Source organism: Malus sylvestris, chromosome 3 (genome assembly GCF_916048215.2).
Source record: "Malus sylvestris chromosome 3, drMalSylv7.2, whole genome shotgun sequence".
In the NCBI taxonomy this organism is placed as follows: domain Eukaryota; kingdom Viridiplantae; phylum Streptophyta; class Magnoliopsida; order Rosales; family Rosaceae; genus Malus; species Malus sylvestris.
Window position 1 is genome coordinate 28,117,667 of NC_062262.1, and position 67,708 is coordinate 28,185,374.

The window sequence follows — 67,708 nt, forward strand, 5'->3', positions numbered from 1 at the left end:
CTTGTGAGGGAAATTTGTCACACCAATCAGAGCTGCAGAGACTCTGTTTGGTCATGTTCATGAATGTATTTGGGATGTAACGCCTTTCGGGGATTTTACTCTCTTCCACGAACTTTGTAATCCTAATACATACCATCTATCGTTTTAAAAAAATAAAAAAAATAAAAAATAAAAGTAAGTCCATCTCACTTATTGTTAAATAAGAAATAAGAACTGTTAAGACTGTTCACTGGAAACAGATATAACCCTTTTGAAAGGATAAGACTGAATTCAAACCGTCATAATTGTTGGTTTAAGCCATTACAAACTATGGCTCTAGTATTAGTAACATAATGATCAATTTACAATGTTATCTTCCTATTTTTTCACTGAGATACACACACCAATTCGCCGAGAATCCAAGTTTGAGTGCAAGAACTTGAATTAGAAGTAAATGTCCAAGAACTACCACACATCAATTCGCTGTCAAGAATCCAAGTCTAAGTGCAAGAACTTGGATTAGAAGTAAATGTCCAAGAACTACCATACATGTGTGGGGACAGTTGATTTAGGCCATTATAAATATAGTTGTAGTGTCAGAAATGTAATCATCAATTTCCAATGTTCCCTTCCTATTCTTTCACTAAGAAACACACATCAATCACCAAAAATCCAAGTTCTAATGCAAGAATTTGGATTAGATAGTTGAATCCAAGAACTTGGATTAGACAATTGTAGCCTACAAGATAGACATCCAAGAACAGTCACACATGTGTAGGGATGTATTTCTGCATTAGGAGATTGCTGGTGCAAACCTTTATCTTTGGAAAACCAAGTTAATAATATTATTGTGACTCTAGTTACAACTTATGTTTAATTTTTCATATTTGTGATTAAGTTATATTTAGTTCAATTTGATTTCTATATAAAGTGTGTAATTGTTATATATATTATATCATATGTATTTGGTTGGTTTTAACACTATTTCGTAATATTTTCAAATAGGGTTATCTTGTTGTGTTAAGAATTAAAACCCCTAAATTGCAGGTCTAACTTAGAAAATTACTTTAATTATTTTTGAATCAATCACTTAAAAAAGTATTAGAATGAGAAAAATAATAGCACAAATGCCTCTATGAGTCTTTCAAACCCCCGTAAATTGCCATAGCGAATGTATTTTAGTAACTAACAAAGAAAATGTCTTTTATATTTCATAAAATTAGGGGTGTAATTACTAATTAGTGGATAAGACAATGATAATGCACATCTCACATTTGTTCTGTTGCAAATATTCCAATTAGGACACAAACACATGCATGTGGTAAAAAAGAGGGAGTTTTCTTCACAAAATTAAATAAAAAAAGAAAACAATTTTTATTTTTCTTTTTTTATTTAATTTTTAAAGGGAGAAGGAAAGAGACGGGAAACATAGTCGTTCGACTCGTTCCCTTGACAGCTTTGAGACGAAACGTTGTGAAGAAAAAGAAAACTTAACCTGTTCGACATCTTCCAGTCAATACCGCCAATGCATTTTATACAAATATATAACAGCTGACATACGTTCTTTAAGCTCCTCTGGGTGGATCTCGTCAGAATCGAACACGCGTTTATAAGGTTTTCACACGAGGAGCCTTTGAATTTTTGCATTCCCGGCTGCCATTTGGAAGCCATTTGGAAATTTCTTCAATTTCAGGCTTTTTCTTCAAGTGAAATCAAGGTGAATATTGAATTCTTACAGCTCCATATGAGCTATTTCTGGTCTGTTTCTTTCTGGGTTTTGAATTTTATTTGATTTGGTTCAATATTTTGGCAGCTTTGGGGAAGAAAAATTCTGGGTTTTCTATTGAATATCTTCCTATACTATTCAGAGTTCAAATTCTGATGAGAAGATATTTGGTGGGTAGGTGAAAATTTGCTTGCATTTGCTGGAAGTTGCGATATTATATGTGTTCTCTTGAGGAAAATCGAATTGGGTCGACGCCAAATCGCGAAAGTTTGAAACTTTTGTGTGAGTTTTGCTTGACGAAGGTGTTCTAGGGTTTTGGTTATTAGAGGTTTAGGGATTGATGAAATGAGAAAGATATTAAACGTTTTCGGCAACAAATAGGTCTTATGAAGACAGGCTGTTTCATTGCTTTGATCATTCTGCTATGTGCTTCAGCATCAACGAGCTCAGAGGAGAGCAGCACCACAGAGGAAGTTTTTCTCAGTCAACTAGTCGATCCAGCAACTGGAAAGATTGATGGGGACATGGTAACACACTACATAACTTATCCTATGAGTATGTTGTTTCTAGTTTCACATGGATTAATCCTATATATGATAAATTTGGTCATATGAGTGATTCCGTCATTCGCTTTAAATTTGTATAGAACGTCTTATATATGGATTACTCTATTAGGGAGCATCATATCATATTTGTTGGTCGAAAAGTAGATTAAAAAGTTAGTTAGAAAGTCTAAGCTTTTGAGTACGTGGAAGTACGTTTGGAGCTTATGAAATGTTTAAGGCACAAAGCTAATTTTACTAAAATATATCTTGATTATGTTAAGCTAGTGAAGAATGTTTGGGCGTAACTTATTTCGAAACCAGAAGTAGTATTTGACATAACCAGTGTCTTGGTAATTTTAACAAACTTTTATATTTATTGCAGATAAACAAGGCCTTAACAGAAAACAACTTTTATTAAAAAGATACTTTGATGTGTTTGAACTTCACTTTCACCAAAGCCTTCACCAATGAAATTTTTATTCTTCATTAGCTCTCTAATACGCTCATTTTTTCGAAGTTGACATTAAAACTTATGAAATTCTGTGGCCTGCAGGCACAGCTATTATGGATAAGTTGCAAGGTTGATTTGTTCCGTTTGACGGAAGCTATTGAACATCTTAACTTGTGGTTAACAGAGGAAACATATAGTGGCCCAGATGAAATTAATTCAAAAACACGGTTATTGGGAAAAGAAAAGTTTCAAAAGCTTATTAATGTCCTGCATCCTGAGGTGAAACGGACTCTATCAGATTGTTTAAGAAAGCATAATCTCCTATTCAGTGTCTCTGGAGAAGAGGGTGCCTCTAAGATTTGGTCTGTCAAGTATATCGAGTCCCTGTTTCCCATACCTTATGTTCCAAGAAGAAATTTGGCTGATGTACCTTCTCCAGCCCCTGCACCAATATATTCTCAACGTAGTCCAGTACCATCTCCTGGTGTAGCACCTTCCACTTCTCAAAGTCCTAGTCCTACACCTGCACGCCGTTCTCCACAAGGATCATTTTTTCCTTCCATTCCCAGAAATTCTGGCCTTCAAGCTTCAGGGCCAGCTTCTGGCTCAAATATACAGGAACATAAAGGACGAGATGAACGTAAAAAAATTGTTACTGCTGTTGTTATAACTGCATCAGTGACATTTATTGTTGCAGCAGTGCTCTTTTTATGCTGTACTAAAATCCGTAGAAATGGGAAAAAGGATAGACCAAATGATGACAGGCCCCTTCTTAGCCTGAGTCTAACTGATTCTGCTGGTATAATTCTCAAATATCTTGTTTTTGTTATCTACAGTTGTTTGGAGCCCTTACATTTTGACATTTCTTTGAAATTTGTTTATGTTTCAGGTTCTTCATACAAGTCTTATGCTATGGGAAGTTCAATGAAAGAAGAGAAGCTTGACCATCAATCATTAGGTAATAACTCAAGTCATCTCAGGAAGGCCTAATCTTTAATAGCATTTTTGCGTTGAGTCTCATGTTCTCAATGCTTCACTAAATGAAACTGCAGAATTAGGATCCCCTGGAGGTGCTTCCAAGTTTGACGTATCCAACAATATCAATGGACTAGTACCACCTCCTCCTGGAATATCTCTTCTGAAGCCTCCGCCTGGCAGAGCAAATCCTCTCCCACCTGAACCACCTTCTTCATTTAAGCCTCCTCCCAGCAGGGCTAGTCCTCCTCCACCGCCTGTCCCACCTCCCGCTTTAAACCCCCCAGGGAGTGCAGGCCCTCGGCCCCCACCTCCTCCAGCACCTCCTGGCCCTCGGCCCCCACCACCTCCACCACCTCCTGGCCCTCGCCCCCCACCACCTCCTGGCCCTCGCCCCCCACCACCTCCAAAGAGCGGCGTTCCTCCTCCTCGGCCACCTCCAGCAATGGCTATTGGTTCAAAGGTAGCTCGACCTCCACCTCTTGCACCAAAACATCCATCGGATGCTGGATCGGAGGTTGATGGTGATGCTCCTAAAACAAAGCTGAAGCCCTTTTTTTGGGATAAGGTTCTAGCAAACCCTGATCATTCAATGGTTTGGCATCAGATTAAGTCAGGATCATTCCAGTAAGTCGCAATTTTTTTACCTTTTTTTCTTTGTGACCCATGAGTCATTAGATATTATAAGCCTCTGAAAACAATATGTGATTCTTAAAATAGGTTCGATGAAAATATGATTGAAACTCTCTTTGGGTACAACGCTGCTGATAAAAACAAAAATGAACGCAAGAAAGAGTCTTCATCTCAATATCCTACGCCACAGTTTATTCAAATTATTAATCCCAAAAAGGCACAAAATCTATCAATTCTTTTGCGGGCATTGAATGTGACCATAGAAGAAGTCTGTGATGCAATTCGTGAAGGTAACTTTTCTCCTTTCTTTCCATGGCATTAAATAATATGCAAGTATTGTCCTTTCCTCATTTTCCAGTATGTCGAAATGAAATGTACTAGAAGGGATATATGATTTTCCTAGAGGGAAGCCTGCAAGGTAGCCATTTTATGAGGTTTGACCTATGTCAGTTCAAGTGGCAGATGCACTTAGGGATATTGTTACTCTGCAAATTCTTGGTGAAACATTTTCTTTGAGGAGTTACTTGTCCACTTATCTGCTCAGTTTTTTATTTGAGACAAAATTTCTTATTTTCATAGAAGAATAATTTGCACAGAAAACTAAAACAAAAGATGATAATGAACCTAGTGTTTGTGGAGGGGCAAGTGTGTTTGTTATTTTTCTGGATAGGATGGTTAGAATGATATAAGAGAAGTTTTGAAGATTAAGGGAAGTGAAGGGCTTGTGAGAAAATGTTTGTTATTAGGATTTGATATGTTTTGATTTTATTGATATACCTTTCTTCCACATTTACGCAGCTTGGAAGGCAGCAATCTTTAATGTAGGTGTGATTTATTGTTTTGCTGTTGTATTATCTTCAAAATTTTGTGGTGGATTTTAGCAGCCGGTAGACTAGAGATTCTGCACATCTTGATGTGTAGATAGTTTGTTCACTCTGCTTCTTATTGTTAAGCTTTTTATAACCATTTCTCTCTGAACTGTTTCCCTGCAATCAAATTGGTCACAGAAATGCATCAATATGCCTTCCAAACTCGGGGGTTATGCATCAATGTACCCCATGGCGTCTGATCATTAGTTTTTCTGTTAAAAATTGTCGTGCAACAAGCACATGATGTGATTTCAGGGGTAGAAATAGAATGGTAGACCCTCAATTGAAGATTTACAAAAGAACCATCTGTCTCTCTTTCACCCTCCTCTCTATCACCCTTTCTCGCATCTTGCTCCTAGACACAGTCAATGTACTCTAACGTGCTAAACAAACATTATAAAACAACCTATTTGAACTAATTAACCAGGTAATCAAACACTGTAGACTAAGAATAACATAAACTACCCAAAATGCTTACCTGCTATAGGACTTCAAATAATTATTTTTGAAAACCATAAGTGAAAATGCCCTCAATATTTGGTCATCTGCTTTGCATGTGATCAAATTGAACAGAAATTGAACAATCAGAAGTCTGGAGCCACATTGATGCATGGTAATAGAGTTTGAGGGTCACAATGATGCAATTGAAAGTTCGGGGGCCACTTTGATTACGGGAACATCTTCTCAAATTCTTGAGGGAACATCTTGTCTGACTAATAGAATAACATACAAAGAATTCTTACTAAAGACTGTTTCTACAATGACCCATTAACATGCGTTTACTTTTCTTAATTGGATCAGGGAATGAGCTTCCCTCGGAATTCTTACAAACTCTGTTGAAGATGGCACCAACACAAGAAGAAGAACTAAAGCTTAGAATGTTCAATGGTCCACTTTCTCAACTTGGGCCTGCTGAGCGGTTTCTAAAAGCGTTGATTGACATCCCATTTGCTTTTAAGCGATTGGAAGCACTACTTTTTATGTGCACTCTTCAGGAGGAGGCCACCCACCTTAAAGAGTCTTTCGCGACCTTAGAGGTACTGTATATCTGAATTGCATCACTTGTATGATTTTGCGTGTCATAGCTCACCTACCCATGCTTTTAGTTTTCTTACATTAACTTCTATTTGTTCAGAAAGTGTTAAAAAGAAAGAACTAATATAGCTACCTAAACTATGTTTATACAACAATAATAAACATGGAACACAGTGCAGATCTATGTTAAGCTAGCATCCTATGTTCTCTACGCTACACAAAGACATATTGCTTTTGAGATGTGCAAATCATCCGTTGATTAAGGAGAAAACACACCCCTAGTTTGCAAACCCGAACCAATAAAGAGCCAAATGCCAATAAAGGTCGTACCCAGTGCACAAGGCTCCCGCTTTACACAGGGTCTGGGAGAGGTGAATGTCGGCTAGCCTTACCCCCATTTTATGGAGAGGCTGCTCCCAAGTCTCGAACCCGAGATCTACCGCTCATGGGCGAAGGCACTTGCCATCACACCAAGTGCGATCTCAAGGAGACAAATGCCAATGGCAAAAGAAAAATGTACAGTTGAAATGGCATGAAAAAGTTTGATGTAACAAGGAGACAAATGATGCCATGATTGCAAAGTACGCATGGGATTGGTTGCTACTATGCACATATGTTGAGAACATGGTAGTGGCAGACCTGTGGTCGCTTTTATTTCTGGTGGGGTTTGGACCCCAACTCTTGCGTATTACTTCATCTAGAAGCCTTTAATTATAAATGTCCCATGACTGCTCTTTCTCCTTAATGAAATTGCTGAAGAGATTGGAAAATGTTGGCAGATATTTTATACATTATGCTTATGGTTTTCAAAGTTCACGTCACTTCTGTGATGACTAGTTTATTCAGAATTCAATTTTATATTGCTAATGATATTCACATGTTGAAGCAGAGGACAATAGCATATCAAAACTATGTGTTAGATAGCTTTATTAAAGTGAAACGATAGCATATCTATTAGATAGCTTCGGCTTAGTCATGTCAGCAAAGCTGAAGGCTCAAATGGCCCAGACCATACTGTCCTTGGGAGTTGGACATTAGATATGGGATCTATCTGCATTTAGAGGAGATTCCTGAAGATAATCTGGCATGAGGATATGTACAAATGTACTTGTACGACATTTATAAAAATGTCTTATCAGTTCCTATTAAAACGGGGCACAGTTTTTTGTTGTTGTAACCTATCATTTTTTGTTTGCCTACCAGTATTTTTTGGTCCATATCTCGAAACATTGCACTAAAAATATCTAAATTATATGGCACCTCATTTCTACGGCAGGTTGCTTGTAAGGAACTAAGAAGCAGCCGGCTTTTCCTCAAGCTTTTGGAAGCTGTTCTTAAAACTGGCAATCGCATGAATGACGGAACATTTCATGGTGGAGCACAAGCTTTCAAACTTGACACACTCTTGAAATTGTTAGATGTAAAAGGAATAGATGGCAAGACAACGCTTTTGCATTTTGTTGTTCAGGAAATAATCCGCTCTGAGGGTGTCAGAGCTGCTCGTACAGCAAAAGAGAGCAGGAGTTTCTCTAGCATCAAAACAGATGATCTCCTTGAGGACACTTCCAATGAAACAGAAGAACATTATCGCAGTCTCGGTCTTGAGAAAGTTTTAGGTTTAAGCAATGAACTTGAGAATGTCAAAAAAGCATCTGTTTTAGATGCTGAAAGCTTAACAGGAACTGTTGCCAAACTTGGTCATGCACTGATAAAAACCCGGGACTTCCTGAACACGAACATGAAAGATTCAGGGGAAGATAGTGAGTTCCATGAAACACTGAAGAGTTTCGTGCAGAATGCTGAGGTTGATATCGTGGGTCTTGTCGAAGAAGAAAAGAGAATCATGGCTCTGGTGAAGAGCACTGGTGACTACTTCCATGGGAGTTCAGGGAAAGATGAGGGCTTACGATTGTTTGTTATTGTGCGAGATTTTTTAATAATCGTAGATAAGGTTTGCAGAGAGGTAAAATTGGCACAAAAAAAGTCAACAAAAGTTCAGAAAAAGGAGACACCTTCCTCTGAACCCCACCAGCCTTCTACAACACCATCGGCCTCTGATCTTAGGCTGCCTCCTCCGCCTGATCTCCATAAGCGGCTTTTCCCGGCAATCCAAGATCGACGAATGGATAACTCTAGCTCAGATGATGAAAGCTAATTGATTTTACTTGGAGAAGGTATGTTCTAACCTAGTTGAAGAAAGATAATCTCTCGTATATTTTATAGAAGTTCATTCCATGCGTGTGCTTGTAATTTAATTAGAAAAAAAGCAAGTCAAGGATATTTATCTTGAGTACCAAATAAGAAATTATTTTCTTGGCATGTACTCAGGTGAACATCACTGTAGAATCTCAACAACGACATGCCCTTTTGGTTCGTCTGAAGATGTTATCCGTATGCAGTGATCACATAAGGATTCGTGAAAGGGGGGATAAGAGTTGAGCCTGTGGCATATACCCTTCTCTTCAAGGTGGAATTTCACTGGATTGAATCTATGCTCACTTTCGAAGGTACCTCCGGTGATGTTTAACCCCAACTTATGGCTGGCCGTGTACATCAATGACTCACCACTGATCAGGCGGACGATAGGACTAATGTCGCACAACGCCAGTACTATACCGAACTGGCTGAACTGTGGCTGCTCATCCTCCTTTCAAAAGGCTAACAATTTCTTGATTGACTAGCTATTGGACCCAACATCGCAATAGTAGAGTGACCTTCCTTGTAATTTGGTGTCCTGTGGAGAATGAACTTATGACAAAACAATGTTATTGCCCTCAGACAGCCGGAAGTCCGCAGCAGCGATTTAGACTGGGTGGTTGTTTTTTCCTATTTCTTTGTTCTTCTCACCTATGATTATTTGTTTTTTACTTTTGTTCATAATTTTGACCTTTTGGGAGTGAAAAAGGTGTAGCAAGGTAGTTTTGTGTTCAATAGAATTGTTTTTACTTTTTTTTGGTTGTTGTCCAAATAGAATTGTTTTAACTTACCGTCGGGAGTTTCTTGTTTCATATTAAACAAAGAACAATGTTACGGGCATGAGAGGCTTCTGTGGCGATAAAGAAGTTTAAAAAAAGTGCTGCTGGGCTCTTCTCATTTTCTTATTTTTCTCATTCTCCGTAAAACTAAAAATAAAAAGAAAATTGTAGCAATGGTCCTTTAATTTTGAATTATTTGGAGTAATGATATATCAACTAAAAATTCATGACCGTTTGTCCTTTAATTCATCATAACGTGCAGCTATGGTCTTTTCATCAACTCCATCAGAATTTTGTCAAAATTACTCATGTTGGAATGACCATTTCCATAATTATGTTAAAATTGAGGGATCATTGCTCCAGTTGGGTTAAAGTCGAGGGACCGTTTCTCTCATTGGGTTAAAGTTGATGAATTATTGCTACAATTTTTTTCATTTGATTTTCTATGCTTGCCCCTTGATCAGCCTCATATACACAAGCGACTCATTTTGGCTGAAGTTGTAACGAAGTTGACGAAAATGACCATAGCTACACGTTTTGAAGAGTTAATGGACGAATGGTCATGAATTTTTAGTTGAGAGACTATTACTTCAATTGAGTTAAAGTTGATGGACCATTGTTATAATTTCATTTTAAAAAATTAAAAAAAAAAAAAACATCCCTGCTATTTTCTCACCCACTTTGTCTCTAAAATACCCCCAACATGACAGTGTTATCCAGTGATCCCAACCTGACCTCTCTGAATTCCCATTCATTCTCCAAATTTCCATGGACTTGGATTGTCTGCCCTCCCATTTCGGTGCCCTCTCCGTGCCCTCCTGTTTTGTGTGGTCACGGTTAAGCCACGTCAATATTTTATATTATTTTTTTATAAAAATAATAAAACAAAAAGAAATAGTAATATAAAATGTTGAGGTGGCTTAACCATGACCACAAAAACAGGAGGGCACGGGGAGGGCACCAAAATTAGAGGGCAGACAATCCAAGTCCAGAAGGGCCCGGGGAGGGCACCAAAATTAGAGGGCAAACAATCCAAGTCCAATTCCATTACTCCAGTCGAGTTTAGACCTGGTTTGGGAGTGAGGTGCTTAAAAAAAAAGCACCCATGAAAAAAAACTGTAAGGGTTTTAGGTGTTTGGTAAACTGAAAAAAAAAGGCTTATTTTGGAAGCTGCTGTGAGAATAAGCTGAAATCAAAGGAAAAAGCTGAAGCTGCTATTTGCAGCTTTGGAAAACTGGCTTTTTTTCAAAGCACACGGAGCTACATTGCTCCTTTAATGAAAATACCCACTATCAGACTGCTTTTTTTTTTCCAAAAGCACTTTTACAAAAAAGTTTACCAAACACTCTGCTGCTTTATTTCACAGTCGCTTATTCTCACAGCACAGCAGTTTTTTTTCAAAGCACAGCAATACCAAACCAGCCCTTAATGAGATTGCCACCCAGCAGCCTACGTCATTTTTGTTAGTTCCAACAAAAATTAAAAAAAAAATAAATAAATAACAAGAAAATCACATCTGAAAAGACACCCAGCAGCCGTAGGCGGCCCCCCCTAGAACCACTGCTCACTCCTCCTTAGTTGTAATCACTAATTCTTAAACCCTAGGGTTTTAGTCTGCGTGTTCCAAAGTCCAGTTCTCCATCTAGGGTTTTGATTCCATTCGGCTGAACAGTAAGGAGAGCTTCGGAATTCCATTCGGCTGCTCAGGAATCCCAACTTTTCATCGTCAAAGGTTTTGCTCGCTTTTAATTTTTGTTATTGTTATTCTTCTTTCCAATTGTTCAACTTTCACTTGCTAATTGCTACTCAGATTTTAGGGTTTCAATTCAATTATTGTAGGATTAGACGTGTAAAGATTTGAGCTTTTGGAACTTACCCAAGAATTAATTTCCCTAATTGTTCGACATTTTGATTTATCAAATTTGTTCGAGATGGTTATGTATATTTGGTGTATCTGCAATTCCGCAGCTTAAAAAAATCAGTTGTTTGTGATACCTTCGCAGTTAATTTGTGGCGGTTGCTTTGAATTATTCAGCATGTCATCCTTAAGGAATGCTGTTAGCAGACGGGCTCACAAGGAACGAGCTCAACCGTGAGTGACCACATTCTGTTCGCTGTTAGACTTTCGGATAATGTTGTTTTGCATCAGATGATGGGATTAATGTTTTTGTGTTTTGGGTCCAAATTTTTTATAGGGAATCGAAGAAAAAATTTGGGCTGCTTGAAAAGCACAAGTACTATGTTGAGCGTGCGAAAGCGTATCATAAGAAGGAGGAGACTTTACGGGTAAATTTATGATGGCTATGTTGCTTGTCTCCTTGGATTTCATCATCTACTAATAGCCTGGTAGTTTAACTTCCGGATATGGTATACGTCTGTCATCTGTCTTTTCACCCAACAAATGAGAAGGCCTTCCTCAGAAACCCAGACGAGTTCAACTTCAAGATGACCAAGACACGAACTGTTGATGGAGTCCATAAATTAGAGTAACTTCTATATCGTTTTCCTTTTTCACACTTGCTACTCAAATGGTATAGCTCACTACAGGAGTCGGGCAAACAAGTACACTCCAGAAGAGCTCCTGCTTATGAAGACCCAAGATATTGGATACATATTTCAGAAAGTGCAGAGTGAGAAAAAGGTTATAAATACATATATCATGAAGCTATGGGCTACCATTTGGTTTTTTGAAATTAACATGTTGGTTATAATTATGTTGTTAATTAATTTAGAAAACTGAAAAGTTAACTGCGACGCTGCACTCTCTTGATAATTGGCCTTCAAGTAGATACGTTTACTTTGCTGAAGACAGGTTTGAGCTTCCTTCAAATCTTCTGTCCTTGGAGAATTTTAATTCTGAATTAGTGGATTTTTTTTTTTTTTTTCGTTGCTGTTATTTGTAATCAGACTTGGATCTGGGGAAAGACCATTTTCACCATTTTTTCAGTTCTTTGTTATCCCTTATTATCCCCAGAGGTTGCATGTTTCCATTGTTCTAATTGATTTTGTTATGTATATTTTCTTATATTCATTGAATTTGTTTTGTCATCAGTAGGCACAAGTATCTAGAGTGATTTGTTAACCCCTTTTTCCAAGCAAACACAACACACAACACAAACACGAACCTATATCTGGTGTACATGAACCCCAACGTTCATATGCACGCATACACTACACACATTGAAAAGGAACTGTAACAAATGGGAAGATGATGTATACATAAAACTTGTGTGTTTCTCCTGATCCTGTTTTGGACTTGTATGAAATGCTTTTCATCCTTTTTACTTGAGTATATTTACAAAAAAAATTTATGGCCCCGAAAAAGGGGACAGAAATAATGTGATACAAGTGACTCTAAGTGTGCTATTAGAAATAATGTGATACAAGTAATTCTGATTCTGTTGAAAGTAGATCCTCGTGGCTTCAACTGGGGACACTAGGCTAATTTCTTAGTGTTGTTAATTGTTTCTTGGGAAGACATTATTATTCAATTCTTCACATAGGGGTATGATCTATAATGTTATTAAATTCATGTGAGACCACTCCGTGTGAAAGAGTTGGGAAGAAAAGTAGTTTCTTAACTTCTCGTCATTTATGTTCCCGTTTGCCAAATATTTTATCTTGTTAATTATTTTTTTGGCAGGAAGGAGGCTAGAGAAATTCAATCGTGTCCAAAAAGTGGGAAAATGCCGGTTTCTGAGGACATTCCTGATCGTATAAAAAGGTACAAATCCATCAACCATGAAGTGAATAGGACTGGATTGTGTCGTAATAGAGGAAAGGTTTTAAGCAAAATTAGTCTCTTAAGACCAAAGGCTGTGATTTGGCTTTTATACTGTAATGTGATTGTGATTTGTGAATATGTCAACTGAGCTAAAAGAGCATAAACAAATCTTAATGGTTACAAGTATATGGCTAAAAAATTTCACAAAAAATAAAAAAATTATCTTGCAAAAGTTGTTCCATATATTGAGTTATTAACCTGTAGATAAACAGCTTTTTGCTGCTATGCCAACCAATGCTTGCATCTTCCTACCTGTCTTGTTGTCAGCAAGGATTCTTGTAGCCCGATATTGTTGTTTTGTTTGTCTTATATTGTTGTATTCAATGTGCAGGAAAACAGCTGGTTCCGACAGAGAGCTCGAAGGAAGGAGGAAGAGAGTCAATGAGTTGGAGAAAATCTATATGGACATGGCAATGCAGAAGGAATTACAGGTATTGACATCTACATTTGTTTCGTTAGTTCTGGGTTTTTTGTTGTCCTGGAAAATTTTGAAAACAATTCCATCTAAATTAACAGAAAAAGAGGTAAAACCCGCAAACTATGTGAAGATGAGATTGTCTCCCCAACATCCAACGCTGTATGCAAGTGGTGGGCAGAGCGGAAGCGTTGAAAAGGTGTGTGTTGATCCATTGTTAATTTATTAGCCTTGTTTATCAGTTAAACATTGTGTACTCCTCGGTGCAATGGAAATCATGCATTTAACTCAACATGTTTCTGTGATTTTGCAAGGAATGAGGCTGCTATAGATACCTAGGACCCCGGAAAAAAGTCTGGGCCTGACGTACCATGATTTTCCATGTAACGGAAGTTTTGATCTACATATGAACATGTCACAAGTGATACAGTCAGATACATTTGCTCTCTTTTAGGGAAGAAGCAGCTGCGTTTTTTTGTCTCTGGTAGTCCGACCCTAGCGGGATTTATAACAAAACTGACATTCGCGCCGTTTATTAATATCATCAGTGTTAAGCTCTTCAATGTGTGCAATTTGGTAGACAACTCTGGTTTTGCTTTTTGTGAGGTTATATGGTGGTGCAATTCGACTGCCCCATCTCCGACCAAATACTTTTCAAGAGTATTTTTGGAAACTCCTTTCACATTACTTGTAAGTTTGGCATGAGATTTCCTAATTACATTAGGCCATCTCCAATCGAAAGGTCCAGAGAACCGAAAATAGTTTGAAAAACCATCTCCAAATGAGGGTTAGGCCACAGGGCCCGTGGGCCCCACGGGACAAAAAAGGACCAACTCTACTAGCCAGCCCATGGCCAGGTCACAAATTTGAATGCAACGGCTAGCTAACGTCAGCTAGCTGTTATATTTGATTTTTTTATACAAATTAAAAAAAAAATTAAAAATTCTATTTTTTTTTCTTATAACTTCCTAAGCCATTAAACAACATTAAATAACATTAAGTAATATGAAAAATTATTAGTTTTTAAATTTAAGTTGTAATTTTTAAATTTAAGTTGTTATAGTTTTTAAATTTAAATAATAAATTATGTTTGACCCTATGACCCTTTGGCCTTCGGTAGGAGATGGTTTTTTGTCATAGGGCTATGTTTGACCCTATGACCATTTGGTCCTCGGTTGAAGATGGTAAAAAATATGGCCCTACACTGTTTTTTAAAAAAATTAATTTCTTGGAGGGCCAGATGGTTAAAACGAGTCATCTGGCCCTCAGCCCTCCTTCGGTTGGAGATGGCCTTGGGATAAAGGGATTTATAGTGGTTTTTTATGGGTGAGTGTAAGTACTTATTAGAGTTTTCCTCCTAAATTGTACATCTGTGGACCCCAATTGGATCACACAATTTCCTATAGGTGGACTCCTACCCAAACAAGATTTGCTAGATTACTACGGTTGAAAAGAGAGGACCAATATATGTGGTGTGTGTGCACAAACAAGCATGCAACAATTTAGAGGAAGAAAAGAGAAATATATCGTTTGCTAAAAAGCAATAATATTCATCCGATACGATTCAGAAAAGAGATTAATTTGTCGGAAAGATTAATGGGGAAGAGAACCAACGGAGAAGCAGCTCGAAACTGTTTTCTGTTGCCCCTTCTGCTACCAAGGCAGCTGCGTTGAGTGCTTCATTGACATGAACAACTCAATGTTGTGGTGGTTGTTTGTTCCGTTTGCCTTGCAAGTTACAACACAACCACCACACCGTTGACTAAACCCATTGACGTTCACAAGGAGTGCCTTGACAAATACAGCCGCACTCTCGATCAATGATAATGCTCATTGCTCACTGCTTGATGCTCTTAGCCTCAGGAAGCTGATCAATAGGTTTCTTCATGTCCAAATCTTTCTACTTCTTGACTTGTAATTTCTGACTTTCAATTGTTTGTTTAGGGATACATTAGGGTTTATATTTGGAATAATCCTTCTTAGAATTCTTCATCTTCTCGTTTTTGTTTAATTTCTCGTTCATGCTGCATGCTCGTCATACACGTTCATAAAACAGTCAACCTGAACACGACCCATTATAAATGAGTGAGTAGCCTCTTGACACGCGCTCACAAAACACGAATTGCCATTTGTGTCCATTGACATAACTTTTTAAAAATATGTTTTAACGGTTTCACTATCATGGAAAGTGCTACCAATTTCCGGTAAACAAATTTCAGTTTCATAATTGCTAGCAAATATTTGACTAGTAGATTTGATTCAACGGTCTTCAATCACTCAATTCAATTCAAACTGGTAAATCAAATTCAACGGTCAAATGTGCCACAAAGTGCTTGTAAGCGTTAGCAAAAATGGTGCGAACAGAAGAGTGAAAGTTGTGAAACCATACAGCACAAGAACCATATGATTTGAAGCACTGTCATTAAGTATGTAAACCCACAAAGAACACATCCAAAAAGAAAGAAGCAAAAGAAGCTCCCACAATCTCTTCTATCTATCAAGAAGCTAGAAGAAGACAATTATATTCACAAACATTACTAACCTACAACCCTAACTTTAAAATCCGACTCGATTTCCAGACACAGAAACAATTACCTAATTTAACCTACCAGACAGAACTAAATCTGAAATGGAACACATTAATCCCGCAGCGATTGTCATTTCAGTCATCATCACCACCGACATTCTTGGATGAGGCACCGGTCTTCTTTGGGAGCAGAAGGTTGTGAATGTTGGGCATCACACCACCATTTGCAATTGTCACATCACCAAGAAGCTTGCTGAGCTCCTCGTCGTTGCGCACAGCAAGCTGAATGTGGCGTGGTACAATGCGAGTCTTCTTGTTGTCTCTTGCAGCATTACCAGCCAATTCCAGAACCTGTAAAATTGACCAAATTAAAACAACATTAGAATCAAAACCCTAATTTGAAAAAAGAAAATCAACTCAGAAACACAACTTCAGCAAAGAAAAGATCACAACTTTTAAAGTCACACAAACACCAACTTAATTAACAACTAAATTGGAAGGGAAAGCACATTGAGGGAACAAATTCTAATTCAAATCCCCATGAAAATCCACCAATCTATTTAAATCACAGTAATCCAATAACCGTATCCTCACGAAAAAATAATAAAATAAATACCCAACAAAAAGAACCCTAATTTTTAATAATTGAACAATGCCTCAACAATATCGACCTCCGGATCATAATTCTTAAGCTCAAAGCCCCCTACTTTCATACGAAAAAAGAAATAAAACCAAATTAATTCAGCCAACAATAAAATAAATGAATAAAATTATTATGAAAAATAAATTAATTAATTCAAGAAAAGTAAAAAACATAGATCCAGGATCCTAATATTGGTTCATCAGAAGCAGATGAAGAACAAATCGTCAAAATTTCACATTTTCTAATGTTCTATATGTAATTCCTACACAGAAATGCTAAATCGAAACAAAATCTTTCCCAATTCGAAACCCTAACCCTAGATTCACAAAAAGGGGAGAAGAAGCACACACACAGATGCAAATAAAGAGGAATAACAAGATCGAGAAAGAGGGTTATACCTCAGCGGCAAGGTATTCAAGGACAGCGGCGAGGTAGACTGGAGCTCCGGCACCGACACGTTCGGCGTACTTTCCTGCTTTCAGGAAACGGGCAATACGACCGACAGGGAATTGCAAACCGGCCTTGCTGGACCGCGATGTGGCCTTCTTAGCGGCTCCGGATCCCAAGGCTTTGCCACGACCCGCCATTGATGGACTTCCAAGAACAATTTGAGCGAGAGAGAGAGAGAGAGAGGATAGGGGAAATAGAAGAGAAGCGATCGAGAGAAACAGAGAGTTTGGTGGTATGGAGGAGGACTGTGACGGTTTTCAGGTATTTATAGGGGTTGGGATTTGAACATGAGCCAATAGGTTGAAGTTTGCGGATCGAGAATGAAAGCCGTCGATTAGATAGCTATTGGACGGATGGGATTCGTTGAGTGAGAGGTTTCAAACATTCTGTTCTGGTTACATTTGTTGAAGTGACGAAACTAGCCTTGTCTTTAGTGTTACGTAACGTTATTGATTTATTTTTGGAAGTTTGCTAGATACACCACATTCATCTAAACTACGAGAATTCGAGCGTGCTTGCAGTAGAGCACAACCAAATATGGTGCCAAAACCAAATATGGTGCCAAATTCTTACTTGATTGAGTATGCATGAAAATATTACCATGAAAAGCATGACAAGTATACGTGCAACGGATAAAACATCTAAACTAAGAAATATAGTTACATAGGACAAAAAGATATCCACAATATAAAGGAAAGAGCCAATTCTCATAATTGTTTAATACCTGGAGTCTTCTTTGGAATTGACCTTAGAACAAGTCACTACCATATTGTGCCCATCAAGGATTGCAAATTTAAAATGTCATTGAAACAAAATTTCGTCGTGCTCAGTATTTGTAGTTCTATGAGCATATGCTCCATCACAAATCAACTATCTATAATTGAAATCCCACCACGGGACCCCAAAGACCCAAAATCTTAGTTTTGATTGATTTAAGTAATATCCAATATTAGCATAATTCAAGGTTTAGATGGTTCAAAGCCCACTACTGCTTAATTATGAAATGGACACTCTCACTACCGTATCACGCGAGTTAGATTTAATACGTGTTATGATAAATTGGTCGTTAGGTAAATACTAATGAGCCCTAAAACTCGATTTTCGAAAGTTTTTTATACTAGCATTCATGTTTACTTAATCTAACATTTAACTTACTAACGCTATCGTTTATCTCAAGAAAAAAAAAATCCCTTTATTTAACCACATCCAGTACGAATAGACCACACATACTAGAATCTCAAGATGACGGTTTTATTTTTGAACTCGTGAGCAAACCATCTTCTCCACCTCGATGGGTCTAGCATAACTGTCCGTCATGATGTATTTCCAACACATGAGTCTCTTTCCCACCTCTCTGCCAATTGGGCTCAAAACTCAAAGGGGATGACTGGGTACACCACGTGTGACTAGGTACACCGCTTGTCGGTATGACTGGGTAGCCCTTCATCAGTTTCAGTTTTCTTGGGTTCGTCGTATTTGTTCATTCTGAAAGTGTAAACAGTCGATGAAATGTAATCTTTGTGGTACTTTTCCACATCGTAATTTTCATACACCATTCTTGTCACAGTTTGATCTAGTTCTGCCAGCACTTTTGCATAAGGTCAGCACTCTCACTGGCCAGCCAACAAGGAACGAACTGTATATTAGGAGTGTAAATTGAAGTAAATGATCAATACATCTTTGTGTGTGTACGTGTTGGGGAAATGCGGCAGAAATTATTATATCTTATACATACCGAAATTGATCGTTTCCATTGGGCCAAAAAAGACGTGTGAATTGTTGAATTTTTTGAGGGTCTGTGCCGTTAAAAATCCCCGTAGGATTGTTGCCCAGAACTGGAACGTGCAGCATAAAAAGGCTTTTCAGGAATATAGTTAGAGGGATCAAACAAGTCGCCAAATGTATAGAAGAAGGTGTTGGCAAGTTCCTTTGGAACTTTATTGGGTAGGATTGCCGTGAAACAGCCGAGCTCTTGGGTAGGATTGGTCCAACGTATAATTTATATAGAAATAAAACTTCAAATTTTCTTTTACGATACCTATCAGCGAGTGATTAGGAATAAAATATTACTAATGAGAAACTTGCATTCGAAGACCTTGGTATTTAATTAATTAATACGTCATACAGCTGTGCAAGTTATTAATTAACAATTCGTCCCACCTCCATCTTGTGGAGAAATTTTTCATTGTGACACATGAGGTATGATAGGAGCATATTTATGCGACTTAGTTGGCTTGTTCTTGTGCATTTATGTCATGTTTCCTTAGTTATTTTAATGTTTAAAGTCATTTTCGTGTGTTTTCAGATTTTATGGACAAAGTAGGCAAGAAGATGCATTTTGGAGCAAAATGGAGCTTGAAATGCATGTCACATATTTGGGCCAAAGTAGATGGATGAATTTGAGAACTAAAGGGGCCAAGATTGTGAAGAATTATGGTCCAAAAGATGAAGAACTCAGCCCAAAAATTTGTCACCCCAACTTGCCTTCATTGCCATGCAAAACAACATAGAATTCCCTTTGGATTCCCATGCCATGCTTGATCACTCTTGTCCCCTACATAATTTCTGATTTCATGCTTCAATTCATTTAATTATTACACTTAATTGCTTGATATCTCTTGTTCCCTTCACCCACAAAATTTTATACAACTTTCACAACCATAACATGCACCAATTGATGCTCCATCATTCACATTTGGAATCCCATGCTTTGTGTACCACATGTTGCTGCACCTTTGACCCATTTATTGACACATTTTCACCTCCCTTTCCATCTCTATGCAATGTACACAATCATTCATGCTCCCTAGCTACAAGACCACTCCATTTTACCCTTCACACTTTGCATCATCACTTCATTTTCACCCTTGGACCATTGCACACCACATACACTCTTTGCCGTGCATTCTCCCTAGCCTAACCTGATTCTCTAAGGTTTTTGGGGCCTATATATACATGTTTACACCCCTTGGCAAAGGGTTCACACTCTCATATTCACCATTCATCACAGAAATTCGTCCATACTCACCCTAGGTAGCAAAACACCCCAAAAACACCATTCTAGTGCCTAGAAAACATAACAGCCACTCCATCTTCTTCCACCCTCTTTGCCTAGTTCTCCACCACCCTCCAACCCTCAAACACTCCTCCACACTTACCCTAAACCTTTCCATACCATTCCCCATCCATTCTACATCATAAAACTACCAAAAAATCCGTCCACAAAGCAATCTGCCGCAAGCAAGCAAAGGGGAATTCTTGGATGCACTTGCTACCCAAGTTGGAGCATTTTAGGTGTTTTCTTTCCTTTGATTTTAATGTCTAATTTTATGTATCTTTGCTTTTTGAGTATGAGGAACTAAACCCCTCTTAGTTAGGGGGTGATTTGAAACCATGTTCATACTTGCAATATGATTTGATTACATCCAATTGTGATTCATAAGTTGTGAATTCAATTTACTTATCCGATCGTATAAAAAATGATTTGTGTATGTTGGTTGAGAATGAACGCTTAATTTTCATGCATGAATTTAACGCTAGAATATAAGGGAGTTTCACCTAATCGTTATGAACTTATATTCACAAGTAGTGAAGGTTGCTAGTCACAATCACGTTAAGTAAATTCTTGGCATAAGTTTTATGCAAATCATAGTAACGAGTGCCTCGTCAATGCTTATGTTTTTCATAGAACTTAATGATTCTTGCTTGTATCTCTATTATGCAATTCATGTAGGGAACTTGTAGGGAATGTTTTGCGTTGTTGTATGCAATCATCCAATCCAATAACTTGTGGAAAAACTGAGGGTTAATTAGTGCAATTCACGGTTAATTTGGGGCGTTGAGTATTCATAGCTTATCAAAAAGCAACTGGAAATCGTTTTGTATGCAAGTGTGACATGTGTGGAGAAGAACCTCCTAGCTAGCCTTCCATCCATAAGTTTCATTCAAATTCATTTTACAATCTGTTTTGATTCACTTAAATTTGTCTAAGAATTTGTTTACTTTGTTCTTATCTTAATTTAATTATTTTCGTCCAAAATCAACCCCATCTTATTTCTTTGAGTCATATTAATTAGAACTTGTTGTTTTTAAGTGTTTTAGTTCATTAGAAAACCAAAATTCGTCCAAGTTTGTGTTAGAGTCCCAAAACTGCCCAGATTGTGTGTTTAAGGTAGTTTTGAGTGTTTAGGGGCTCTTTTGAGTCTTTTGGTTTGTTTTAGTGTTTTAAAGTATAGTTTTGCATTCTTTGAGTCTAGTTAGTGTTTTAAACTTTGTTTTTACGTTTTCAAGTCAGTTTCCAAGTGATTTAGCAATCCCTCCTAATCCCCGGCCTAGAACGATCCCTACTTACATACTTTACTACAATTGATAAAAAGAGGGTTTAATTTGTGTGCTTATATATTTCGCATCAAGGTACATCACGTGTTATTATATAAGTAGAGGAAAGCTTTATTTTTTAAGTTGTTAATTTTCTAACACAAATATCTCATCAAATGCTTATGTTTTCTTATGATTTTTCTTATTTGGATGCTGCAATCTTGTTCTAGGATTAGGGTTTTTTGGTTTGGGGTTTATCAGGATTTGAAACCCTAATTGCTGAATATAAAAGCGTGTGGTTTTCGGGTTTGGGATTTGTTGTTTGAATAGTACTGCATATAGAATTATGAATATATATGCTTATAGTTTTCTGGTTTCGAATCTGTTGTTTGAATGCACATATAGGATTATGAATAGGCGTGTGGTTTTTTGTCTTTTAATTTTGTGATTTTTCCAAACCAACTCGTTGGAGAGTTGTTGTGGTTGTTGTGAAATTTGGATTCCAAACCTATTTTCCCATCTTCTGGAGAGTTGTATTACTTCTTACATCTTCTGGAGAGTTGTTTTGGTAGTGAGACATTGGGTGGATTGAGGGTGTAACTTGGGAGTGAAACATTCATTGTTTGGTATCCAACGAAGGGAAGGCAGTCGGTGCATGTCACGTCAGGAGCTATGATTTTCAGCCATTTCGATTGTAGTCCCATGTGCATTTGCTCAGTTTAATGATTTTTGTAATTGTCCTCTATGTACATTGCTTTTTATTTTATTATTGTTTGACCGGTCTTTTATTCAATTTGTTTGTTTTGAAATTTTATGCGTGTAGGAAATGGATGACTAATAAAAGAATTATAATGTATTAGTAAGATTATAAATGGGAGATTCACAACAAGAAAAGGAAAAAGGAAACTATAATCAGTAGTATGTGGAAGAGAGTAACATGTTGTTACAACTACTTGTTGAGGCCGTAAAAAATGGATAGCGACATGCTAGCGGCATAATAAGCAAGCAAATAAATGAAGCCAAAATTGTTCTGGTGCTCAATGAAAAACTTGGGTGTCAAACATGTCAAGACCATGTTAAGAATCTTGTGAAAATAGTGAGTGTTAGTTTTTTGTATAGCGAAAAGTTTATATCAAAATTTGGTGGAGATAAAGCTATTTAGATGAGGAGGCGGCCGACCATAGTGTTAGGGAGTAGCCCTACACATGGCGGCATCCTATTAGCCAATGTATGTCATTTGTTGGATGAATGAGAAAAGGTGGCACGTATATTAAAACACCCTTTTGTTTATAGTATTGCTAATATGTTGTTACCCTGTTTATACATTACTAATGCAGGATAATAGTTTGATATCGATATATTCTTGGATCGGAACACTATGGCCACATCAACAGTCCAACCATCCTCAAAAGAAAAAGAAAAAAACCCCTCGTACCCCACATTCCCTCTTCCCTTTGAGTTTTCTGCCTTATTATAGGAGTGCCCATACACAAGAATACAGTGGCGAAGCCATGTGAGGGCGAGGAGTGGCGGCTGCCACTCCCCTCGTCGGAAATGAAGCCCAGGAGTGAGTACTAGCCCCTCCTCTCGCTGGAAATGAAGCCTTGTTTTTTGCTGCAGCTGCACAAACGTTGTGCATGCAGTGGCAAGCCATAGAAACGCAAGTAGGTGTGGTTGCACCTCCGGTCATCGGAACTCGACTCTAAGAGCGATAAGCCGTCCCTCTAGATTGGACGTCATTCCTCTGAACCTGCAATAAAATAGTGAAATTTTCACACATCTTCTCGCGAGGAAGAAGAACTGTAGCATATTTCAGTTTATTGGCTTTAAGAGGAACGGTGCCGTTACGTTTATTGGCTTTAAGAGGTACTGTGCCGTTATGTTGATTGGCTTTAATGGAACGATGATGTTACAGGTATAGGCTTTTGACTTGGTTATATCTACAACACACATGAAACTGGTTCGGCCCAATTTTTGGGCTCTTTTTCGTTTTTCTTTTTATTTCATTTAATATTTTATTTAAAATGAAGGCATTTTGGTTATGTGATTATCCCTTGATTTCATTTTTTTAGTTGTTTTAATTTTGTCAAGTTGCCACTTAGTACTACAATCTAATGTAAGTGATAGGTCTTAGGTTCAATTCACGCCAAAGGCGAATTTGAACCATATTATTGCTAAGACTTAGCCCACTCCCCCACCCCTTAATGATAATATCGTTTGTTCAAAAAAAAAATTGTCAAGTTGGTTATTGTGTCTTTTGTTAGACATCTCTAATCTACTTTATGAATTTAATGACAGTATATAATTCAGTTAAGAACCATAATTTTGAGAATGTTAATCAAATGAATATAATTAATTAGTACTCACATTGTCGATATACATGCCACTAAAAAATATACATGTTAACTTTTTATCAGAATACCACACTTAACAAAAATGATATTCTTTTCATATACTTGTACCATCTCTTTAATAGAGATGAGATTCACATGTATTGGCGGACTCTACCTCTATTAAAGAGTTTCCCTTAAACACTAACACATTGCCCCCATCAACTCGCATGACCAACACCACACCGTAGCTAACACGGCCACCATCACTCACAAACGGATCGCCTGCTAGGACACATCTAAAATTGTGTAATTGCATTCATATTCATATTTGGATGAGGATTTTCTAAGTTCCAAATGAATGATGCCAAATTATTAAGGAAAGTACCACAAAATATGAACGACATTGTAACTTGTTTATATTGACAAATTATGAACGACAATAATATTATTTACTATCTAAAATGATGTGGGTGTTGATATTTTTTTGGACCTTTTACCTTTTGAAATTTCGCCCCTACCCCCGAAAATTCCTAGCTTCACCATTGCAAGAATATCTCCTTAAATATTTCAATTCAACATGTACCAATGACTCATAAGCAGCATGCTTATTAATTTGGAGAAACAAAAAGTAAAATAAGAAAATAGATGAAAGAAAAAAGAAAGAGAACCCGAAGAGGGATTTGGACCAAAGGATATCAAATGGCACATTAATTATGCCTGTGTGGCATACTCATATGCACCTGTACCAGCAATTCTCCGTGCTCTAAGGAAGTCTAAATGATTTATAGGCTTGTACAGTAAAGGGTGGTCTTCGTCCACGAGCTCATTTGGTACGTGTATCACCCCTTTGTTCCTTGCGAAGACACCAAACGTGTATCTTACATCATTTTCCCTCAAGGTCACTTTATGTCTACAAGGTCGAATTCTGTTGTTGCTCCAAATCTAGGCAAAACAATCACGCACATATCCTTGTTGAGATACAATAATGTTAACTAACATGAAATATGAGCCGGTTAACAAAACTCCATGAGAAATACAAAGATATATTCAAGAGTAGAGTACATAAGTATTATGCGATATAATATACCTGAAATGCGTCACCTGCTAAGAATATGACCGACGAAGGTGGAGGCTCAAAAAGTACCCAGTCATCGCCCTTTGTATTTATTTCCAGACCGCTGACATGGTTTTGATGGATTATGGTGGAAAATGTCCTGTCGGTATGACTGGGAAACCCTACATTAGTTTCAATTTTCTTGGGTTCGTCATATTTCATCATTCTGAAAGAGTATACAGTCGATTGAATGAGATCGTCGTGGTACTTCTCCACACCGTAATTTTCAAACACCATTCTTGTCACAGTTTGATCTAGTTCTGCCAGCACTTTTGCATAAAGGTCAGCACTCTCACTGCCCAGCCAACGAAGAACAAACTATTAGGAGTGTAAATTGAAGTAAATGATCAATATATCTTTGTGTGTGTGTAAATGTTGGGGAAATGCAGCAGAATTTATTATATCTTATATATACCGAAATTGATCGTTTCCATTGGACCAAAATAGACGTATGAATTGTTAAACATTTTGAGGGTCTGTGCCGTTCAAAATCCCGTAGGATTGATGCCCATAACTGGAATGTGCAGCATAAAAAGGCTTTTCGGGAATATCGTTTGACGGATCAAACAAGTCGCCAAATGTAGAGAAGAAGGTGTTGGCAATTTCCTTTGGAACTTTGTTGGGTAGGATTGCCGTGAAACAGCCGAGCTCTTGGAGTGCATGGCAAACGTCGTTGCGTGCCGAGATCCAACAACTTGTTCCTGGCTTCAGGCAGTCCTCTTTCGAGAAATCTACCACTGGAATTTTCGCCATTGTTTGCTATTAATTAGCTAGCTAGGCAGCTGTGAGATACAAATTCTCAGAATGGCAATGCTAACTTGGCTTCAAGGTATAACTTATATAGAGATACAACTGCAAATTTTTTTTCAAAGGAATAAACTATTAGTAATGAGTAACTTGCATTCGAAGACCTTGATATTTAATTAATTAGTACATTATACAGATGTGCATGTTATGAATTAACAATGCGTCCCACCTCCACTATGCGACGAACACTGTAAAATGGAATTAACTATTTTTTTTTTCAAAGGAATAAATAAACTATTACTAATGAGTAACATGCATTCGAAGACCCTTGATATTTAATTAATTAGTACATCATACAGTGCAACTCCGCCGATGTAAGTTTATCTTACATTGCCGGTCCCAAGCCCGGATAAAGGAGGAGGGGGAGGGCGTCAGGTAGTCGACAGCCGGCACTCCACAGTTACGTCGAATCCTTATGAAAATGAATCCAGAACGAAATCGCGCTAAAGCTAGGACGTCACCCGTAAGTGACGCACTGTGTGGCCCGAGCACAGTGATAAGTGAGCAAGGGTCGCTGTATCTCCATCGGCACCCGGATGCAGTGTTAAATGAGCAAGGGGGCCATAGAAACTTCTTTTCGAACGACTCCACTCAAAGTTGTTTGGGAGCATATGCTCCTATCAACTTTACACATGACACACAAAAGAAGTACTTTGATCCTATTAGACGGGGGATGGTGAAGAAGCTAGGACAGAAGGGTAGAGTTCAAGAGAGTAGAATGCGTTTAGGAACATGGAATATAGGAACCTTAACGGGAAAATCTATGGAAGTAGTGGAAGTTATGGTGAGGAGAATGATAAATATTATGTGTCTACAAGAAACTAAGTGGGTTGGTCTTAAGGCAAAGGATCTAGAAAACTCAGGGTTTAAGCTTTGGTATTCGGGCACAAATAGAACGAGAAACGGTGTTGGCATCATTGTGGACAAGACATTGACACAAGATGTTGTAGATGTCAAGAGGGTAGGAGATAGAATCATGGCAATCAAGATTGTAATAGGACAAGAACTCATCAATGTGATTAGTGCGTACGCACCTCAAGTAGGGTTGGATACGAGTTCGAAGGAGAAATTTTGGGAAGACCTTAGAGACTTGGTGCAAGGAATTGCTCAGACGGAGAAGTTATTTATAGGAGGAGATTTAAATGGACACGTGGGCAGGGAGACATGCAACTATGGAGGTTTTCATGGTGGCCATGGTTTTGGGGAGAGAAATGAGGATGGGGAAGCTATCTTGGATTTTGCAATGGCATATGATCTCTTCTTAGCCAACACCTTCTTTAAGAAGAGAGAAGAACATGTGATCACCTACAAGAGTGGGTCGTCAAAAACACAAATAGATTTTCTTCTAATGAGGAAAGGGGATCGTATAACTTGTAAGGATTGCAAAGTTATACCGGGGGAGAGCTTGGCTAATCAACATCGCTTGTTGGTGATGGATGTACATATCAAAAGAGTGAGAAAAAAGAACAAGACTTGGAAGTGCCCAAAGACTAGATGGTGGAATCTAAAAGGAGAAAAACAAGTCATTTTCAAAGAGCAAGTAATCACCCAATGTGTGTGGGATAGAGAGGGGGAAGCTAGCCAAATGTGGGATTCCATGGCTAGCTGTATCCGAAAAGTAGCAAAAGAGGTATTAGGAGAGTCCAAGGGCTTTGCTCCACACCAAAAGGAATCTTGGTGGTGGAATGAGGAGGTACAAACAAAGGTGAAGGCTAAGAAGGAATGTTGTAAACCTTATACAAGGATAGGACCGATGAAAATGGTGAAAGGTATAGAAGAGCGAAGCAAGAGGCGAAGAAAGCTGTGAGAGAAGCTAAGTTAGCGGCTTATGACGATATGTATAAGCGACTAGATACCAAAGAAGGAGAGTTGGATATCTATAAACTAGCTAGAGCAAGGAAAAAGAAGAGAAGGGACCTAAACCAAGTGAGGTGCATCAAGGATGAGGATGGAAAGGTTCTTGCTACAGAGAACGCGGTCAAAGACAGATGGAGATGTTATTTTCATAATCTTTTCAACGAAGGACATGAAAGGAGTACTCCTTTAGGGGAGTTGAGTAACTCAGAAGAGTGTAGAAACTACTCATTTTATCGTCGAATCAGGAAGGAAGAAGTGGTTGTAGCTTTGAAGAAGATGAAGCATAGAAAAGCAGTGGGCCCGGACGATATACCGATTGAAGTGTGGAAAGCCTTGGGAGAGACAGGTATAGCATGGCTCACTGACCTTTTCAATAGGATTTTGAAAAAGAAGAAGATGCCAAACGAGTGGCGAAAGAGCACCTTGGTACCTATTTACAAGAATAAGGGTGACATACAAAATTGCATGAACTATAGGGGTATTAAGCTAATGAGTCATACAATGAAGCTCTGGGAGAGAGTCATGGAGCATAGATTAAGGCAAGAGACACGGGTTTCGGACAACCAATTCGGGTTCATGCCAGTGCGCTCAACCATGGAGGCAATCTATCTCTTACGAAGATTGATGGAAAGATATAGAGATGGGAAAAAGGATTTACACATGGTCTTTATAGATTTGGAAAAAGCGTATGATAGGGTCCCAAGAGACATTCTTTGGAGGATTTTAGAGAAGAAAGGAGTACGAGTAGCATATATCCAAGCTATAAAGGATATGTATGAAGAAGCAAAGACTGCCGTAAGAACTCATGAAGGACAAACCGAAAGCTTCCCCATAACTGTAGGATTACATCAAGGCTCATCCTTAAGTCCTTACCTTTTTGTGTTGGTAATGGATGAGTTAACAGGACATATTCAAGATGATATTCCTTGGTGTATGCTTTTCGCAGACGATATAGTGTTGATAGATGAAACTCAGGAAGGGGTAAATGCGAAGCTTAACCTTTGGAGAGAAGTGTTGGAATCTAAAGGTCTTCGCCTAAGCCGATCAAAGACAGAATATATGGAGTGCAAGTTCAGTGCAAATGGAGGCCAAAATGAGTTAGGGGTGAGGATCGGAGATCAGGAAATACCAAAGAGCGATCGTTTTCGCTACCTAGGATCTATTTTGCAAAAGAACGGAGAATTAGATGGAGATCTCAACCATAGAATACAAGCTGGATGGATGAAGTGGAAGAGTGCATCCGGCGTGTTGTGTGATCGTCGTATGCCACTGAAGCTTAAGGGAAAATTTTATAGGACGGCAATAAGGCCGGCGATGCTGTATGGCACAGAATGTTGGGCGGTGAAGCACCAACACATACACAAAATGGGTGTAGCGGAGATGAGGATGCTTCGTTGGATGTGTGGGCACACGAGAAAGGATAAGATTAGGAATGAGGATATCCGAGGTAAAGTAGGAGTAGCCGAAATTGAAGGAAAACTGAGAGAAAATCGGTTACGGTGGTTTGGACATGTGCAAAGAAGGCATACTGACGCTCCGGTTAGAAAATGCGACTACGGGACAGAGGTTCAGGGCCGAAGGGGTAGAGGAAGACCTAGGAAAACTTTGGAAGAGACTCTAAGAAAAGACTTAGAGTACTTGGATCTAACGGAGGACATGACACAAGATCGAGCACAATGACGTTCTAAGATTCATATAGCCGACTCGACTCAGTGACTTAGATTTTTCAAGTCTCCAATCGAGAAGTTTTCCCCACTCGGGAAATTAAGGGAACACTACCTCAACCTACATTCTCTACTCACAAAGCTTTAACATACAAGCTTCAACAAAAGAAAAATTCAAAGAACTTAGTGAAGAAGGGTTTGGTTTATTTAACACAATACGTTGAAATGAAACAAAGCTTATTTATTGATATCTCTAAGAAGTTACAAATATGTACATATACACGAGTCAAAATAAACAAACAAGAGGGAGCCTTCACAAAGGTTGCTTAGGAGAAGTCTCAGCAGTCGGCAGAGCCCTAGAAAGAGAATGCACCGGAGGGGGATCATTCGGAGCCTTAGTACTGGACAGCACCCTAGAAGGAGGAGGCATCGGAGGTTGATCATTTGGAGCTTCATTACGCGGTACAGCCCCAGAAGACGAATGCAATAAATGCCTTTGGAACAAACCCACAAACCTCTGATGATCATGTAAAATCTGACCATCAGATTCCTTCATCTGGTCAAGCTTCCTCTTCATGTTTGTAGCATAGTCATGAGCGAGCCGGTGCAACTGTTTATTCTCATGCTTGAGCCCTCTAATCTCCTGTTTGAGACTCATCACTTCAGCCGCCAATGATTCAACTTGGCGGGTTCGAGCAAATAGGCGTTGGGCCATATTAGACACAGAACCTGCACACTGAATACTGAGAGCCAGAGAATCCTTAACAGCCAACTCATCAGACCGTTTGGAAAGTAGTCTGTTATCTTTGGGAGTGAGAAGGTTCCTGGCCACCACCGCAGCAGTCATATCATTCTTCATCACGGAATCCCCAACGGTAAGAGGACCAGTAGGGAGAAGGCGTGGCTGCCTCTTCAACAAGGTTCAAGTCAAAACGACGGTCGGAGGGGCCAGACATTTTCAAAGGTGTTGAAGAGAAAAGAGGTCGGACAAATCAAGATCTTAGAAATGCAAGAATGGAGCTTCTACTGGTGGAGATTCAAGTGTGCTTTGGAACTTAATACCAGCCTCTATAAAAATCCGCACTCGATGGAGCTTCAGAAATCGAAGAGGCGCCTGCTCAGAAATCGAAAAGGCGTTTGCTTTCTCAAAAGCTAGGCTGCTCAGAGACCACGAGGGCCGATCTCAGGAATCGAAGAGGCGTTTGCTTTCTCAAAAGCTGGGCTGCTCAAAGACCACGAAGGTCGATCGTAGAAATCGAAGAGACGCTTGCTTTCTCAAAAGCTGGGCTGCTCAGAGACCACGAGGGCCGATCTCAGAAATCGAAGAGGCACCTGCTTTTTCAGCCTTGTCAGCACCTGTCACATGCACACTCAACTTTGCGAAAATTACAGGTATTCTGTCGAAGATTTCTAGTGAAGTAGAAAGCACGTGAATGTTACTGTTCAATCATTCACTTTCCACACGCAACATCAGCTCACGGGTACCACAGATAACTTTGCCAAAAATCTCTGACAAAGTTTAGACACGTGAAGCTTGCAGCTCCTATTACATCGCTATGACCAAGAAGGGTAAAAGAATAGCAAAGAAGCAGCACTAACAAAGTTTAGACACATAAATTTTGAAGGTCTAGCTACCATATTATTACCCACAAGGGTAAAGGAACAGGACCATTGCTGGATAATTGGAAAGTCTCTGTGGGTTAACCTATGTGCTCCGTGGCAAGGTAGACTAGCAAACAGGCCTAACCTTTACTCACATTCGAGAAAACACTCCCAACAAAGTTGCTTGTTTCAAGATCGAATAGGCACCGTCCTTCAAATCTCGAGAGCCTAACTCCCAACATGATTACTTTCTCAAAAAGCGACGAGACACCGCTCTTCGAATCTCGAAAGCCAGACTCCTAGCAGGATTGCTTTCTCAAAAATTGAAGAGGCACTGTTCTCCGAATCTCGAGAGATAGATCCCTGACAGGATTGCTTGTTCGAAAATCGAAGAGGCACCGCTTTCTCAACTTCGAGAGCCCCTTAGATAAAGCTTGTCTGTAATCCTCACACCGCTTTCTTAACTTCGAGAGCCAGATCTCCTTGGATAAAGCTTGTCTGTAATCTTCACACGTAACATTAGCTTTCCAGATACCACAGACCACTTTTTCAAAGTGCTCTGACAGAGTTAAAACACGTGAAGCTGGCAGCTCCCACTATCGTGCTATGACCAAGCAGGGTAAAAGAATAGTATTACTCCTTGTTAGGGAGACTCCTATATATGTCGACCTCCATCCTCAACGGACAGGCAGACCTGCAAAAATGCTCAACCCTTCCTCATATCTGAGAGGGCACTCCCAACGAAGCCCCTCGAAATACTCAGTTTTCTTTCCCCCCGAGAATACCTCTGCAAATAAGCTACACTAGAGCAAGAATATCTCATATCATCAGGGTTAAAAGCATGAGTATCCCATACCATGCTTTTTCCCTGTCTTTTCCTTTGGCCTTGTTCTTACTTGCAAGACAAGGAGAAAGAGAGCAATCAGTCAACACTTGGAATCAAGCTTCCAGTCCGGAACTGACTGCCTGGAACCCCATTGCTCTCGAGTACTCATCTTCAACATCTTATGCTTCCCGAGAAGATACCACATCTTCCTGAGGAACAAATACAGCAAGTGAGAAGGATACAAGAAAGCATGTGGAGACAAGCGCAACAGAACACGTGCCGATACATCCACTACTTTGTCAACAGCAAAAGTATCCCATATCAGCAGGGTCGAATGTACTCTAAATTTGATGGACTTGTTTTGACCCTCAAATTCTTCAGTCGGCCTTATACTTTGGCGGAAACAAGAAAACCCTCCAGCCCAGTTCAAGAATAAGCATGTGGAAAGTTACTTCTTCAAAAGCAAAAGTATCTCATATCACCTTTTCTCCTTTTCTTCTCTTTATCCTTCATGCTACCTACAAGATAAGGAGAGGATAACAATCAGCCGGAACTCGAAATCAAACTTCTGATCTGGGACTGATTGCTTGGAGCTCTGATTGTTTACCTTGTCTGTCACCTCTTTCAGCAGATCCCCTAGCTCGGTGACTTGGGGGACTCCTACTACATGGTTGGTATCGCGCTTGACCAAGCCTGAAACTACAAGTAAGCGTCAAGTGAAATTGATACATTACCTTGTGCATCTCCACCAGTTAAAGATACCACCCATGGAGGGAGGAAGAGTACTTCCAAAGAAGATGCCACATCTACCTATGAGACAGATAAGGCAAGTGAAGACGATACCACACTTCGGTACTTAAAAGTTTCGTGATTACGAGATCATTCTTCCACAATATTTCCTAATGTCATTTGTACTAAATCATTCACTTGTACTCACTAAAGGAGAGCTTGAACCTATATACTGTGTAAACCCTTCACAATTAATGAGAACTCCTTTACTCCGTGGACGTAGCCAATCTGGGTGAACCACGTACATCTTGTGTTTGCTTCCTGTCTCTATCCATTTACATACTTATCCACACTAATGAACGGAGCAATCTAGCGAAGATCACAAACTTAATATTTAAGATGATATTCTTTGGTGTATGCTTTTCGCAAACGATATAGTGTTGATAGATGAAACGCAGGAATGGGTAAACGCGAAGCTTAACCTTTGGAGAGAAGTGTTGGAATCTAAAGGTCCTCACCTAAGCCGACCAAAGACAGAATATATGGAGTGCAAGTTCAGTGCAAACGGAGGCCACAATGAGTTGGGGGTGAGGATCGGAGATCAGGAAATACCAAAGAGCGACCGTTTTCGCTACCTAGGATCTATCTTGCAAAAGAACGGAGAATTTGGTGGAGATCTCACCCATAGAAGCTCAAGGGAAAATTTTATAGGACGGCAATAAGGCCGGCAATGCTGTATGGCATAGAATGTTGGGTGGTGAAGCATCAACACGTAGGTGTAGTGGAGATGAGGATGCTTCGTTGGATGTGTGGGCACACGAGAAAGGATAAGATTAGGAATGAGGATATCCGAGGTAAAGTAGGAGTAGCCGAAATTGAAGGAAAGAGGAGAGAAAATCGGTTACGGTGGTTTGGACATGTGCAAAGAAGGTCTACTGACGCTCCGGTTCGAAGATGTGACCACAGGACAGAGGTTCAGGGCCGAAGGGGTAGAGGAAGACCTAGAAAAACTTTGGAAGAGACCCTAAGAAAAGACTTAGAGTACTTGGATCTAACGGAGGACATGACACAAAACCGAGCGCAATGGCGTTCTAGGATTCATATAGCCGACCCCACTTAGTGGGAAAAGGCTTTGTTGTTGTTGTTGTTGTAGTACATCATAGAGTGCATGTTATGAATTAACAATTCGTCCCCACCTCCACCTTGCGACGATCATTGTTTTTTAAAATGGAATTTTGATCGTTAATAAAACCCTAATTATTATTATAACAATTTTTCCACAACATGTGAACCACACCTTAATACGTGCATTCCCCAATCTTTTCTCCACTTTTTGTGGATCTGTTTGTACCCAAAATAACAGTTTGGGTTGAGCCTATAATTAATCTCAGCAGAATCATCAACGTTTCAAACTTAAAATTGCTTGGAATTAACGCATTAAACTTGATTAGGTGACTCTGAGAATGAACATCATGCCCATGAGTTGGCAATATTATGTTGTTTATTTTTCTTTGAATAAGATTTATTTGCATTAGTTTTGGTTTTCTTAGTTATTGGGTTGTTGTTTTATTCTTGTTTGATCTGCTCATATTTCTTTTCCGTTCTCGGCTGTTCATTTTTCTGGGTTTCTTTTTCACTCTTAATCTATCCTATTTTCGGGATAAGTTGCATTAGTTATTAGAATTTGTGTCTCCTTTTATATTTGCAAGATTATGTTTTAATAAATATAAGTATTCGAATTCATCTAAGTGCGCTTTTAGCTATACCTTACAAAGCATATGGTAATATCATGTTTAAAATATTTACGAAATTGTCGATAATTTCGTCGTAATTTTCGAAAAATCAAAGAACGGAAAGAAAATTGGAGTGAAATGTAAACTTCACTCTATATTGGCGAGATATTAGAAAATCAATGAATATCGATGCTATATATCGATCTACCACAGAAATTTTGCCGAAATATCAATGATATCAAATGAACATTATGAACGTATTAAACTTAAATTCGCCTGGAATTAGCGCATTAAACTTGATTAGTTGACTTTGAGAATGAACGTCATGCCCATGAGTTGGCAATATTATATTGTATATTTTTCTTTGAATAAGATTTATTTTTTAATTAGTTTTAATTTTCTTAATTATTGGGTTGTTTTATTCTTGTTCTATCTGCTCATTATTCTTTTCCATTTTCGGTTGTGATTTTTCTGGGTTTCTTTTTCACTCTTAATCTATCCTATTTTCAGGGTAGGTTGCATTAGTATTCGAATCCATCTAAGAGTGGTGGAAAATGTCCTGTCGGTATTGTTAGGAGTATTAAGATCCAATGGTTATGAAATGGACAAGTGTCAAAAGATTATGAAGTTAGTTAAGTTGGTTATATTGTTACTTAGAGTGTAAGCTACCAAATGCTATTATAAATAGCTTGTAACAAACCATTGTGATTAATAAGAAAATATACTACAATTCTCAACAGATTTCTCTCTCTAATATCTCAATCTTCTACTTCTCTCTCTCTATCCCTTTCTTCTTTCTTGCTTCTATATAACCTTCTTCTTCAAAAACCTCTAATGGTTTACATGGTATCATCGCCGGAACAAGCATAAAAGCTTGACGGTTTGTCGATCTTGGTTTCAATTGCTTCCGCTACAGTGATTGTTTTCTAGTATATTGGTATATTGCTGATTGGTTTTTGGTATATTGGGGTGCTTTCTCTGCAATTCTTAGTCTGGTTCTTCAATCTCCAAAAGGTGCCCACTAACTGTTTGTGGTTTGGTTTCTGTCAAGATTCTTTGTGATTTCTCTACAATCTGCAACAATGGTGACAACTGCTCAGTTATAGATCTTACAGTCTCCGATTACCTCTTTGATTTCATTTGTCTCAAGTTCGGTGAATGTGAAATTGGATGAGACGAACTATTTGGCTTGGCATTTTCAGATGCAGCTACTTCTTGAAGGCCATAGCATAATTGGTTTCGTTGATGGTTCAATGTCTTGCCCTGCTCAATTCAGTCAAGATTCCTCTGATAATTCAGCAATTTTGTCTGGCGATTCCTCTACAAGGGTTCCATCTGATGACTACAACATATCAAAGATGCATGATAAGGCTTTAATACAATTGATTACTGCAACTTTGTCTCCTGCTACAGTTTCTTGTGTAATTGGAAGCACTAGTTCCAAAGAAATGTGAAATCGCCTTAAAGAACAATTTTCTACAATCACAAGAATGAGCATCTTCCAACTCATGTCAATCATACATAAACATTCATGAGCATCACTCATGTCAACATTCATGAGCATTACACATGTCAACATTCATGAGCATTACTTAAGTCAACATCCATAAGCATCACTCATGTCAATCAACATAAACATTTATGAGCATCACTCATGTCAATCAGCTTCGAAAGCTTCATTTACAGAGCTCTAGCTTCGAAAGCTTCATTTACATAGCTCTATCTTCGAAAGCTTCATTTACAAGAGCTTCAGCTTCGAAAGCTTCATTTACAGAGCTCCAGCTTCGAAAGCTTCATTTACAAAGCTTCGACTTCAAAGCTTCATTTACAAAAGCTCCAGCTTCAAAGCTTCACTTTCAAAGCCTCACCTATAAAACTTCACTTTCAAAGCTTCACCTACAAAACTTCAGTGTAGGGTATACAAGATCGCCTCCGAACAACCGCCACTTCGGAACATACATGGATTGAATTTAAAGTTTCCAGCCAACAGACTCTATTGACTGAAGACTTGAAGGACTACACTATGTACCATATATTGGGCTTCCGCAACTGGGCCTCATGAAAAATACTTAGGGGACTTACCCCATTATTTATGTACTGAGGAGCGAACTCTTATTCTATAAAAGGGACTCCCTCACTTTCATTAGAGAGCACCCATTATTCATGTATTAAGGAGCGAACCCTTATTTTATAAAATGGACTCCCTCACCTTCATTAGAGAGAGACTCTTAGCCCATCACTTATGTAATGAGGAGCGAACCCTTATTTTATAAAAAAGACTTCCTCACCTTCATTAAAGAGCATTGCCGCCAGCTGAGCAACCACCTCGCCACGAGCATCACTCCTAACCCATCACTTAAGTATTGAGGAGCGAGCCCTTATTATATAGAAAGGACTCCCTCACCATCATTAGAGAGTATCGCCGCCTGCTGAGCAATCGCCTTGCCGTGAACATCAACTATAGCCTATCATTTATGTATTAAGGAGCGAACCCTTATTCTATAAAAGGGATTCCCTCACATTCAACGCCACAAGCCTAGCCAACCAAGGCAACATAAGTCAAAAGCCGAGCAACCTCGCAAGCAACATGTGCTACTTCTAGTTGAGCATCATTTCACATTGAGCATCACCTTATATCGAGTATCAGTTCTAGACGACATCTAGTTACTTCGGCCCATACATGGACTGAATTTCAAGTCTTCAGCCAAAAGACTTTCTTAACTGAAGACTTGGGGGACTACTGTTGGTACCATATTATATTGGGCCTCGTTACTTGGGCTTCTAGACATTGAGCCCATGATTTATGTAAAAGGGGATAAGCCCTTAGTCTATAAAAGGGCCTCCTCACCCTCATAATCCTCAAGTCCCATCCTCACATATAGAAGCCGCAAGGCTTACAAACAGAGAAACTCTCCCAAACTCTCTCTTTCTCTAGGGGACTCCCCCTCACACTTATAATCCATACATTCATACAGAGAAATACAATCAACATCAGTGTAGACGTAACCCAAACATTGGGGTGAACCACGATACATCTTTATGTTCTTGAGCATTTGTGTGATTCACGGCCGAATTTACGTTGTTCCAAGACCTTCCGATTTTATACATCAACATTTGGCGCCGTCTGTGGGAAATGACACGAAAAGCTATGTCGATTCTCTTTTATTTTTTCATCTCACCCCCGTGAGACCTCATCACTGTCCACCGTGAATCTGCATAAACCCAAAAACCAAAACCAAAACCAAAAGCCCAATTCCTTCACCCAACACCCACACTCAGAGACACACCCATTCAATCAGCAGAGAGAAGATGAGAGAGAGAGAAAGAGAGGGATGAAGGGAGATCATGATCCAAACACAAACGAAGTATACAAAGAGTGCTTGAGAAACCATGCAGCCAACCTCGGCAGCTATGCCACAGATGGCTGTGACGAGTTCATACTTGACCACACATCCCCAGGTAGCATACAATGCGTCGCCTACGGATGCCACCGTAACTTCCACTGCAGAGTCACTTACGCAGCCACGTCATCCTAAGCTGCAAAAGGCGGTAGATCAGGACATCATCAACACCATGTCATCATGAGCTGCAGTGGCCGAGGTCGAGATCTCGCCAAAAATATCATAACACAAGACCAATTCATTGACTATAATGTCGGTGAAGGTGGGTTGCCGGACAGCGGAGAGAGGATGAGCAGCGGGAATAAGCAGTTCAGGACGAAGTTCATGGCGGAGCAGAAGGAGAAGATGCTGGCATTTGCTAAGAAGTTAGGGTGGAAGCTGCTGAGAAAAGATCTAGAGGACGAGATAGAGAGGCTCTGTAAGAGTGTAGGGCTATGTTGGTACCGCTCGTCATCGGGCAGTTCATGGAGATGGTCGACCAGAACAACGGGATTGTGGGCTCCACCACCGGCTCCAATTATTATGTTAAGATTCTCAGCAACATTAATCGGGAGCTCCTCAAGCCTTCCATTTCCGTCGCCTTGCACCGCCACTCCAATACCCTCGTCGACATTATGCCTCCAGAGGCCGACTTGAGTATTTCTCTCCTCAGTCAATCTAAGAAGCCTGACATCACATACTCTCTCGAATTACTGCAATTCAGTCCAACAATCGCTTCGTGTTCAGAAATGTCAGCCTATAAGCAATCAGAGGAAACCATAACCTTCAACCAGACCGACAATAGAGAGGGAGAAGATAAGTTTGCTTATAAGAATTCTATTATTATTCCCTGCCATCTGCCAAAAGAAAAAAGAAAAGAGCTTTACTTTTCTTTTGTCTGCCATCTGTCATCACACATATTTAACCCAAGTACTTGTACAATATTTATTCATTGCCTAGTGATATTGTGACTGTTATTAAACTATGTCACTTATACAACATGTGATTTACCACACGACTGAATAAATTATTTATTTATAGAAGGCACGTAGTATAATATTTGCCTTAACAAACTTTGTCAATTTGATTTATACAATCACACTTATGCTGCCATTTATTGTTAGGAATTATTGAGCAACTAGATCTATTGATCAACATTGTTGCTGATTAAAGAAGTATACCTAAGTGGAAGTGCTCCATCTTTCCACTTAAGGTTCACCCTCTATTATCACCAACCAGGTGATCAAAAGTACGTCCAGTACTCCAAAATTATTCGGCAGCCTACCACTATTATCACCAACTAGGTGATCTAAAGTACATCCAGTACTCCAAAATTATTCAGCAGCCTGCCGCTATTAGCACCAACTAGGTGATCAAAAGTACGTCCAGTACTCCAAAATTATTCAGCAGCCTGCCTTTATCATCACCAACTAGGTGATCAAAAGTACAACCCATCCTCCAAAAAATCATACATGAGCATCACTCATAACAATCACCATCATACATGAGCATCACTTATGTTAATCATATATAAACATTCATGAGCATCACTTATGTCAACATTCATGAGCATCACTCATGTCAACATCCATGAGCATCACTCATGTCAATCAGCTTCGAAAGCTTCATTTACAGAGCTCTAGCTTCGAAAGCTTCATTTACAGAGTTCTAGCTTCGAAAGCTTCATTTACAAAGCTCTAGCTTCGAAAGCTTAATTTATAGAGCTCCAACTTCGAAAGCTTCATTTACATAGCTCCAGCTTCGAAAGCTTCATTTACAAGAGCTCCAGCTTCGAAAGCTTTATTTACAGAGCTCCAACTTTGAAAGCTTTATTTACAAAAGCTCCAGCTTCGAAAGCTTCATTTACAAAGCTTCGACTTCAAAGCTTTATTTACAAAAGTTCCAGCTTCAAAGCTTCACTTTCAAAGCCTCACCTATAAAACTTCACTTTCAAAGCTTCACCTATAAAGCTTCAGTGCATGGTATACAAAGACCGCATCCGAACAACCGCCACTTCGGCCCATACATGAATTGAATTTGAAGTCTCCAGCTAACAGACTCTATTGACTAAAGACTTGGGGACTACACTATGTACCATATATTGGGTTTCCGCAACTGGGTCTCATGAAAAATACTTGGGGGACTTAGCCCATTATTTATGTACTGAGGAGCAAACCCTTATTCTATAAAGGGAACTCCTTCACTTTCATTAGAGAGCACCTATTATTCATGTATTGATGAGAAAAACCTTATTTTATAAAATGGACTCCCTCACCTTCATTAGAGAGAGACTCTTAGCCTATCACTTATACATTGAGAAGCGAACCCTTATTTTATAAAATGGACTCCCTCACCTTCATTAGAGAGCATCGTCGCCAGCAATTCATTAGAGAGCATTGTCGCCAGCAACTGCCTCGCCGTGAGCATCACTCCTAACCCATCATTTATGTATTAAGGAGAGAACCCTTATTCTATAAAAGGGACTCCTTCACCATCATTAGAGAGCATCGCCGCCTGCTGAGCAACCGCCTCGCCGCGAACATCAACTCTAGCCCATCATTTATGTATTGAGGAGTGAGCTCTTATTCTATAGAATGGACTCCTTCACCTTCAACGCCATAAGCCGAGCCAACCAAGGCAACATAAGTCACAAGCCGAGTAGCCTCGCAACATGTGCTATTTCTAGTTGAGTATCATTTCACATTGAGCACTGCCTCATATTGAGTATCAGTTCTAGATGACATCTAGTTACTTCGGCCCACACATGAATTGAATTTCAAGTCTTCAGCCAAAAAACTCTCTTGACTGAAGACTTGGGGGACTACTGTTGGTACCATATTATATTGGGTCTCATTACTTGGGCTTCCAGACATTGAGCCCATGATTTATGTAAAAGGGGATGAGCCCTTAGTCTATAAAAGGGCATCCTCATCCTCACAATCCTCAAGTCTCATCCTCACATACAGAAGCCACAAGGCTCACAAACAGAGAAACTCTCCCAAACTCTCTCTTTCTCTCGGGGATTCCCCCTCACACTTGTAATCCATACATTCATACAGAGAAATACAATCAACATCAGTGTGGACGTAGCCCAAACATTGGGGTGAACCATGATACATCTTTATGTTCTTGAGCGTTTGTGTGATTCACGGCCGGATTTACGTTGTTCTAAGACCTTCCGATTTTGTGCATCAACAAAGGTAATGATTTTGTCACATTATATTTGCAGAAAATTAAAAAAGCAATAGATTTATTATCTGATGTTGGTGTATTCTTTGTTGATGATGACATTGTAATTCTTACACTAAATGGTTTGCCTGCTGAATTCAATACCATAAGATCAGTGATTAGGGGTCGTAAGACTGTGATATCACTAAAAGATCTTCGATCTCAATTACTTTGATCTCAATTACTTGTTGAAGAAACTTGGCTTGAAAATGGCTCTAATTCACCTGTGTTGTCTGCATTAATGGCACAAAGCATTGGCTTACCTTCCAAGAATCAGTCTTTTCCCATTTCTAGTGGCAATCATGCTAGTCCCAATTCGAATGTATACAAGTCCTTTAATAACAATAACAAAGGAAGGAATCAGTTCACTCTTAACTTCAATCCCAAGTATGGTAATCACAGGAACTTTCATTCAAGTCTTGCTCTTGGAATCCTTGGTAATTCACCACCAAGATCAAACAACTATGGATTTCAGTCCCAACCTTGTCAAATCTGTGGGAAATATAATCATTTGGCCTCAACATGTCACTTCAGAAATATAAATTCTTCACAGGGTTGCCAAATTTGTGGCAAGAACAACCACCTTGCTGACACTTACAGATATAGAAACTCAAGTGCTCCCTCAAGATGTATCATATATGGGAACCTGTATCACAGTGCAGACACATGCTTTCAAAAGAATACTACTTCTCAAATCAGTGCTATGCATGCTGCAACACCTAATGGTTCTTATTCTCCATTCACAATGCCATCTGCAGCATTACAACAACAAGTATGACTTACTGATTCTGGTGCCAATAATCATATGACCTCAGAGTTGAACAATCTCACATTGGCAACTCCATATCCATCAAATGAGACAATCCAGTCAGCTAATGGTGAAGGTTTAGCAATATCTTACATTGGTTCTAATCTTCTCAGAACTCCAATGCAGCCTATTAAACTTAATTCAATCCTTTATGTACTAAAATTGTCTCAGAATTTGTTGTATGTGCATAGGATTTGATTAGATAATACTTGTTGGTTGATATTTGATGCATTTTCATTTTGATTCAAGACAAAGCCATAGGGAGAATACTTTACAAAGGGTTGTGTAGCAATGGATTATACCCCATCATCTTATCAACCTCTCATGCAGCAATTTCTAAAGGACAACTTGCAGCTTTTCTGGGAAAACAAGTTACCAACAGTATTTGGCAAAAAAGACTAGGTCACCCTTCTAATCCAATAGTCTCTCAAGTTCTCACATCTTCAAATGTTTCATGTGTTGCTGATAGAACACCTTCTCTATGTCAAACCTGTTTAAATGGAAAATTTAGCAAATTACCATTTTCTCCTCCCCTAGTTAAGTCTGTCAACCTTTTGATATTGTTCATAGTGATGTGTGGGGTCCTGCTCCGTGTATGTCTTTAGAAAGATTCAAATATTATGTGACTTTCATTGATCATTGTACCAAATATTGCTGGATTTTTCCTATCTGCAATAAACTTGATGTTTTTGCATCTTTGTTTCCTTTTACAATTTTATTTTAAACCAGTTTCAAGTATCCATTAAAACTCTTCAAAGTGATGGTGGTGGTGAGTATATTAGTAAGGCATTTCAAAAGTTCTTATTTGATAAAGGAATATATCATCAAATGTCATGTCTTCACACACCCGAACAAAATGGCATTGTAGAAAGAAAACACATACACATCATTGAAACATTTATCACTTAAACTGCCTCTCTACCATCCCTATTTTGGTCATTTGCTTGTCAAACTTCAGTGTACTTAATCAACCAAATGCCATCTCCAGCTTTGCACAACCAGTCTCCATTCCAATTGCTGCATAATTCTATACCTGAGATCCAACATTTGAAAGTTTTTGGCTGCTCTTGTTATCCTTGGTTAAGACCTTACAACAATACTAAATTAGACTCCAGAACAACCAAATGTGTCTTTTTGGTGTATGCATCCAAGTATAAAGGGTATATTTGTTATGATCTGTCTAGAAACAAAGTCTATATCTCTAGACATGTGATATTTGATGAGACAAAGTTTCCTTATAATTCTTTAAATACTATACACCAGTCTACTTCTTTTTCACCACTGCCATCACTCATACAAACACCAAGTCCAGTTCCAGATCACAACAATGTTCTTATTTTACCAAATTCACAACATCACTACCCTATGAATTCCTCACCCAGTCCACCACAATTAAGTTCAGGTCCTTCACCTAGTGTTATACCAAATACTATCATTAATCAAATCTCAAAATGGTCTACTACAAATTCAGTTACAGTTTTAAGCTCAGATGTAGAAGATTCAAGTTGCAGTCAATCCATTGCTACGTCAACAACACAACCATTGTCTTCCACACTCCTTGTAGTACCTGAATTCCAACCTGAACAATTACAAGTGGTTCTCTCCATTCCTCCAGTTAATCTCCACCCTATGCAGACAAGGTCAAAAAGTGGCATTATTAAGAAGATTGCTCTCCTTACTACTGTTCATGAACATGAAGGAGTTGACTTGACTCAAGTAGAACCTGCAACATATAAATCTGCCTTAAAAACTCCAGTATGGCATGAGGCTATGAAAGATGAAATTGCAGCATTACACAATTAAGGTACATGGTCTTTGGTTCCCCTGCCAAAACACAAAAACTTGGTTAGCTGCAAATGGGTTTTTCAAATAAAAAAGAATGATGATGGGTCAATTGGGAGGTAGAAGGCATGACTGGTAGCTAAAGGCTTGAACCAAGAAGAAGAGATTGACTATGGGAAGACTTTTAGTTCAATTGTTAAACCAACAACAGTGAGATTAGTTTTAGCTTTATATGCCATAACACTGACTTTAAATCCAATCCAGCATCAACATACGAAACACATAGAGGTTGAAGTGCATTTTGTTCGAGAGAGGGTAGTTAAACAGCAATTGCAGGTACATTTTGTGTTTTCAAATGAGCAATTTGCTGATATACTGACCAAATGATTGTATGATCCTCTTTTTCAGATACATTGTGCCAATCTCAGGCTCAAATTCTCTGCCCTTGAGCTTAAGGGGGGATGTTAGAAGTATTAAGATCCAATGGTTATGAAATGGACAAGTGTCAAAAGATTATGAAGTTAGTTAAGTTGGTTATATTGTTACTTAGAGTGTAAGCTACCAAATGCTATTATGAATAGCTTGTAACAAACCATTATGGTTAATAAGAAAATATACTACAATTCTCAACATATTTCTGTCTTTAATATCTCTATCTTCTACTTCTCTCTCTATCCCTTTCTTCTTTCTTGCTTCTGTATAACCTGCTTCTTCAATAACCTCTGATGGTTTACAGGTATGATTAGGTAGCCCTACATCAGTTTCAATTTTCTTGGGTTCGTCATAGTTGACCATTCTGAAAGAGTAAACAGTCGATTGAATGAGATCGTCGTGGTACTTCTCCACACCGTAATTTTCAAACATCATTCTTGTCACAGTTTGATCTAGTTCTGCCAACACTTTTGCATAAAGGTTAGCACTCTCACTGCCCAGCCAACGAAGAACAAACTACTAGGAGTGTAAATTGAAGTAAATGATCAATATATCTTTGTGTGTGTGTATATATGTTGGGAAATGCAGCAAAATTTATTATATCTTATATATACTGAAATTGATCGTTTCCATTGGGCCAAAAAAGACGTGTGAATTGTTGAACATTTTGAGGGTCTATGTCGTTCATAATCTCGTAGAATTTATGCCCATAGCTGGAATATGCAGTACAAAAAGGCTTTTCAAGAATATCGTTTAGGAGATCAAACAAGTCGCCAAATGTAGAGAAGAGGGTGGTGGCAAGTTCCTTTCGAACTTTGTTGGGTAGGATTGCAGTGAAACAACCAAGCTCTTGGAGTGCATGGCAAACATTGTTGCCAGGGACGAAGCTAGAAATTTAACTAAGAGGGGGCTCCTTAAAAAATTTGAGCTCATTTTTTGGACAAATAAAGCTAGTTCTTTTACAAATGCTCATTTGTACTAATTAACCAAATACATGCAACTCAACAAGGTTTAGACATTAGTGCGTGAGAAAAATGTACAAGACGAATGTGCATTTAAAAACTAAAAGAGAATTTTCACTATTTTAATATGATTAATTGAATAATCTGCAAAGCAAACAAAATGGGAATGATTAATTGAATAATTTGTAAAGAAACAAAAGGGATGAGAGGGGGCATGTGCCCCCACTGGGCCTTACCTCCCTCCGTCCATGGTCGTTGCGTGCCGAGATCCAACAACTTGTTCCTGGCTTCAAGCAATCCTCTTCGAGAAATCTACCACTGGAATTTTCGCCATTGTTTGCTATTAATTAGCTAGGCAGTTGTGAGATACGAATTCTCATAATGGCAATGCTAACTTGGCTCCAAGGTATAACTTATATAGAGATAAAACTGCAAATTTTCTTTCATGATACGTAACAGCTAGTGATTAGGAATAAACTATTTATTTTTTCAAAGGAATAAACTATTACTAATGAGTAACTTGCATTCGAAGAACTTGATATTTAATTAATTAGTACATCATACAACTGTACATGTTATGAATTAACAATTCGTCCCACCTCCACCTTGCGACGAACACTGTTTTTAAAAAATGGAATTTTGATCATTAATAAAACCCTAATTATTATTATAACAATTTTTCCACATCATGTGAACCACACCTCTATGATTAATACGTGCATTCCCCAATCTTTTTTCCACTTTCTGTGGATCTGTTTGTACCCAAAATAACAGTTTGATCAAGCCTATAATTAATCTCGGCCCAATAAAAAGGGCATCAGGAATTTCAGAATATTCTTAGGAAGGGCCTAGCCCAATGAAATTCGGCCGAGTCCTATCAAGAAATAATTTCATCTGGTTTAGGGGGTGGTCTGATAAGCTCATATTTATATATACTTTACATCAAATTCACTTATCTTTTCTTAGTTAGTTCCTTATATTCTTGAGCTATTTACTTTGTTTTTGTGTTTTCTAAGATTTGTCAAGCAAAGAAAAGAAAAATAGCACAAGTTGGATATTAAGTAACAAATTCGTCAAACTGCCTGTGCAGGTCAGCTGACTTTGGAAGCAAGTTGTGAACACCTCAAAATGAATTAAAGAATAAGCCTTATATGCTTGGAAAGCTACAGATGTATATTTTCTGGAGCATTTCACGTATTGTTAATATCATTTTTGTAGAAGAATTTATGGCCGTTTTAACACTAAAAGGTTCACAAGAGACTGGGCAGTTTGTAACTGCAATGAAAGCAATAAACCCAATAAATCTAGCAGCAGCCAAGAACAAGCCAGCTGATACTTATTCAAATATCAGAGGAAATGAAAATAAAGATGAGGATTAAGTGGGAGTAATTGGCATAAAGGCTACCCAAAGAGTTACAATTGTTTTACCATTTCCTCTCACTTATTGTCATCACTAATTGGCTGTTAGTGGGGTGAGTTATGGAGCAGAAATGAGGCAGCAAGCATGGGCATAAAGGCTGAGGTTGCAGCGGCAAAAGAGTAGGTTTTTTTTAGGAAAAAAAGATAGAAAAAAAAAAGGAAAGGAAGGAAAAAAAGGCAAGGCTGCTGCATTGAGGAAGGAAGGAAAGGAATGAGGAAATCTTGGCATTCTCTTCTTTCGGTTTTATCTTCTCAAACTCATGTCTTTCTTTTGGTTTAATTTGAGAACTATGTGTAGCTAAATTTTTAGAAGTTAGGGGCTGTTTTGAAGCCCTGAATATGATTGCAAGTTTGTTATGACATTTTGTTTGAATTACTTTTATGAATGAATGAAAATTGGTTCACTACTTGTCTCATTGATGAATTCTTTATTTGTTTTTTATGGATGCATACTTAGTAAGCATATCTAGGATTATAATGCTATGAATATGTGTGTGCCTGCCCTTGTCGAATGAGGACCTACATATGTTCTAGAGTAGTACTTGTTAATTACGATTAACATGTGCCCCAATTTCTAGGATAAGTAAGACAACGCCAGTACTTACGATGCCTTGTGATGACTCAAACTCTTTTCGTTCTTAATGATTTCTACTTGTTAAATCTATGAACACGCCATTCTAGATTGCATGCTAGGGACTAAGTTAAGTTGAAAACGCCATTCTCTTAACATACTACGTAAGAAAGAGTAATAGGTTGAGTTCTAACATTGAGCCAACTTGAGCATCTTCATCCGGAAATAAAAGAAATTTGAATGAAACATAACATGTTTGCATGATTATTTGGTGGTGGATAGCAATACCCCTAACTCGTTTTTCTTAATTTGTGAACTACTTAATATCTGTTTCTGTCCTGTTTTTGTTCGATTTAATTTAAATAGAAAATCAACTCCAAAAATCCCAAAAATTTGTGTGAGTGTAGCTCTGTGTGTCTAGTATCTGCTTATAAAATCTCGTAGACTTTAGATAAGTATAAGTTGGTCTAATAATTATTTTTCTGTGGCTGGTCAGTAGGGACAACAACCCAGTTTTTGTGAAATTTTAGGTAGTTAGATAAAACAATCTTCTGCGGGAAAGACCCTTATTTTCATATGCTACAGTTGACAAATCTTAGTGTTACTAAGGAAAATCAATAGGAAATTTGTGTGCTACTTTGTGGTGTGCTTTTAATCCTATCAAATTTTTGGCATCGTGTCGCCGGGGATTGTTATTTCTAATTACTTATTTTTCTGTTGTTTTCTTTTCTTGTCTCATTAGTGTTTTTGTTTTTGTTTTTATTTCAGGTACTCTTCGTAGTATATGCATACTCGAAGGTCCAAGAGCATTGATCTAGCTTCGTACGATCCTGAGCTTGAACGAACACTTCGAAAGCTTCAGAGAAAAATCAAGCAGAAGCGTGCATCGGTGTCCTTACCACCATCTTCTCCACTACATTTGAGTTCGGAAGAGGTGGAAGAACCACAAGAAGGCATGGCTGATAACCATACTTTGAGGGAGTTGGTAATGCTGAATACGGATCAACAACCATTGTGCATCACCTATCCAAATGCAGACGTAGGATTTGAGCTCAAGTCCGGCATGATTCACTACTTGCCTAAGTTCCATGGCTTTTCAACAGAGGATGCCAACAAGCATCTCATGGAGTTTCACGTGGTATGCTCGGGAATGAGACCAGCAAATGTGGATGAGGAGCAAGTCAAGTTGAAGGCATTCCCATTTACATTAGAAGCCAAGGCAAAGGAGTGGCTTTACAATTTACCTCCGGGATCAATGAACACATGGAACCAGGTGAAGCAAGCATTCTTAGAGCAATATTTTCCGGCCACAAAAGCTGCAAGCATAAGGAAGGACATATGTGCAATCCGACAACAACATGGAGAACCCTTTGGAGATTACTATGAGCGATTCACATATTTGGTTGCATCTTGTCCTAATCATCAAATTTTAGAGCATCTTTTAATACAATATTTTTATGAAGGATTGTGTGGTACTGATGGTGTAATACTTGATGCAGCAAGTGGAGGAGCATTCATGGACAAGACACCAACTAATGCTAAGGCATTGCTAAAGAACATTGCTGGCAATACACGACAATTTGGAGGGAGATATGAGCTACCTCTTAAGAAAGTTAATGGGGTAAGTGTTAATTCTAGTATTGAATTACAATTAGCTAACTTGACTAATCTTGTGCAATAGGTTATGGTGGCTCCAAAACAGGTGTGCGGTGTATGTTCAATGATGGGACATGCCACGGACATGTGCCCTTCATTGATGGATCAAGGTGGTCTTGAGCAAGCTAATGAGTTATGAGGGTTTCAGGGGCCACAAAGGCAAAAGTATGATCCATACTCCAACAACTATAACGCAGGATGGCGCGATCATCCACTCTTAAAGTGGAACAATCAAGACAACGGACAACAATCTGTTCCCAACAACTATAACCGTCCACCTGGCTTCTTTCAAGCAAGACTGCAGGCACCATTTTAGCCTCAACAACAACAAGCTCCAAGTAAGTCTCTTAAGGATTTAATTGCTTCCTTAGCTAACTCTACTCAATCTCATAAACAGAAAACAGACAAAGCAATTGAAAACCTTGAGCGCCAAATAAGTCAGTTAGCAAGTTTGATGGGGCAACAACACCAACCAGGAAGGTTGCCTAGCCAAACCGTGGTGAATCCAAATGCGGAGCAGATGAATGTTGTGACTTTAAGGAGTGGAAAAGAAGTTTTTGAGCAACCGAGGATGCAAAAGAGGACTAGAAAAGACACAAATGAGCAAGGGGAGCTACAAACCAAGAATCTTGAGCAAGATGAGGCTTCAACAGAAACTAAAAAGTCTCTTAAAGCTACAGAATTGAACACAAAAGATTCTGATAAGGTAAGTAAAGAAGTTCAAAATTCATTTAACTCATGCGTCCCTGTTCCTTTTCCTCTTAGGTTTATGAAGTCTAAGAAAGAGCAAACTGATAAGGAAATCTTGGATACTTTCCGGAAAGTCCAAGTGAACTTACCTCTTTTAGATGCCATAAAACAAGTGCCCAAGTATGCAAAGTTCCTTAAAGAGCTTTGAACGAACAAGAGGAGATTCAATGATCAAGAAACTGTGGCATTGAGCGAGGAAGTATCAGCTGTCTTACAGAGAAAGCTACCACCGAAGTTGAAAGATGCCAGTAGCTTTACCATTCCATGTGTAATTGGAGGCAAAGAGTTTGGGAGAGCATCGTGTGATTTGGGGGCATCCATCAATTTGATGCCATATTCAGTGTATGAGTCATTAAACCTTGGAGACTTGAAAGGAACAAAGGTAGTAATCCAGTTGGTAAATAGTTTAAATAGATATCCCAAAGGCCTATTAGAGGATGTACTTGTGCAAGTGAATGAGCTCATTTTTCCCGCTGATTTTTTTGTTCTTGAGATGGAACATGACTCTATGCCTATTGCACTTCCTCTTATATTGGGAAGACCATTCCTTAGAACGACACGTATGAAGATTGATGTCTACAATGGTACCTTAACCATGGAAATTGATGGGGAAAGCGTCAAGTTCAAAATGTTCAATGTTATGAGATACCTTAGTGAATTAGAATCTTGTTTGTCTATTGATGTGTTTGACTATTTTGTGCAGGATTGTTTTAATGAAGGTGTGGGACAAGATAATTTATAGAAGGCATTAGTGCATAGCATTACACATAAAAAGCTTAATTATTCCAAGCACATTGAAGAAGAATTAATCCAAACAGTGGCCGCTCTTGAGTCTCTTTCACCAATTCGTGGTAAGTGTTCTTCCTATTTTATTTCTCTTCCTACTTCTAACGAAAAAACTCTTCCTTCTGTGATTCAGGCACCCAAATTGGAGCTTAAACCAATTCCTAAACATTTGAAGTATGAATTTTTAGGAGAGGATGAAACATTACCGGTTATCATATCATCACAACTCACAGCAGAAAAGAGGGAGAAACTGATTCGGGTACTGAAGGATCACAAAACTGCCATAGCTTGGAGTATTGCAGATATCAAATGTATAAATCCAGCTACATGTATGCATAGGATTCTGCTAGAGGAAGGTGTAAAACCAACAAGGGAAGCTCAACGCCGTTTGAACCCACTCATGATGGAGGTCGTTAAGAAAGAGGTTATCAAACTTCTTGATGTTGGCATCATATATCCTATCTCGGACAGCAAGTGGGTGAGCCATGTTCAAGTAGTTCCGAAGAAATCCGGAGTCACAGTTGTTAAGAATGAAGCTAGTGAGCTAGTGCCTACACGTGTGCAAAATAGTTGGAGAGTCTGTACAGATTATTGGAAGATAAATAACACCACACGTAAGGATCACTTTCCAGTCCCATTCATAGATCAAATGTTAGAAACGTTAGCCATTCATTCTCATTATTGCTTTCTTGATGGATATTCTGGATATAATCAAATTGCAGTTGCTCTGAAGGATCAAGAAAAGACGACTTTCACATGTCCATTTGACACATTTGCATACCGGAGGATGCCGTTTGGACTTTGCAACGCTTCTGCCACATTTCAAAGGTGTATGGTAAGTATCTTTTTTGATATGATTGAGAAAATAATTGAAGTGTTCATGGATGATTTTTCAGTTTATGGTGATTCTTTTGATACATGTCTACATAATTTGTCTCTAGTTTTAAAACGTTGCCAAGAAACTAATCTAGTCTTAAATTGGGAAAAATGTCATTTCATGGTTTCACATGGATTAGTTCTAGGGCATATCATATCTGAAAAGGGAATTGAAGTTGATAAATCTAAAGTAGAACTTGTTAGTTCTTTACCCCTCCCTACTACTGTCAGGGAGGTTCGTTCTTTTCTTGGACATGCAGGTTTCTACCGTAGGTTTATGAATGACTTCTCAATGATTTCTAGACCCTTGTGCCGTTTACTTCAAAAGGATGTAACATTTGATATGAATGAAGAGTGTGTGGTAGCATTCAACAAGCTTAAGAAGTTGTTATCCACGGCTCCTGTGATCATGCCACCAGATTGGAGTTTACCTTTTGAGTTGATGTGCGATGCTTCAGACTATGTTGTTGGTGCAGTTCTAGGGCAGCATGTCAACAAAGTGCCACATGTCATCTATTATGCATCTCGAACACTCAATGATGCACAGTTGAATTATTGAATTATTCAACAACAGAGAATGAGCTTCTAGCTGTTGTATTTGCTTTAGAAAAATTTAGATCTTATCTGATTGGGACTAAAGTTATTGTGTTTTCTGACCATGCAGCTTTGAAGTATCTACTAAAAAAAAAAGATGCAAAACCGCGACTCATTCGATGGATACTTCTGCTTCAAGAGTTTGACTTGGAGATCAAGGATAAAAAAGGGAGTGAGAATGTTGTAGCATATCATCTTAGCAGATTTGTGCATTCAAACACAGAGGAAGATTTTATCCCTTTACGTGAGAGTTTTCCGAATGAGCAATTGTTTTCATTAAAGGTTATTGACCCTTGGTATGTAGATATTATCAATTACAAGGTCACCAAAAAGATTCCGGATGATTTTACACGTGCTCAGAAAGATAAGCTTGTCAAAACCGCCAAATACTACGAGTGGGATGATCCTTATTTGTGGAAATATTACATTGATCAATTGATTAGAAGGCGTGTTCCCGAATTTGAGTTTAAATCTCTTCTAACTTTTTGTCATTCTTATGCATGTGGTGGCCATTTTGGAGCAAAGAGGACAACCCTGAAGGTGTTAGAGAGTGGTTTTTATTGGCCTAGTTTGTTTAAGGATGCATACGAGTTTTGTGCAACATGTGATCGTTGTCAATGAACTTGTAACTTGGGCCCAAGAAATCAATTGCCACAAACCCCTATTTTGGTTGTTGAGATCTTTGATGTGTGGGGCATCGATTTCATAGGACCTTTTCCATCTTCAAATGGTTTTCTTTACATTTTATTGGCTGTGGATTATGTTTCTAAATGGGTGGAAGCGAAAGCCACCAAAACTAATGATTCGAAAGTTGTTTCAGATTTTATTAAGACTAACATCTTTGCAAGATTTGGAACACCTAGAGCAATCATCAGCGATGGAGGGAGTCACTTTTGCAATCGAACATTTGAAGCGTTGCTTAGGAAGTACAATGTCACACATAAGGTGTCTACACCTTATCATCCGCAAACTAGTGGTCAAGCAGAAGTATCAAACCGTGAGGTGAACCAAATTTTGGAGAAAACTGTGAGTCCTAGTAGGAAGGATTGGAGCATGCGCTTAAACGATGCATTGTGGGCTTATAGGACTGCTTATAGGACTGCTTATAAGACTCTTATTGGAATGTCCCCATTTCGGTTAGTTTATGGGAAACCATGCCGTCTTTCAGTAGAGTTAGAACACAAAGCTTATTGGGCGATCAAAGCCTACAACATGGACATGAGTGTTGCCGGACAGCATAGAAAGCTTCAATTGAATGAGTTAGACGAAATCCGAAATGATGCATACGAGTCTAGTCGAATATACAAGGAGAAATAAAAGGCATTTCATGACAAAATGATATCAAGGAAGAGCTTTTCCATTGGACAAAAAGTTCTTCTATTTAATTCTCGCCTTTGGTTATTTCCAGGTAAACTTCGTTATCGATGGGTTGGTCCATTTGTTATAAGTAATATTTTTCCTCATGGTGCAATGGAAATCCAAAGTGCAAAGACCGGAAACATGTTCAAAGTAAATGGGCATAGACTCAAGCCATATTATGAGTCTTTTGTGGAGCATGATGTGGAGGTTATACCCCTCCAAGAACCATCTCCCCTTGGATGATTACTCTTGGTACCGTCTGGCTGCAGACGTAAAAGCAAACGCTTATTGGGAGGCAACCCAATATTTCTATTCATTGTCTTTTTATTTCATTTTTCAATTTTCCGTTTGTTTTTGTTTTCTGAATTTTCTTCCATGCTAAACTGAATTATTTCTTTTCTTTGTAGGAAAATTTGATCGTGCCCACCATTGGAGTTGATTGCAGAATTGGAGTTTGGGGGTCACTGCTTGATTTTACTGCAAATTGGGGAAGTTTTCAGTCCAAATGCTTCATTTTGTTTTCAGTCCAAATTGAAAATTTGAATTGGTTTGATTTGTTTTCATGTTGTTTCTTTTTGTTTTCTTAGTTAGTTTTATTTACTCTAAACAAAAACACAAAAACATTCAGAAAATTTGAAAATTCAAAAAAAATATTGTCTTGTTTTATTTATTGCTTTGAATTAGATTTTTGTTAGTTTCCCGACCCAATGATATAATTGGATTGAATTTGAACTACAGGGATCAAGAATTTAGTAAGCATGTGTTGTGTGAAATTCCTTATTCTCTTGTTAGCCTTGTACATGTTTAATCATCTGTGAAAAATCAAATGCACATAGCCTTGTTGATGTGAAACTAAAGTATGACTTAAAACTTCGTATGTGAATATAGTGACCATATACAACCTATGTGAGTTTTTGAGCCTATTGAAAGTGTGTGCATTTTTCATACACTCATATTTTTTCATGTGTGATGAACTTATGTGACTTACATCTCTAGAACTTGCGTAAGGATCTTTCAAAATGTTTGTCATTTGATTACATGAACTTGAAAAGGATAGAGGCATTAGGTTTATCACCATGGCCCAAATAAGCATGTTTCCTAAAAAAAAATGATATCATTAGATTGCTAATTTGAGCCGTATATGTTGAGCCTTTTATTTCTTATCATCAGATATGTCTACCCTTATACCTTAAACATTTTTCCTTACCCTTTTCAAGCTAGCTAGTGAGCAATGTGAGATTGTCTTATGAGAAATGTTTGTGAAGTACTTTGAAGGAGTTTGGAAAAAGAATAAGTGTGGGAGTATTTCATGTTTGTATTTAGTTATGTGCAAAATTAGTTCAAAAAGAAAAAGAAAAAAAAGTATACAAAGCAAATAAAAAGTTTTTTTAAAGTTTCAGTTTAGGGGTGTGGTTGGAGGTATTAGTAGAGTGGTTGGAGAGCTTTAGTTCTTGTAAATCTCAACAAGAGAATTGCTTGCAATGTAGCTTGGAACTTGTGTTTACCTATCCTTTCATTTCTATAACCCTCTTCCTAAGCCTCATTACAACCAATAAAAGTCCTCTTGATTTAAGTTTTGCAATTATGATTGTGGAGATGAGATCTTTATGCAAGCTTATGGTAGATCTTTCACATCTGATTCTTTGAGCGAAACACGTTAAACTAAACATATGTGTGATTGAGTGTATGTCTCGTGAGAAGATCACTAGTTAGCATGTGGTAGTTTAAAAAAAAAAACTTGAAATTGCATTAGCATAGCTATTACACACACTACAATTCATGGATGATTAAAAGGTTACTGCTAACATTTGAATAAGGAAGATGAGCTTGGATTAGCTTGTTTGGTGCTAGCTAAGGTTCTTGATGATTTGTTTTCTTGAATGAAATTCTATGAGGGTCACATGGGGGGAAGCTATTGTTTTTCATGTTGCTACTTTTTCATATTTTCTTCGTTTTGCTCGAGGACTAGCAAAAGCTAAGTGTGGGGGTATTTGATAAGCTCATATTTATATATACTTTACATCAAATTCACTTGTCTTTTCTTAGTTAGTTCCTTATATTTTTGAGCTATTTACTTTTTTTTTGTGTTTTCTAGGATTTGTCAAGCAAAGAAAAGAAAAATAGCACAAGTTGGATATTAAGTAACAAGTTCGTCAAAACTGCCTGTGCAGGTCAGCTGACTTTGGAAGCAAGTTGTGAACAGCTCAAAATGAATTAAAGAATGAGCCTTATATGCTTGGAAAGCTACGGATGTCTATTTTCTGGAGCATTTCACGGATTGTTAATATCATTTTTGTAGAAGAGGTTATGGCCTTTTTAACACTGAAAGGTTCACAAGAGACTGGGCAGTTTGTAACTGCAATGAAAGCAATAAACCCAATAAATCTAGCAGCCAAAACTGATGCAGCAAAGAACAAGCCAGCTGATACCTATTCAAATATCAGAGGAAATGAAAATAAAGATGAGGATTAAGTGGGAGTAATTGGCATAAAGGCTACCCAAAGAGTTACAATTGTTTTACCATTTCCTCTCACTTATTGCCATCACTAATTGGCTGTTAGTGGGGTGAGTTATGGAGCAGAAATGAGGCAGCAAGCATGGGCATAAAGGCTGAGGTTGCAGCGGCAAAAGAGTAGGTTTTTTTGAGGAAAAAAAGATAGAAAAAAAAAGAAGGAAATGAAGGGAAAAAAGGCAAGGCTGCTGCGTTAAGGAAGGAAGGAAAGGAAGGAGGAAATTTTGGCATTCTCTTCTTTCGGTTTTATCTTCTCAAACTCATGTCTTTCTTTTGGTTTTATTTGAGAATTATTTGTAACTAAATTTTTAGAAGTTAGGGGCTGTTTTAAAGCCCCGAATATGATTGCAAGTTTGTTATGACATTTCGTTTAAATTACTTTTATGAATGGATGAAAATTGGTTCACTACTTGTCTCATTGATGATTCTTTATGTGTTTTCTACGGATGCATACTTACTAAGCATATCTAGGATTCTAATGCTATGAATATGTGTGTGCTTGCCCTTGTCGAATGAGGACCTACATATGTTCTAGAGTAGTACTTGTTAATTGCGATTAACATGTGAACCAATTTCTAGGATAAGTAAGACAACGTCAGTACTTACGATGCCTTGTGATGACTCAAACTCTTTTCGTTCTTAATGATTTCTACTTGTTAAATCTATGAACACACCATTCTAGATTGCATGCTAGGGACTAAGTTAAGTTGAAAACGCCATTCTCTTAACATACTACGTAAGAAAGAGTAATAGGTTGAGTTCTAACATTGAGCCAACTTGAGCATCTTCATCCGGAAATAAAAGAAATTTGAATGAAACATAACATGTTTGCATGATTATTTGGTGGTGCATAGCAATACCCCTAACTCGTTTTTCTTAATTTGTGAACTACTTAATATTTGTTTTTTGTCCTGTTTTTGTTCGATTTAATTTAAATAGCAAATCAACTCCAAAAATCCCAAAAATTTGTGTGAGTGTAGCTCTGTGTGTCTAGTATCTTCATATAAAATTTCGTAGACTTTAGATAAGTATAAGTTGGTCTAATAATTATTTTTCTGTGGCTGATCAGTAGGGACAGCAACCCAGTTTTTGTGACATTTTAGGTAGTTAGATAAAACAATCTTCTGCGGGAAAGACCCTTATTTTTATATGCTACAATTGACAAATCTTAGTGTTAATAAGGAAAATCAATAGGACATTTGTGTGCTACTTTGTGATGTGCTTTTAATCTTATCATGGTCGAGTCCTAGTATTATAAGTAATCCTCAAAAGATCAGTTATACTTCGAATGAGGAAAGATGTCGAGAATCAAGGGTTGAATTTGTGCAGTAATAAAGGTTGATTCAGAATCTTACATAGACCAGGAATGGCCGAAGCCTGTTTGGATTTGATCAAGGAATTGGAGTCTGAATGGAATTCTAATTCGACCATGTGGAATTGCTACTATAAATAGAGAGGAACATGTATCTTTCAAAGCATCTCTAAAATCAACGCACAAAGCAAGCTCTCTCTCTACGCAAAACCTCTCAAACATCTTGAAAATTTTATTTTCCCTTTTTATTGCCTTCACACCTTCAGTTTAGATAAACAGCACTGTGTTGGCAACATGCAACACCTTTAGTTTGGATAAACATTGGAGCCGTAAAATCAGCCGACCTAGGAGCACCTTCAGTTTAAATAAACAGCACTACTTTGAGACTGACTGGTTATATATTCAAGTCTTGATCAGCAAGGATTTTCAAGTCCTTGTTGGAAGAAGTTATCTCATCAGCCTTCTCGGTGAAGTGAGGTGTTATCAGGTTACTTAATATTCGGCACACTGAAAGTCAAATTTGATATTGAAGTTTAGATAAACAGCACTGTGTTGGCAACAGGCAACACCTTTAGTTTGGATAAACACTGGAGCCGTAAAATCAGCCGACCTAGGAGCACCTTCAGTTTGAATAAACAGCACTACTTTGAGACTGACTGGTTATATATTCAAGTCTTGATCAGCAAGGATTTTCAAGTCCTTGTTGGAAGAAGTTATCTCATCAGCCTTCTCGGTGAAGTGAGGTGTTACCAGGTTACTTAATATTCGGCACACTGAAAGTCGAATTTGATATTGAACTTCGTAGAACTAGCAACCTTGTCTTCAGGCTCTAGAGCCCAAAGGCCAAGACGTTCGTGTTCCTTCCTCGACCGCAATTGCAAGATTCAGAAGTCATTAGTGCGCCCAATGCCACATACATCAACATTCATTCACTCCTGGGCCGAGCCCGCGCTTACGCTCCACGTAGGCTAAGTAGTTTTTAGAATCAACAGAATCATCAACGTATTAAACTTAAAATTGCTTGGAATTAACGCATTAAACTTGATTAGGTGACTTTGAGAATGATCATCATGCCCATGAGTTGGCAATATTATGTTGTATATTTTTCTTTGAATAAGATTTATTTTAATTAGTTTTGGTTTTCTTAGTTATTGGGTTGTTGTTTTATTCTTGTTCGATCTGCTCATATTTCTTTTCCATTCTCGTTTGTTCATTTTTCTGGGTTTCTTTTTCACTCTTCATCTATCCTATTTTCGGGGTAGGTTGCATTAGTTATTAGAATTTGTGTCTTCTTTTATATTTGCAAGATTATGTTTTAATAAATATAAGTATTCAAATTCATCTTAGTGCAATTTTAGATCTAACCTACAAAGCATCTGGTAATATCATGTTTAAAATATTTACGAAATTGTCGATAATTTCGTCAAAATATCTGAAAAATCAAGGAACGGTATGAAAATTGGGGTAAAATGCAAACTTCACTCTATATTAGTGAGATATTAGAAAATCAATGAATGTCGATGATATTTACCGATCTACCACATAAATTTTGTCGAAATATCAATGATATCAAATGAACATCATGAACGTATTAAACTTAAAGTTGCCTGGAATTAATGCATTAAACTTGATTAGTTGACTTTGAGAATGAACGTCATGCCCATGAGTTGGCAATATTATATTGTATATTTTTCATTGAATAAGATTTATTTTTTAATTATTTTAATTTTCTTAATTATTGGGCTGTTGTTTTATTCTTTTTCTATCTGCTCATTATTCTTTTCCATCTTCGGTTGTGATTTTTCTGGGTTTCTTTTTCACTCTTAATCTATCCTATTTTCAGCATAGGTTGCATTATTATTCGAATCCATCTAAGGGCAATTTTAGAACTGACCTACAAAGCATCTAGTAATATCAATGTTTAAAATATTCACGAAATTATTGATATTTTCAATGAAATATCCAAAAAATCAAGGATCGGTATAGAAACGGTGAGTGAAATGCAAACTTTACCCTATATCGGTGAGAATAGGAAAATCAATGAATATTGATGATATTTACCGATCCACTACAGAAATTTTGTCGGAACTCATTGCAAATTTTGAACTTTTAAATTTATTTTGAGAAAATTTTCTCTCATTTTGAGTAAATCTAAATTAGTTGATATACTCCCCTTATTGCAAATTCCCATAATTCCCGTGCAAAGCAATTGACATTGATATATTCATAGATATTTCTATAAGTTTGCATATTGATATTTACACCTATATCATTATCTTAAACACTGATAATATAGATTAAGTATTGTATTCAGTCCCTTCAAGTTGATGCAATTGTAAATTTGCCGATTAAAAAAAACATAGAAAATGATCCCAAAAAATAAAAAGAAAGATAATGTTTGAAGAAAGAAAAAGAAGAACCGATTGAATTGATGTACACAAAACAGACAAATAAATGGACTACGAATATTACTAGAAAAAAAATACAAAATTGTTAAGAATGTTACATAACTCGAAGATATTACATCTGGCTAGACTTGTATCAACTGTGTTACAATACACACTATTCATAAAGAACTAATCATAATTTTAATAGGCAAGAATCCAATCCTTATTCTATAGTAAAATCCTAAAACATGAAATACAATAATTGCATTTTCCTAGCATTTTAGTTAAGAACATTGTTTACTTTTGAATATTTTAAAAATAATATTAAAATTGGTGAAGGGGTAATAGCCCACTTATTTGGGATTTGGATCCTCTCCTGAACTAATGGAGAGGATCCTCTTGACCAAGTGTTATGGACCGTTGGATTTTCATCCAACGGCTATAATTATAGTAACTTTAAAAAGACCTACCTGTTTATAGCCGTTGGATAACGGTCCATAACACTTGGTCAGGAGGATCCTCTCCATTAGCTCAGGAGAGGATCCAAATCCACTTATTTGTGTGTACCTCACAATGTGGTGCAGAAATTTGGCCCAATAAAATGTCGAGGATATGTCGAAGTTCAAGTTGTTTGGTTCTCCAAGTTGCTATAAATAGGTTTCTAAAGGACTGGGCTACTAAATTGGTTGAAGCCCTTCCCCAGCACAAGTGTGAATTGTAGAGAATAGAGAATTACAGATAGAGTGATATTATCTACACATTCCTGGCAGATTGACTGTATTAAAAAAGGTTAATGGATAAAAATTAGCAAAAGTGTGTGAGAGCTAAAATATAAGGTGTGAATAAAACTACTCGAGAATATTTGGGTAACTGGACTTGTTCTAAGTATTTCAAAAGAATTACGTTATAATTTAAATTCATAAAAATGTGAGAGAAAAGTTGTATAAAAACAAGCGCATGAGGAGTGTCAATAATAACATTCTTAAGTAAAATGTAAATCATAATTGATCGTTTAGGTCAGCAACCCTTTGCACTTAATTTGTTGAAGGAGATTCTATGCCAAATTCTAAGAAAAAGGGTTTATTTTATTGAAAAGGATAAATTTAAATGACCTTTCTTGCTGCAACAAAGGAAAAAATTGGGCTAAAGATTAGCATCCAAAACAACTTGTAAGATTTTGCTCATGGTCTCATTTTCTTCCGAGAACAATTTACATAGCAAGAATACATTGTCATGTGAAGTTCTGTGTAAATAAAATACGGACAAAGAAATTTACATATATTATTAATTTGTTGACACAAAACGTCAATACCAGCATATCCGTTCCATTTAAGCCTTTCATTTTACCTCCTTGTAGATTTGTGGTCAAAGCTAATAAGAATCATTGTCTTTGCCAAACCCCAAGTTGTTTTTGAGGTACTTTCGCCAAGAAAAACCTTTGTTTGTTTGCTTGTTTTTTTTTTTTTTTTTTTTTTTTGAGTTTCACTAATCGAAGTATCAAGTTTAGGTTCCAATTTATTCAGAAAAAAAGAAAAAGGAAAAAGCTTTGGACGCATTTGGCCGATTATTTCTTCAGCACCACAATGCACCAATTCAGTAGCCTTCTTTTGTCTCTTCTCTTTGTGCTGTTTGTTTATTTGATTCCCGCAGGAAAATATTGGTTTCTTCTGTGTAAATATAGAAAATGAGAATGCTGCTTCTCTTTACTTATATATATATATATATATATATATGAGCATTGTTACGAGCCCGTTGATAATAATTTCAAAATTTCAGTTTTCATGTAAAATAAAATAGTTATTCAACTGCTTTTTAATTTTGTTCTTCGAATATTCATGCTTACATGCAAACGAAAGTAACATTTTCTTCATTTTCATTTGCGAGTAATCATTATATATAATTTAGTGAACTAAGTCAACGGCTAGACATTAACGCTGAAACTATTAAAAACTCAAAACCACATCGTTTTAGACATGAACACGATATAATCACCAAAACACAAGTAGATAATCATATATTATGTGACAATCACAACTTAGTTGTTCAAACATTAATGCATCCCATACATCAGTTTGTGATATAAAATCATTGTTCTACCCGTCTAGAGCCACCTAGGCCCTTCTAGGCGCTAGGCGGCTAGCCAAACCCCGATTAATGCCTAGGCTTTTAAAAATAAAAAAAGGGCGCTTAGACTTGCTGAGGTGCCTGCCTAGGCACCCGCCTAAGGCGCGACTCACTTAGACAGAAAATAGATAACTTTCATTTTGCATTTTGTTTTGTTTTGTTTTTTTATTTTTTTAATAAATTGTAAGAGACTTGTTGCATACTTAAATGAATGCACATTATATGCTTGTTCCTCATGTTTTCATTATGTTCTAATACTTCATAATATATATGTCATTCTATTTTATAGTTTATGATGAAATTATATATATTTTAAGTATAAGCGGATGCTTATTTAAATTAAATATAATATATTTACTTAAATGCGCCTAGTCCGCCTAAGTCCTAGGCCCCAACTCACCGTCAAACTAATGTCTAACGTCTTTTAAAACCTTGTATAAAAATACCATTTCTTTTTAGCAATGATCTAACTTTACCAATTCTCATCCCTTTTAGTATTTGCAAACATATTCAAAACTCACCAATTTTACGAAAATGCAAGGATCCATAGGAAAGTACGAAAATGTAGGGGTGGGTTCAAAAAATCGAAAACCGAAAAAAACCGAAAACCAAACTGAACCGAAACCGAAACCGAAAAAACCGAACCTAACGAAAAAACCGAACCGAATTCTTTTGGTTCGGTTCGGTTTTAGTGATCTAGAAACCGAACCGAATTAATTAAATTAATTTTTTTATTTAATTATTTGTTTTGGGTATTATTTTCTAAACCCAATTTGTAAGTTAAAATGTGCTAAACCCAATGTGTTGCCAAACTTTAAGCTCAAAATATTTTAAAAAGGCCTATAAAAACTCTAAACCCTAACCTATTATTTCTCCCCCATATAAGGTTTCGGAACCAAACCTCCTCCTGAAGTACCTACATCCATCTCCATAGCACTGTCTACTTCAGACCCAACTTTCTTTTCCAAACCTACTCTCATATAACATGTAACAGAATCCATAAACATTTATTTCGCGTAGATTACTTGCGTAATTTGTGATGGAAAAGAATCCAACACACACTAAATAAATCCACCCACACATTACTTTTACTAATCAAGTTGTCAACATGTAGTTACAAGCAAACAACCCTGATCTTTGAACAACATCATACAATTTAACTTTTCTAAGTCATTTGTACGATTTTTGTGTTGTGAGGTTGTTAGTTTGGACTTTGGAAGACTTGATTGATGATTTTAGTTCAACTTTAAATGTTTATTTTCATTGTCTTTGATTCTAGTTAGAATGTTTATGTTATGATTGTGTTAGAGATGTTAAAATTTTAAATTTCAATGTCTTTCATTTTTTGAAAAAAAAAACAAAACAAAAAACCGAAACCGAACCGGAAAAAACCAAACAAAAAAAAAACCGAACAAAAAAAAATTGAAAAAAAAATGAACCGAACCGAAATTTCGGTTTGGTTTCGGTTTTGGCAAAAAACCAAACTGATTTGAACCGAACCCACCCCTACGAAAATGTACTGAATCGTTGACTAGTCATTATTCACATAGGTATTCAATTTTACTGCGCGAATTGGCAAAAAACGCGGGGACAGAAATTGGACTTTGAGCTTTGAACTCGATCGTTCAAAAAATTTTCCTTCTAATTTTGTGTGGTGGTACAACAATGAAAATGATTTAGTCACTTAGTACTAAGGTTTAGTAGTATTCTTTTTTATTTATATGAGAAGTCTTAGGTTTGATTATTGTCAAATACGAATTTGAACCATATTATTGCTAACTTATTATGAGGCTTATTTTATCATCTTCTCGTTAATGTAGATAATATCGTGTATTAAAAAATAAAAAACAATACCACTTAGTATTACAGTCTAGTAATATTCTTTTTCACTTGTAAGTGAAAGGTCTTAAGTTCAATTCTAGCCAAAGACGAACCACATTATTGTTAACCTATTGTGAGGCTGAACTCACCTCCTTTTCCTCAATGTAAATGATATCGTTTGTTAAAAAAAAAAAAACAAAAACAATAAAAATGGTTTCAGATTCAGACCAAGTAATTGAGAGAGACAGAGAGTAAGGTTAAATTTAATAAAAAAACAAAGATATGAAACCAGATTCAGAAATCAGAATCCATGTAATTGATGTCAATTCAGATTTCAGGGTTTAGTGTCTCTTTCTTTCACGTGAGCCCTCCTCAGTAACGATGCCCCATTTATTACTGTTACTAAGGTTTTCCTGAATTAATGTTTTGAACTTTTATGTTATATTTTTGTGAAGAACTGTTTCATGCACGTCTTAATTGAATATAAAGCATTGTTTATTTTTTATTTTTTAAAACAATCGATATTATCTATACTAAGGGGAATGAGGTAACCTCACAATTGACTAGCAATAATGTGATTCAAAGTCGTCTTTGGCGAGAATCAAATCTAAGACCTCTCACTTATAAGTGAAGAGGAATACCAGTAAATCGTAACAGTTGCAAAGCCAGGAATTATCAAGAGAAGGGGCGAAATTTAAACGGCTTAAGGTCCCAAAAAAATGTGGACATCCATTCGAGGCCTAAGTCTAGGGTTTGCATGAAGATTATGTGAACTACTCAGAATATTTGTAGGAGAATTTGCACTAACCGAAATATTCGAAATAGGAATTGGACATGACTTGACCTAGGAGGACTAGACGAATTTGAAATTTTTTATTATATATTGTATAAATAAGTGTCTATTTATTATATACATATAATATCTAAGAACATTGACTATAAAACATACAATATATAAAAATATTGACAAATTTTTTTATTACTTTGTTGTATTTGATAGTAGGAGATAAAAATTCAAATGATTACAAGTTCTTAATATTTTACAAAATATTTTTTAAAGTTCATATGAATTTATAGTAAATTTGAAGATAAATATTAGTGTAAGCAAAGTGGCTAAACAAATATTGAAAAAGTGGTCAAATTAATCAAACAATAATTAAAAAACAAAACAAATCTCAATATAATCAGCATATTAAATAGCTAGCTATATGGCCCAAACTGATTGGGTAAATAATTGAAAAACCAAAATGGGTAACTTTAAAATGGCACGTGGGGTGGGTGAAAGAGAAAGTTTATCTTCTTCCTCTCTCTCTCTCTCTCTTTCTCTTCTTCGTTACTTTTCAGTAGCTGCAAAATGCAAAGCATGGGTATTTTGACAACAAAGAAAAAAAAAAAAGAGTCTGCGCGCAAGAAATTCAAAAAACCAGATGGGACCAGAGGGGCAGAACCACTGGTCCTGGGCTTGATTTTCGGCTTGGGGAGAGGCAGTCGCCCCTTCTTGCCCTTATGTAGCTTTGCCCATGAACTGTAATACTAAGTGGCAATATAAAGCATTGATATGTGAAGAAAAAAAAATTTGCATATGTGAAAAAAAACAAAAAATTGCATATAAGACATAGCAATACATAATTAACCTTACATGATGGCAACCTGGTATCATATATAAGTTTTTCTCGATTTTGAGACCACTTGCCTATTTTGGAGAAACTTCCAAAATGCTTCATTTGAAAGAGAGAGTCTATAAAAAAAAAAACATTACCTACAAGGAAAATTATATTCACGCTCTTCAAATTATTTTTCTTACATTCTTTTAATTTTTTTAATATTTTTGTATCAAGTGTTAGTGGTATGTAAAAAATATTAAAAAATTAAAAAGATGTGGGATAAGTACTTTAGGGTATGGAAATATAATTTCTCTACCTACAATATTTTGAGTGTTTATTTATTCAATTTTAAATAATATCTGTGGGTGTTTCATAAAAGTTTTGGGTTAGCTTTTTGAAAATTCTTGGACTAATGGTTGGTTTGGAAGTGGGAAAGAGTTAAAAGTTTGAGTGAAAGGGAGTTGTGTGCCTAAATAGAAGTTGCAGTCCAAGAGAAGGTGATTGGCATCCCACCTTACATTTTCCAGCTTTTAATGGCAATGGAGAGTGATGACTTGCTTTTCAAAACAATGGAGAAAACTTGAAGAAAAAAGTGGAAAGGTTTGAAAAGTGCTGTTGGAGGAAGGAGAAAAAGGGGTATTATCAAATTAATCAAAAAATGCCAACAGTGTGGTTTTCTCTGAAGAAATCTCTTCACTGCAAATCAGAGCCATCAGATGTTCATGATCCAAGGGGCAGGAAGCAACTGAGCACAATCTCGACTAGAAAAGCAGGAGGAGGAAGATCAGGGTGCTCAAGATCCATAGCAAATCTCAAGGATGTGATTCACGGAAGCAAGAGGCATATGGAAAGGCCACCAAGTAATTGCAGCCCAAGATCCATTGGAAGCAGTGAGTTTCTCAACCCAATAACACATGAAGTAATTTTGAGCAACTCAAGGTGTGAGCTGAAAATCACCACCAACCTTGGTGGCTTCCAGGACGGAGTTGGGGGTGGAAATGCCAACAATGGCAGCGGTGGTGGCAGTGTCGGTGGTGGTTCAACTTTTGTTGATACCCTAAAGCCAGGCACACCTGGTCCTGGTGGGCACCCTACAATGCACTACTTCAATCCAGCTTTAAGGCCTTCCTCAACTCCTCCTAGAAAAAGCCATTTTCTGGCTTCTGCAGAGAGTACAGAAGGGTCTGCTGGCTTGAAGGGTTCTGCTTTTTCTGGAAGTGCTGGCGGAATTAGACAAAGCAATAGGATTTCTTTTGGCACAGAAAATTCTAACGGTTCTTCTGCAATTACTTGCCACAAATGTGGAGAGCGTTTTACCAAATGGGATGCTGCTGAAGCTCACCATCTCTCTAAACATGCTGGTAAGAAATTACCCTTTTGCTGAAACTGAATGAAATTTTTCATTTTTCGGGCAAAGTTTTTTTGAAAATTAATATTTTTTGTAATTTATTCCAACCCTTTCTTTTTGTTGTTCTTGAGTGTTTTCTACTGCGTCTGTTTCAACTTTCCTTATCCTCTTAGGACCTATGTCTAAATTCTTCTGACCACAGAAACATTAACACTTTCGTTTACAGATTCTAAATATTTGCCATGCATCTTTCTTCTGACCAAAAAAAATTATTTTTCCTTCTCTTAGGACCAAAGTATATTTTTTCTGACCACAAAAATATAGGCACTTTTTTTTCGGACTGAGGAAAGAGGACCTTTGCAAAGATTTATCCTTTGTTTATTTTTTTATTTTTTTGAACAAACCTTTGTTTAATTAATCCAGCAGAAAAGATTGAACTTGTTTAATTAATATATCCTTACTACATAATTTAATGAATCTAGCAGAAACTGGATTTTGGATTCAAGTGCATCTTTTGATTCGAGTCTCACTTAATCGCCTGAAACTCGATAAACTATCTTTTGGTTGGTATACCATGGGGATTGTTTTCATTTCCAAAATGGTTAATGATCTTTATGAACTAATCTTTTGATTCATCAATTGCTTTTTTTTTGGTCAATGACTCATCAATTGCCTGCTTAAGTGCTTTTCACTTCAGATTTTAGAGTAGATTTCCCACTCACACTATCCCTATATCTTTGGCAGTTACTGAGCTCGTGGAAGGTGACTCATCTCGAAAAATCGTGGAGATAATATGCCGGACAAGTTGGTTAAAATCCGAGAACCACTGCGGCCGCATTGAGAGAGTGCTCAAAGTCCACAACATGCAAAGAACCCTAGCGCGATTTGAAGAGTATCGAGAGATGGTGAAGACAAAAGCCAGCAAGCTGCCCAAGAAGCACCCTAGGTGCATTGCTGATGGGAATGAGCTCTTGAGGTTTTATGGCACCACCGTGGCCTGCTGTCTCGGCCTAAATGGCTCCTCGAGCCTTTGCGTATTGGAGAAATGCAGCGTTTGTAGGATCATACGTAACGGGTTCTCTGCGAAAAAGGAGCTCAAGGAAGGTGTTGGTGTTTTTACAACATCTACAAGTGGAAGAGCTTTTGAAGCAATTCAAATATTGGAGGAAGATGCAACTCTAAGGAAGGCTTTGATAGTGTGCAGAGTGATTGCTGGGAGAGTGCATAAGCCATTGGAAAATATTCAGGAAATTACTGGGCAAACGGGGTTCGATTCATTGGCTGGAAAAATGGGGCTTTATTCTAACATTGAAGAGCTTTATCTGCTAAATCCTAGAGCTCTCCTTCCCTGCTTTCTGGTCATCTGCAAACCCTGAAGATTCTTTTCATCTTTTTTGCTTTTGGAGGAGGAGGAAAAAATAGCTCAGTAAATCTGTTGTCTTCAGTTGGTGTTTGGAAAGTTGAAGCATATAAAAAAAATGTGCTTTTGGGTGAAAATCATTCATTAGTTAATCTGTTGTTTTTTTTATTCAAGCAATATTCTTATCCAATCTGAATTCTGAACTATTGAGTAGGAAAACTGAATTTAAATGCAGAAGCAGGAGTACATTACTCTAATCAACTTGATTATGTCCATCCCATATGTGCGTAAGTTGTAGTCTTAAAAAAAAAAGGTTTATCATAGTCATTGAATTATTGAATTGTGTGCTTGCTCTTGCCTGCACCAAAGTTAATAACATCCAAATGAGTGATAATCTCTAAACCCAAAGTGTGAACAAATAGTTCTTGGGAATGCAGAATATAACAAAAATAACTCTGAAATAATAGAACTAGCACTATTGGTACAGTAATTAATGAAAAATTAATTAACAGATTAAAAGTTAATGAAAACTTAGATTCCATCAAACTGTTAAATGGGATGGACCATATGAGAAGGGCATCAAATCAAGTGGTCCTTGTTGGGAAGTTTATGTCAAGGTTAGTCCAAAACCAGAGGACAAAAATAAAG

At 37.6% G+C, this 67,708-nt stretch overlaps 4 protein-coding genes and 4 pseudogenes across 4 annotated transcripts; 4 read left to right on the top strand and 4 right to left on the bottom strand.

Moving 5' to 3' along the window:
• Positions 1-1,419: 1,419 nt before the first annotated feature.
• Positions 1,420-9,163, top strand: LOC126614514 (formin-like protein 5). Its single transcript, XM_050282185.1, has 10 exons — positions 1,420-1,696; positions 1,793-1,987; positions 2,141-2,232; positions 2,804-3,500; positions 3,591-3,659; positions 3,754-4,303; positions 4,397-4,599; positions 5,980-6,215; positions 7,490-8,387; positions 8,542-9,163. The coding sequence occupies exons 2-9, from the start codon at positions 1,924-1,926 to the stop codon at positions 8,366-8,368; spliced, it is 2,790 nt and encodes a 929-aa protein (XP_050138142.1). The 5' UTR covers positions 1,420-1,696; positions 1,793-1,923; the 3' UTR covers positions 8,369-8,387; positions 8,542-9,163.
• Positions 9,164-10,729: 1,566 nt separating this feature from the next.
• Positions 10,730-13,950, top strand: LOC126614518 (probable U3 small nucleolar RNA-associated protein 11). Its single transcript, XM_050282188.1, has 9 exons — positions 10,730-10,920; positions 11,192-11,280; positions 11,384-11,474; positions 11,736-11,829; positions 11,921-12,000; positions 12,832-12,912; positions 13,304-13,403; positions 13,489-13,586; positions 13,702-13,950. Exons 2-8 carry the CDS (start codon positions 11,241-11,243, stop codon positions 13,498-13,500), a joined length of 498 nt encoding a protein of 165 aa, XP_050138145.1. The 5' UTR covers positions 10,730-10,920; positions 11,192-11,240; the 3' UTR covers positions 13,501-13,586; positions 13,702-13,950.
• Positions 13,951-15,756: 1,806 nt separating this feature from the next.
• On the bottom strand, positions 15,757-17,255 carry LOC126614519 (histone H2A.6-like). Its single transcript, XM_050282189.1, has 2 exons — positions 16,956-17,255; positions 15,757-16,265 (listed from the first exon to the last, which is right to left on the bottom strand). Exons 1-2 carry the CDS (start codon positions 17,142-17,144, stop codon positions 16,050-16,052), a joined length of 405 nt encoding a protein of 134 aa, XP_050138146.1. The 5' UTR covers positions 17,145-17,255; the 3' UTR covers positions 15,757-16,049.
• A 1,117-nt stretch (positions 17,256-18,372) lies between these two features.
• On the bottom strand, positions 18,373-24,200 carry LOC126617128 (deoxypodophyllotoxin synthase-like; annotated as a pseudogene).
• LOC126614516 (2-oxoglutarate-dependent dioxygenase AOP3-like) lies at positions 22,582-44,893 on the bottom strand (annotated as a pseudogene).
• Positions 37,322-43,208, top strand: LOC126617129 (zinc-finger homeodomain protein 11-like; annotated as a pseudogene).
• LOC126617130 (probable 2-oxoglutarate-dependent dioxygenase AOP1.2) lies at positions 43,746-44,915 on the bottom strand (annotated as a pseudogene).
• A 19,729-nt stretch (positions 44,916-64,644) lies between these two features.
• LOC126614515 (uncharacterized) lies at positions 64,645-67,317 on the top strand. Its single transcript, XM_050282186.1, has 2 exons — positions 64,645-65,713; positions 66,445-67,317. The coding sequence occupies exons 1-2, from the start codon at positions 65,011-65,013 to the stop codon at positions 67,074-67,076; spliced, it is 1,335 nt and encodes a 444-aa protein (XP_050138143.1). The 5' UTR covers positions 64,645-65,010; the 3' UTR covers positions 67,077-67,317.
• The last annotated feature ends 391 nt before the right edge of the window (positions 67,318-67,708 follow it).

Excerpts from the sequence above, each read along its gene's own strand:
- LOC126614514 (XM_050282185.1), top strand. The coding sequence starts at position 1,924 with ATGTGTTCTCTTGAGGAAAATCGAATTGGGTCGACGCCAAATCGCGAA. Across the intron at positions 1,988-2,140 it reads CGAAAGTTTGAAACTTTTGT|CATCAACGAGCTCAGAGGAG; the intron begins GTGAGTTTTGCT and ends TATGTGCTTCAG. Across the intron at positions 2,233-2,803 it reads GAAAGATTGATGGGGACATG|GCACAGCTATTATGGATAAG; the intron begins GTAACACACTAC and ends TGTGGCCTGCAG.
- LOC126614518 (XM_050282188.1), top strand. The coding sequence starts at position 11,241 with ATGCTGTTAGCAGACGGGCTCACAAGGAACGAGCTCAACC. Across the intron at positions 11,830-11,920 it reads AAGTGCAGAGTGAGAAAAAG|AAAACTGAAAAGTTAACTGC; the intron begins GTTATAAATACA and ends TAATTAATTTAG. Across the intron at positions 12,913-13,303 it reads ATTCCTGATCGTATAAAAAG|GAAAACAGCTGGTTCCGACA; the intron begins GTACAAATCCAT and ends TTCAATGTGCAG.
- LOC126614519 (XM_050282189.1), bottom strand. The coding sequence starts at position 17,144 with ATGGCGGGTCGTGGCAAAGCCTTGGGATCCGGAGCCGCTAAGAAGGCC. Across the intron at positions 16,266-16,955 it reads TTGAATACCTTGCCGCTGAG|GTTCTGGAATTGGCTGGTAA; the intron begins GTATAACCCTCT and ends TCAATTTTACAG.
- LOC126614515 (XM_050282186.1), top strand. The coding sequence starts at position 65,011 with ATGCCAACAGTGTGGTTTTCTCTGAAGAAATCTCTTCACTGCAAATCA. Across the intron at positions 65,714-66,444 it reads CCATCTCTCTAAACATGCTG|TTACTGAGCTCGTGGAAGGT; the intron begins GTAAGAAATTAC and ends TATCTTTGGCAG.